The 65,292-nt window shown below is 35.8% G+C and overlaps 5 non-coding genes and 1 pseudogene across 6 annotated transcripts in view; all 6 read right to left on the minus strand.

Annotated features, from left to right (window-relative positions):
- The window catches only part of LOC143227534 (WD repeat-containing protein 26-like), a 52,398-nt pseudogene extending 40,721 nt beyond the window's left edge, over nt 1–11,677 (minus strand). Inside the window, exon 1 of the transcript XR_013015010.1 lies at nt 11,216–11,677. The product of XR_013015010.1 is annotated as a WD repeat-containing protein 26-like (transcript). The remainder of the gene's footprint in view (nt 1–11,215) is intronic.
- Nucleotides 11,678–25,981: 14,304 nt separating this feature from the next.
- TRNASTOP-UCA (transfer RNA opal suppressor (anticodon UCA)) lies at nt 25,982–26,068 on the minus strand. Its single transcript has one exon. It is a non-coding gene; the product is annotated as a tRNA-Sec (tRNA).
- An 8,132-nt stretch (nt 26,069–34,200) lies between these two features.
- On the minus strand, nt 34,201–34,287 carry TRNASTOP-UCA (transfer RNA opal suppressor (anticodon UCA)). The gene has a single exon. It is a non-coding gene; the product is annotated as a tRNA-Sec (tRNA).
- Nucleotides 34,288–42,857: 8,570 nt separating this feature from the next.
- TRNASTOP-UCA (transfer RNA opal suppressor (anticodon UCA)) lies at nt 42,858–42,944 on the minus strand. Its single transcript has one exon. It is a non-coding gene; the product is annotated as a tRNA-Sec (tRNA).
- Nucleotides 42,945–51,512: 8,568 nt separating this feature from the next.
- TRNASTOP-UCA (transfer RNA opal suppressor (anticodon UCA)) lies at nt 51,513–51,599 on the minus strand. The gene has a single exon. It is a non-coding gene; the product is annotated as a tRNA-Sec (tRNA).
- A 7,237-nt stretch (nt 51,600–58,836) lies between these two features.
- TRNASTOP-UCA (transfer RNA opal suppressor (anticodon UCA)) lies at nt 58,837–58,923 on the minus strand. Its single transcript has one exon. It is a non-coding gene; the product is annotated as a tRNA-Sec (tRNA).
- Nucleotides 58,924–65,292: the final 6,369 nt, after the last annotated feature.

The following is a 65,292-nucleotide window of genomic DNA, read 5'->3' on the forward strand; positions in this document are numbered from 1 at the left end:
ACTTCTCTTCAAACAAATATATTAACAGATCATAAATATTATACAAACACAAAATATATATTTGTATACCAATAGTTAATTTGGGTTTTAAAATGTACTAATATCATTAGAAAGAGAATAACTTGAAACTAAAAATTGTGATATTTTCTATGAAATAAATTCTCTTGTATTTCCGTAACTGAAAGAACTAACAGTACAAACATCACAACCGAACTGAAAGAACTAACAGTACAAACATCACAAATCAGAACTGAAAGAACTAACAGTACAAACATCACAACTCGTAACTGAAAGAACTAACAGTACAAACATCACAACTCCATAACTGAAAGAACTAACAGCACAAACATCACAACTCCATAACTGAAAGAACTAACAGCACAAACATCACAACTCCATAACTGCTATGAGTTCAAAATGAACATTTATAAAAAACAAATTATTATTTTCATTAGCTGAAGAGATGTCTTACATAAATAATCATCTTTCTGCATAATGAACAGCTATAACAGTGTGTACAGGTAATAGCTGCCTGTTAAGCAGAGAGATAAGTAGCATTTCTAAAAAGAGAGAGAAAGCAAAATATTCAGAAAGAAATTGAAACTTTACATTGTAAGTTAACAATAATGACAGACACAAAAATACACTGTTCCTACTTATTGTTGACAGTTGTGAATACCTTTAACCATTCCCCGTTCATCACATGTGTCTGAAACTTTTCTGTTAGTGGATGGTCGAGACAGCTTCCTGATTCTTCAATTAACCGCTCAGTAGTCAGGCTGTTGGAAAAATCAACAGTTTCATGTGTCAATACAAATATGCACATTACAAAACTTAATTTCACAGAGATGCAAGCTAAAAAAATTGGAAAAACTACTTTAATTACTGACAAGAAATATAAAACATTTTTCTAGAACATAAGAAATAATGTTACAATATATTAGTGGACGTCCACAAAGTTTGGGCTTTGCCTTATCACTACAGTTAGTTTTTAAACATTGACAAATTGACATCTTCATGGAAATCACAAAATACCCTTACAGTTGAAACAGGTATTTAAAATACTTCATAAATAATACTTATTTTAAGAAAGTGGGACCAAAACCATCAAAAGGATGACTGAATAAAGTTTGAAAACTTTTAAAGCACTCTGTATGAAGAAACAATGGCAACCTAATGTTTCAGTTAACAGTTAGCTTAAACATAAAATAATAATGACCTATTGTTAAACCCAACCTGCATTGCTTAATGAATAAATATTTAACTAAGGGAAATGTAACATGTTTTGTTTTTGCTGTTTTTCCATTCCTAACAACAGGTTAATAAAAGAATTTCATAGGCATTGTGAAATTTGTAACTTTTATAAAATCCTGCTTACTTTCAAAGGTGGCTTCGTACTTTCAACTTTACGTGTACAAAATGTTTTAAAAAACTTAATTTTCATTTGATATTTGAAGCTTAAAATGATCAATGATTTAATATTTTTTAACAACTACCAAAACCTCCATGTTTACTTGTAATAATGTGACAAACAATATTTTACATGTAATAACTTCTTCTTGACAAACAATATTTTACACGTACTAACTTCAACTTCTTGACAAACAATATTTTATGCATAATAACTTCTACTTCTTGACAAACAATTTTTATACACTGGCAACTTGCAAGTAGATGGAAACCTATTTGAGTAATGTCCATTTAACCAAGTTATAAAAAACCGGCAACAAGGACAATTTAACAAACTGAAACAAATTACGACCAGCTTTAGATTTACTAGATACCCTAACAGTAATATTGAATAAACTTGCAGGCCTCCAAAAATATATAAAAACTGTTAACCAGAGCCTTGACCAAGAATAATTATCCCTTTCATCTCAAAACTCGGTTATATTATTTGAAAAACGTACTCCCTGTTACCAAACTATCTGTGGGTCTTCTAACAACTGTAGTTGTATATTAAATCTCATGTAGCTAAGCAAAATTAACATGTTCCTAAACTAAAAATATATTTCCAATAATACCTCCACTGATGCTATAGCTGCTTCTCAGTCTCCAGGGTTTCAAATCTTTTCCCGTATAAGCACTAAAAATACTTTCTGCAGTCTTTATATAGTAGTATATATAAACACTTCATTTAGATAATGTAATCACCTGTTCAAAATATAAACCAGCTCTTAGTGAGAAGGCAGGATAGGAGAGTGTAAGTGGAGGTAAGTGAGTGTATTAATTGGAGTAAAGCCACATCAGGCTATCTGCTGAGTCCACCAAGGAGAATTGAAACCCTTATTTTAGCATTGTAAACTTGGACTTACTGCTGTACCAGCAGAGGATGTGGAGATAAGTATTAATGGAAACACATTTTCACTTTATGATAATGTTTAAAACATGTGCTGATAAAATAGCTAGAATCACACACCAGAACAAGTGGACAAGATTCATGTAAAAAGCTTCTGTATAGAACACGAAAGTGCATCAAGGTTAAAATGGTACAAGTGTGGGCAAAGTACACAAAATCCAAAAGAGACATGCTTTTCACCTGGAACTTAGTTCCTATATCAAAGGTTGAATAGAATATTTGACTGAGGAAAATACTTGGTTAAATTCTAACAGGTGTGGTTAAAATTACTATATGGGAAGTTAAAACCCTCAGAAGAGAAAACTGTCTGATGATGTAAGTAATGAGATAAGAAAGCATTAGTCCACATGACTTCTTCTAGAGGACAGTTTGACAGGATGGCTAATGGCAAATCTGATGAAACGTGACTTGCAAAAGATTCCTCTCCTGTAACAATAATCCATTATAGATCGTGGTGAATCAGTCTGCAAAGTTACCTTGTTAGGGTTATGGAAGATAAGTCACAGAAAAATAGAAGGATCCAATTGAATGAACAAGCTGTTCCTTGTACCTTGAAATGAGTCCGTATAACACTTGAAGGTCCTGACAGGACATAAATGATCAGTATCACAGTAGTCATATTGGTAAGAAATGGCTACCAAGGGTATTGTGAGAAAGATCTTTCCCATTCCTTAGCTGCCAGAGTCTTAAAAAAAGAAAAGACCTATTGGGGTAAAACAGGACCAATGTGGAAAGATAGAAAGTCCTATATACATGAATTGCAGACAACTCCGATTGACAACAGCCACAAGCCAACAACAACAACACAAAAAATACAATTTATGAGAAAAGTGAAACAAAGAACACATAGCTAAGGACTCAAAAGAAGAAAGAGACAACACATACAAAACAACTGTAAAATTCCAGTTTAGTAACTGAAAGTGTCATTTGGGCCAAATAATACAAAAAAGATTTTAGTAGCCCTGATAAAGGTAGAGATTCAAAAACATTGATAGTTAGAAATCCTACAAACAGTGGATAAAGATGCCTTATATGAAGCCATTATAGGTGAAGCAAGACCCATTTCAAATACCCAAGTTATAAAATAGAATATAGTTGATACTTTAGTATGAAGGTTTAAATTCCTTTTAATATACCATTGATGATAAATATTCCATTTATGTTGATAAATGGTTGTGCTTGGCCTGCAGAGAGATTTAGTTAAATATGGAAAAACCTTAAAAGTTAAACCCTTATGTCAAGCAAAGAACCACATAACTTCCAAATATGAAGATTGAGTTTTCAAACTTTTGGGTGGAGAATGTCTGATCGAGGTTGTCTCAACAGAGACTGCTAATGTGGAAGAGGTAAAGGTGAACATTACTGCAGATATTGAAGAAGTAGAAACCATGCTTGAACTAGCCAATATGATGCAACCGGAAAAACTCGACAGGGAGTAAAACTAATCATATTCAGAGCCCGAGGCAAGAGCTGAATGAGGAAGGAAAACACAACCTCAGGTGGGATGCTGTAGTAAAGATCAACATTTCGCATACAGTAAAGACAGTCATAAACAGTGGATGTGTGTAGAGGAAGCTCACAAGACTCTGTGTACAAACTCTGGATTGGGGAAGTGCAGAGAGCCCCTCTTCAGAGCCTAAGTCCCTGATGATAAATGGGGTTCAGCACATCCAAGGCCAAGGTCCTGGCAAAGCCATAAACTAGAAACCCATAGTCTAGTTTCAATTGAATAAGAGCATGATACATCTTTAGCACAAAACATCAATTAACTCCCTAAGTGGTTTAAGAAAAGATAAGGATGTTCAGTACTCTTGTACTTTTAACTCACAGCTGCTTGATGTGTGGTATAAAGGTCAGCTTATGGTCAAAGAACTCCAAAAGAAATCCCAAGAACTTTGTCTCAGGAATCATGGGAAGCACAACTTCACTAACATGTGGTTCAGAATTACAGTGAATTCCCCAATGATGGAAAAAGTGCATACAAATGTTTCAGAGAGAGAGAAGTTAAAACCATTTGCTATGGTCCACTTCAGTAAGTGATTGAGGGTAGCCTGTAGCTGCTGCTCAATAAACCTCAAGTTTGATGACTGATGTGAAAGTTGTCAACATAGAGCTCATTTCCAACACTAAGAGGGAGTTGTTCAGTGATGGCATTCATCTTTAATCTGAAAAGTGTGACACACAAAACAGCCCTGTGGGACTCCAAGTTCCTGTAGGAAAGAACAGGAAAGAGTCAAACCCACACAAACTCGAAATTACCTAACCATTAAAATTTTTTTAATAAAAATGTTTGAGAGTGTGGGATACCTACAAAAGTATTCCAGGCCTGTTTTTCAATCTTCTGTGCCATGTGGCAGGCAGGATTCAACCACAGATGAGGGTATCATGGAAAATATGTTGAGAATTTAGGAATGCCTTCAGAAGCTGCCTGTAATAATAGTCAGTCACTGCTGCCACACATTCATCTATTGATGGCTTACAGACAATGGCAGAATCAAGTTCCATGAGAGCAGTGAAAGATGGCCAGTTGGCTTGATCCAGCTTCCACCAGTGCACATGGGTCGGGTGGCATCAACCATGGCCAGTCTCTCTCAAAAGTTTATGAAAATGATCACTGCCTCGTGGGTTACTGTCAACCCTCCATGAAAATTGGAAGAATATTAAAGGGAAGCAAACTGAGAAATCAATAGCAATAAAAGACTGACTAGGTGCATGAAATTAAGTACCAGAAGCAGTATTGAAGAGAGAAAAGTGACCCCTCCCATCAATATCAGCACCTCCCCAAAGGGGATTATGCCCATTAATGTCCTGCAGCATTAAAAAGGGAGACAGCAACTGTTCAATGAGAGCATCAAGGTCTGATTGATCATAGCTCTCTCCAAGAGACAGGCAGAGAGAACAAACAGTGATGGTATGACCCAAGGAAACACAGATGGCTATGCCCTCTAAGGTTGCATCAAGTGGCAATGACAGAGTAGGCACATGCTGATCAACCCCTCCATGTACTCATCCATCACACAACCTGTTATTTCTGTACAAAGAAAACTACCAAAAAGTGATTGTATCAGCAAGTTTCAGAAATGTTTATTGTAAGGAAAGACATACAGGATGGCAAGAATCAATCAGTGCTCTGATTTCATCCAAATAAGAATGCAAACCTAGACAGTTCCACTGTACCAAAGAGGCCATTTTTATTTAGGTGTAGGCAAATTGGGTGGAAAACCCTGCTGTTTTCAACTGTCTTTTTTCTTTATTTTCTTTTTTAAAGAGAGGTATATCATCCTCTTATGGATCTTGCCCTATTTCATCCAGGTCTTTATCATCGGAAGAAGATTCCAGCAACTCAGAGCATGAATGAATGATCATTTTGCATCTTGGGGCTAGACAAGAAAATGTATACAAGGAGATGCTGGTCTCAGAATGAAAGAAAGTGGATCTAGGGGTTTGCTGGAGTGAATGGTAGGGACAGAGACGGGTATTGATGTTGATTCATCAACTTTCTTAACCATGGAGGTTAAAAGACTTTTCATTTGGTTTGAGAACAATTCTTTTGATGGGACAGGGAGATCCATCTGCACTCCCACTGTAGTAGTAGTAGAACAAAGTGCAGCACCATACGTCTGAGGTGAAGTGGTGCACAGTAACTTTCAAGCCTCAGGGTAAGTAACGGTTTGAATTGTTTTCAACTGCTGTACCACAAGAACAAAAGTAGAATGGGTGAGAACCATTACAATTAATGCAGTGAGGGTCTGTTTCACACACATGGGCATTGTGGTCCTTGCCACCACAACAAGCTCATGTCAAGGAACCACGACATGATGTCTTTGAGTGACCAAACTGCTGACACTGGAAACATCAGAGAGGGTTTGAAATGTATGACCGTGCCCTGCAATTAAGATAACCTGCCTTGATGGTGGCAGGTAGACATGGTGATGTAGGTGTCAGAATGAGGATACTGGTCAGCATCATAATTCCATCTTTGTGAGTGGAGATACGCCTCACTGCAGAAACTCTTTGGGTGGAGAAACCAGTGAGAATCTCTGACTTGGGGATGTTCTTCAAATCACTCAACAATAACTCCTCGTGATGAATTCAAAGCAGCACGAGATGTAACCTCAATAGATATATCCCCAATCACCTTTGAATGCAAGAGGAGTTCACTGTGTTAAAATGTGGATGTTTATACCAGTATGTCACCAAAGTGAAGATTCTTTACTGACTTTGGAGAGCCAGCAAGTCCCTCTAGTCCCTTCTGAATGAAAAAGGAAGACATCTACCCTGAAGGTTTGTCTGAAAGAGAATGTAGTATGACAAAATGAGGTACAGGTGTTACAGACATTGTAGATTGCTGCTCAGAATCTTCAAGACACGGCCATCTACCTATAAACAAAATTGTGAAAAAACAGTTTAAGTTTTTATTTGGAGGATCCATAATAAAAGAAAAAAATATTTCACTGCCCACTGACCCCACCCACCACGGAGTCCTACACCCAAACACCAGCATCAGATACAATGTCCACAATACCTGTTGGGAACATCCAACATTGGTACTTGGTTGACCCTAACCCAAAAAGTCCAGCTGATTAACCCTACAGGGAGACCCCAAGGCTGTCTGTCTTCAGGAATTCAAGGCCAAAATGGTGTGTTAGGGTTGGGCCCCTCAACCACCAGGATCCTCTCCTCTACTTTATGGGTCACCATGCATGGCAAACACATGGGTGGATGTTTGATCCCACAGGAGGTAAACTGAAAGAAAATCGGTTTTCCCTGGGAGGTCCCCTCACCACATACAGGAATTCACACAGAGGGCTAGAAAATGAAAGATTACTGTTGTTATTTACTGAATGAAGGGTGACCCTTTAGGATTAACAGACTTTCTGTTAGTGCATCCTGTCTTTTCATAATTTATTTATAAATTTCTTAATCTACACAGAATAAATGACCAGTGCACAGCCACAGATATGACAACTAGTGCTTCAAGGTTATTAATCAATATAGCAAATTATTTATGAACATAAATAAATAAATGCAAAATAATCAATGAAAATTATGATAAAAATCCATTAATGCCAGATAAATAACCAAGTATTCAAAATTAGTTTTTTCTAGTTACTGTTTTGAATTATTCCAACTATCCGACTAATCAAAATATTCCTCTTATGACTTCTCTCAATCACTATTAATTAATTAAAGTTCGCACTACTTAACTTATTAGTATCACAATACATAAAAATTCTAAATTACTCGTTCCCAATAATTACTATTTTTCATTATTCCAACTATTCAGGTTTTATGCGAGAATAAGTTTATTTGAATGCAATTAATAAGTGCAACAATTAAACAATAGTCCAATTCCACTAACCAGCCAGTTCTATGCGACTTTTAGCACTAGTTAGTCAGTTAGATTTACCACAATCCAAATAAATGTATGAACAGCATCACCACAAAAATGTCTTTCTTTTGTGATTGGTAGTAATTATAGGTTGAGATGGTTTAACCATAATTTGAGCCAATTGATGTACTACTATATTTTGTTCAGTATCAATGTGATTAATTCAAACTTTTATTGAATGATACCATGCCCATGTTGTAAATAACCGTTCATACAGGTAACATGTTCTGATCACACCTTTAATGATGGAGAAATTTTGCAAACATTAATTTGTGGCTAATGAGAGTTTACTAAGATGTTGTTTAATTAAAAGAAATTCAAAGATAAAATTTGCCAAAGCAGTAGTCTTAATTTGGTTTATAAGTCCAATTGAGATAGACATGCCACATTCATTTTATCAAGACAAATGCTTAGCTGTAAAAAATGTATTCCTTAGAAACTCAAATCCAAGTGTGTTTCAAATTAAAACATTAACATTTCTGCACAGTATTTCAATTGAGATAACAGGCTTAGAATCTCAATATTTACATCATAAAATTACTGCAGTGTTTCATATTTTAAATAAACCATTTCCGAAATCCAGAATGCTGCCTCTTAATTACATAACAAATTTCTTTAGAAAAACAACAGAGAAAAGTGGTTAAGTATCATATGGACAAATAGGAGAAGAAAGTTTACATGAGGTCGTCATTAGAGTAATCGGTCACTAACTACAAGAATGGTCACACTAGCCGATTGATGTATTCACCGTAAACTTGTAGATACAAACACTTCTGAAAAAAAGAATATATAACATATAACAAAGTGATAATATTAGAATACTACAGTATAGAACAAATATGTATTCCAGTTCTGTAATATAGTTTGAAATGTATTTTCTTTATGATAATCTAGTATTAAGTTCAAGTAGGAGTAAAATTCAAAATTCTCAAAACAAGTAAACAATTATCTGGATGAAATGGACCTGTTTTTGAAACAAATAGCTACATGTAAATATTAAATATGACAACTGGTGTGTCTATGAATAAATACTTTCTGATGAAACACTGGCATGTGCAAGTATCTGAAAAAGCAACTCCAATAAGGCCTGATACAACTACAATATTAACAAGTTGGTTCCTAAGCCAACTTTGCTTGTACTTTCTAGGGTCCCACTAATAATTTTATAATTACCTTTTTTTTAGGAAGAGTGTATACATAGCCATTGTGACTCAGCCTATAAGTAGTTCTTTAAAAGAATACAAAGCATGTTTCGCTAGCAAGTTGTGAGAGTCTTACTGAAAGATTCATGATGACCCACTTGTGGGTCACTTGGGAGACAACATGTTAAAAAAACACGCTTCAATAGTCAGTATCGGTGAATACCAACAGAATTCACCCTTAAGTTGAAGTACAAATACATTCAGAGACTCCTTTTAGCACTACACAAATGGAAAAATAACAAAAATGAGCTCCTATGTAACATTCTCTTTTGGAGACTTCTTATAAAGATGGAATTTCTCTCTCTGGACTTTTGCTTTTTCTGAAATAAGAAAGTGTAAAAAAAAAACTTAACAAAAGTTTCAAATTGCATAAAACCTGTAACCAAATTATTTCATTGGTTTCATGTCATATGGTTACCTTAAAAATGTTTTTAAAAAATCATATTGGCCAGGAGAGCTGGTAACCAGACTACCACTTACTTTTTCTTTTTTTGCGTGTGTGTGGATAAACAGATATCACAATACAGTAAATTACTAAATTTTTTATACTATGGATAGGATACCTCAAAACTTAAAGCCAGTTTGACGTGTTAAATAGATGAAATTTATCAAAGTTGTTCTATAGTATCTTTACCCATTAACTGTGGCTGGGACTTATCACTGCACTGAGAAATACAAGTCCTAGACACAGCTAATAGATTAACATTCTTAATACAGCTAGAAATACCCAAGAAGGTAGATAATACCATCAAAAAATTAGAGTAAATATAACGTAACACTATAACATAATATTTAGAGACAAGGAGCCTACTGGTCCATCTAGGTTGTCCTATACACTAAACTAAAAATACAAAATACACTCAAAGCCAAACTTCATCATTCATATATTTATCCAACCTTCTTTTAAAGTGAAACTCACTTAAATTTATTCTCTCTACCAAATCTGAAAGCAACCCGTTCCAAAAGTCAACTACCTTATTACTGTTAGAAAAATAAAACTGTCTTAGCTGAAGATGACTCCTATCCTGCCATAGTTTATTTTTGTGCACTATAGTTCTATCATTCTTATCACTAAGTATGAAAAAATATGATACATCAACACTTCAAATCAGTTTAGAATCTTAAACACTTCAATCATACCACCTCTAACTCTTCTATTTTCTAGAGAAAGGTTCAGGGATATCAACCTATCCTTGTATGAAAACCTTTCCATCTTAGGTATCATCCTACAGCCTTTCTCTAAACCACTTCTAAATATTTGATGCCCTTTCTAAGGTAAGGAGTCTGAGACTGAACATAATATTCCAAAAACTAGCCTAACAAGTAACATATCAGTACCATTAATGTAAACAAATAAAGCCACTTCTCTAGTAATGCATTACAGCAACCAGCATGGCTAGACTCGTAACTACTTAACACCTTTTTTATTTCTATAATCCAATCATTCTACACGACAATTTACTAATTGTCCATAATAGCTATATATTTGTTTATTTGCATGTTTTTCAATTTTGTGCAAAGCTACACGAAAGCTATCTGCAATAGCCGACCATAATTTAGCAGTGCAAGGCCAGAAGAAATGCAGCTATTCATCACCACCCACCACCAACTCTTGGGATATTTTTTTTTAAACCAAGGAATAGAGGGATTGAGTGCCATGTTATAATGCCTCCACAGATGAAAAGGTGAGCATGTTTGGTGCGATGGAGATTCAAACCTGTAACTCTCAGATTACGAGTCAAATGCTCTAACCACCTAACCAAGCAGAGCACTTAACAGTTATGCAAGTCAAGTCACTCTCAATACTTCCAATAATATCATATTTAATGTGTTGAGGCAATCTTTTACATAAATATTTACTTTAAATAATGAAATTCCACAAATTTCTCAGTTATAACAATGGGAAGCACTATTATGATGAAATAAATCTCAAACTATTGTTCATAAGCTATCTAATAACTATTCAACAAGCGTTGTTAAAAGGCAGTAGTGCTAGTAGAAACATAGGTTAATAATAAAAAGAAGTTAGGTTAACCCAACTCCAGATTTTTCTAAATAAGTAAATTTCTTGAGAAGTGTGACACTAGAAAGGGTAAATTAATGAAAAATGACAAAACACATTATTTTTCTAATTAAGCAAAACATACTACACTTTCCTCAATTAACAAAAAAATGTTAAAATTCACTTTAACTTCGGGTACACCCGTAAACATATACTTTCTTAAATAAAAACAAAAGCAAACTTAGGACATATATGCCTACTTAAGCCCGAGACTTCGAAGGTACTGGCCAATCAATCGAATGACATCTTTATCAGTCTGCGTTCGTAGTTTTGTGGGTATCTCAAATGAATCGGAAACAGACAGATGAGAACCATTGTGCACATCACCACTGGCACCATTTAACGAAGAATCCCCATTGTGCCACGAAGAACTATTGGTAGCTTGCATTGTTACTAACATCAAATGTCAGTTGAGAAAACTTAAATTGAAAAGCAGGGATTTTCCCACGTTATGTGTGATAATCCACCGTCAAGATTTTGAAATTAAAACCAGTTTTCCTTGGGATATATTTTGTTTTTCGATGCACGACAATTAACTTTTTACATATTATTTTTCATTACGAAAATTCAAATAAACCATCACTATTACAAATAACTTTTACGTGTACTAAAACCTCACGCTAATAAAGTCACCTGTATGTCTTGTGACGATGATAGTAGAGGGTTATGGGACATTCCTTTTTCGATCAATTCCTTTATTTATTTATTTTTTCAAACTCTTTACAAGAAGTATGTTTATACGTATTTCAACACTCTTTTTTCACCAAATTACGAAAACAAATATTTTATTACAGTACATTATTCGTAAGAATATCTAAGTATGTAACGATCTAAATATTAACACTTTTAGATTTGATTTTTATTATTTTAATTTATTTCTTATCTGGTAAGTGGAAGAAATCTGCGCGTCGTAATAATAATGTTAAGATGGAAAGGTATAATAATACATGTATAAACTGGGAAGTTCTAAATAGCTGACGTCCAGATTTCTCGAAAGTTCAGAATGGATTATAAATACGAAACTCTTTGAAGATAAACAACTGTTTCTAGCCAATAGAGTGAACCAGTCAGCTTTATTTTAATGAAGTGTTTGGATCGCTGTTAACTATTGCGCATACTGAATTACTTTCTAAAATTAGCTTGATTTTCGTTTATTTCTTTTTACTTCTGTACAGTAGACTAGCATGGCTGTAAACATGACCTGCAATTTTTAAAGAAAGACATAAATTTATTAACTTTATGTATGCTAAATATTGATTCGTTTTTCACGAGATAAATCAACAGAATTTACTAAAGAAAGTAATGTCACAGCATTATTTTTAGTGTAATGTCTTTCATTTCACATGCTTGTACAAATACTATAACATATAAAAATATACTTTATTATTTATGTAGCAAACAGTGAACATGAGATTCTACGTATTGCCCCCCGCTAGTACAGCGGTATGTCTCCGAATTTACAACACGGTTCGATTCCTCTCGGTGGGCTGAGCAGATAGCCCTTTGTGGCTTTGCTATAAGAAAACACACACATTCTACGTATTTCTCGCATCAACCGAATTCCACAAAAAGGAAAATTATATAATTTTGAAATTGTTCTATGTTAAATATGAATCATTAATAATTTATGTTCAAAAGTAAGTTAACTATATACAGCAGAACTAAAAGGAATATGCAAACCAATGAAAACAAAGTAGTGTGATATTTTCTGGTTCAGTAATGTGTCTTTCTCATAGTAACTACAAATGACACAATGGATGACCCGGCAAGGTTTAACGAATTGAATGCAAATCATCTGATTGAAGAAGAAGGCTAAACACTGTGCAAATAAACGCTCAAAGAAATCTCTGTTGAAAAACAATTATAGACAAACAAATGCAATTGACGATAGACAATACTTCTATGTGAAATAAAGACTTATTTGTATCTCAGGACGGTTGGTATGGGTATTTCTCGTCATCACGAAAGACTTACTTCACTGAATCGTTATCTTAACTCTCTCTTGTCAGATTAAGAGAGAACAGCATTACGTACTATATTATATAATGCCATTTTTCTTAATTTTTGATCAACTTAAATAAAAAATAAGGTAGCGTGGTAATCTATGTTTGCTTTGTTTATGGTTTCCTCTGTTTTGATTCGAGTGTCAAACTTATCGGATGTCAAGTGACTACACTAGCAACTAAGCTAAAGATTTACTTTTTTAACACTTACTAGTAACAAGTTTGTTTGTTTGTTTGTTTTGAATTTCGCACAAAGCTACTCGAGGGCTATCTGTGCTAGCCGTCCCCAATTTAGCAGTATAAGACTAGAGGGAAGGCAGCTAATCATCACCACCCACCGCCTTCTCTTGGGCTACTCTTTTACGAACGAATAGTGGGATTGACCGTCACATTATAACGCTCCCACGGCTGAAAAGGCGAGCATGTTTGGCGCGACGGGGATGCGAACCCGCGACCCTCAGATTACGAGTCGTACGCCTTAACACGCTTGGCCATGCCGGGCTTGTAACAAGTTATCACCTGACTTGCCACTGTACACTTTTACATTTGTTTTTTCTTTCTTTACACCAACATTTCACACGAGAAAGTGCATGTAACAGCATATGGAAATGACTTATAACAAAAAAGAGCAAAAAGAAGTTACTTTTTTAATTAAATAATTCTGGTTGGAGTATAGTACATATTATTGTGAACAAATGAGACATGCATGAAAAACAGACTCTTTCTCAATCGTTTTACTTGCTCTCTGTTTTGGCTTTACACTTTATCAAAAACACGCAATCTTTGTAATGAGCTCTATTACTCAAATTAAGACCTTTGTAAGAATTAAACTAATTACAGAAATATACTGTTATAACAATTTAAATTAATTTAAATTTTAGTTAGAGGGCGAATGAGATAAGAGCAATAATTTTCTAAAAGTAGTGCCAGAATATTTCAAACTTTAGGACAGTAACCAGACTGAAGCAGAGTGGATAATTGCCTCGCTTTCTTAAAAAAAACTGAGGAGCCCTATCTGAAAAATTTTAACATTGGAAACAAAATAAACGCCATAAGCAGGAAAACAACTCCACCCAAAAAACAAAACTCTAAATCAGTCAACAAAAGGGCCCCTATCAGTAAAGAGCTCCAAATCAGTCACCAAAAGGGTTCCTATCAGTAACGTACTCCAAATCAGTCAACAAAAGGGCCCCTATCAGTAAAGAACTCAAAATCAGTCACCAAAAGGGTTTCTATCAGTAAAGAACTCCAAATCAGTCAATAAAAGGGCCCCTATCAGTAAAGAACTCCAAATCAGTCAACAAAATGGTTCCTATCAGTAAAGAACTTAATATACACTATATATACTTAATATACACTTTTATTTTGTTACCTGCTAGAGAAGATTAACGACATCTAGTAGTACGATTCTCAAATATGACACTTTCTTCTTCGAATGTTTCCATCGCCTGTCGTCGATTTTTTAGATAAAGGCGAGTTGAGATAAACTTTATAAATAGTTTCTAGAACAGTTTTGTTTTGTTTGTTAGTTTGTTTGGTAATTTCGCACAAAGCTACTCGAGGGCTATCTGTGCTAGCCGTCCATAATTTAGCAGTGTAAGACTAGAGGGAAGGCAGCTAGTCATCACCACCCACCGCCAACTCTTGGCTTACTCTTTACCAACGAATAGTGGGATTGACCGTCACATTATACACCCCCCACGGTTGGGAGGGCGAGCATGTTTAGCGCGACGCGGGCGCGCGACCCTCGGATTACGAGTCGCACGCCTTACGCGCTAGGCCATGCCGGGCCGAATTTTTTTTTAGAACAACATCTGTGTCTTAATAGTAAATACGAGGGCTGTTCAAAAAATACGCGGACTGACGTCATAAAACAAAATGTACCTTATTTAGAAGTTACAGGTCTGGGACCCCTTCAAAGTACTCTCCTCCCCAACGCACACACTTATCCCAACGGTGTTTCCACTTGTTGAAACAGTCCTGGTACGCTTCTTTTGTAATGTCCTCCAGCTCCTTCGTCGCATTTGCCTTAATCTCGGGAATCGTCTCAAATCTTCTTCCTTTCAAGGGTCTTTTGAGTTTGGGGAACAAGAAAATATCTCAAGGAGCAAGGTCAGGTGAGTAGGGGGGTGGGGGGGGGAAGAACAGTGATCGAGTGTTTGGCCAAAAACTCACGAGTTCTGAGGCACAAATTTCGCAGCAACGCGGTGCATCTTTAATTTTTCGGTCAAAATCTCGTATCAAGAACCAACTGATATCCCACACTCTTCAGCAAGCTCCCTGATAGTCAGACGTCGATTTGCCCGCACCAGGGTGTTGATTTTGTTGACGTGTGGATCGTCAGTTGACGTGGAAGGACGTCAAAGGACGCTCATCATCTTCAATGGACTGTCGACCATCCTTAAAACGTTCATGCTACTTGAAACATGCCGTATCCTACATAGCAACATCACCGTAAGCCATGTTAAGCATAGCAAAAGTTTCAGTCGCAGATTTTCCAAGTTTAACACAAAATTTCACAGCAAGTCGTTGCTCCTTCAGATCATTCATTCTGAAATCCGCCAAACGAAAAAATCGCACTTCACTTAAAACCGCGTAGCTAATACACAAATGAAGATATCTGCAATCAGGAAATGGCGTCGTAATCAGCTGATCTGTGTGAACCTAGCGATACCAAGCGGATTCCCCTGGAACCAACTGGAGCCGCGCAATTCAAACAGTCCGCGTATTTTTTGAACAGCCCTCGTACACTCGTTTAATATATCATAAACTATTTTCACTTTGGAAAGGTAAGACCTTCCCAAAGATCCCAAAAGGTGTCGCATTGGAGTGTGTAAATTGTATACCAATAACAATAGGAGTTAACATGTTACAATTAATTATAACAAAGCACTTATCGACATTCATTGCGGTGTTGTCTTATCATTGATTTATTCGATTCTTCGAGGTTGGAGATTTGTGGCTACAACTATTGCAGTGGGAAACTTAACGATTCAAATGCATCGTCTAAATTATGAAGATTAATCTCGATTCGGATCTAATAAAGTAACGTCGTTAACGTACATGATGAAAAGATTAGGGCTAACTATTAACAAAATAATTACATTATCTTTATCGATCATTTCATATCTGTTTTTATATATATATATAAATTTATACATTTCTTGACCAATCAGCATCAAACTTGATATAGTGAACAGGATGGCATGAAGAAGGTAATGAAGCGATGGGAATTGGACCACATGTTTTTCCATATAAAACAGCGTCAGTATATAAGTTTGTTTATTCTTTATACGTTACAACGTTTCTTGTTCACTCAGCACCAAACTGGACATTGTGAAACAGGATGACATGAACAAGGTTATAAATTAGGTGGGTGTGGTGAAACTCTGCACTTAATTCAAGGTGAAATTTCGTTAATTGTTTGTTTGTTTTTTAATTTCGCACAAAGCTACTCAAGGGCTATCTGTGCTAGCCGTCCCAAATTTTGCAGTGTAAGACTAGAAAGAAGGCAGCTAGTCATCACCACCCACCGCTAATTCTTTGGGCTACTCTTTTACCAACGAATAGCGTGATTGACCATAACTTATAACGCCCCCACGGCTGAAAGGGCGAGCATGTTTGGCGCGACGGGGATGCGAACCCGCGACATTTGGATTACGAGTTGCACGCCTTAACGCGCTTGGCCATGCCGGGCCAATTTCGTTAATAACTACCACATATGTAAATTTAAATCAATGACAGAGAAAGACAACGAAGGTGAATACACAACCCCCCATCTAATTTCATAATAATAGAAGTCTTGAAAACAATATGTCTTTCTTTCTCTTAATTTTCCCTTTATTAATTTTTGTTGAACTTGTAATCTTTATTATGTTAAAAATGGAAGCACAATTTCCCATGGTTTTTTGGAAAGGAGATTTTTTATCTCCAGTCCAATTGACGACACTCCAGATAGTATCAAACAAGGATATCTTTATTACAACAGCATGAAAAGTGACTAGAAATATGTAATGTTACAAGCAAATAGAGAAAAATATGAAATGGTAATTATTTGAGTGTGTGAGTGTTTAATTCGGTAATGTCAATGTTTATCAAAATGCGGTTAACATTTTACGAGATATTACACACGTTTAGTTTTTGGGCGGTACAAAAAATGGCGTTTACATCTGATACAAACGTAATACTAACATAATTTATAGAATATTAATAAAAATCTGAAATGGTAATCTTCTCTACGGTGCCAACCTGAAATGTCAAGGTTACAAATCGCGCAACAGAATGAATTCATCTACTCTCGTGCTAATCAGTTAAAGGTTTGAAGCTCGTACTCGCGACCTACAAAAAACGATCTCAACAGAATGAAACTCTGTCTATGGTTTATTTGTCAAGGTGAATATCTTGTATATTTATACGTTTGGTGTCCCAACTGGGACGGTTTAAAAACGTTAATATTTTCAATAAAATCAGTAAATTAAATATGCAGACGAGGCAACGATCTTTTTTCACTTGCGATCGTATTAACGTAAGTTAGGTTAGCATGTGAGCAATAGCATGTTATAGACTGTATCTCTTTTTATTTTGTTAGCGATAATTGGAGCTTAACGACATCTAGTGGTATATTTCTTAATATGACACTTTCTTCTTGAAAGTTCACTTTGTCTTTCGTCTTATTCACGGGTAAAAGTGTATTGAAATGTATCTGATAAATGTTTGGAAGAAAGACAACTGTGGTTTAACAGTATATGTCCTATGCACTACAGGTCAAAATATGTTTACAATGGTAGAGGAAGATATTTCGCACTTATTAACATTCGAGACTTTTCGAAATATACTGAAAATTGTGACATTGGAGTATGTAAGTTTTTTTATAAATGACATTGAGCTTTAATATTTCCAGTTAATTATAACCATTAATTATAATACGGTGTTTTATAACTATTGAACTATTCAATTACTTGAGGTTTGAGATTTGTGTCTGCAATGGAGTGGGAACTCTTTTCGATTCCGGTTCATCGTCTTACTAATGACGGTTACCCCTGGAATGAATCTTTTATCTTTAATAAGGAAAAACTAGTTATTAATAGAAAATAAAATTAATTATTTTATATCGATTATTTCATAACTGTTCCTTACATATTTTTACATTTCTTGACGAATCAGTACCAGACTTAACATAGTGAAGAAGACGTCTTGAAGAAGGTAATGTTTGGTTGAGGATTAGACCATCTCTTTTCCTATATATATATATATATATATGAGCGTCTTAAGAATTGTTTCTTTAATCCTTATACGTTACAACGTTTCGTGATCACTCAGCACCAAACTAGAGAGTGAGAATCATAATAACATGACGAAGGTTATTAAGGAGGATTAGGGGTGAAAATCTGCATCCAACCTCAGGTGTAATTTCGTTAATAACAACCTCATCTGTAAGCTTGTCTCAATAACACAAGAAAGACCATCAGGGGGAATGAATCCCCATCTAATTTCATATTCATAGAAGTCTTAAAAGCACTATGTGGTTCTTTCAGTTATTGTTATATTTATGAATTTTCGTTGAACGTTTTATCTTTATTATGTGAAATAAAATGGAAGAACAACTTCCTTTGCAATAATTATAAAAATGCAATTTCGAACATCTTATATTTGTAATGCAAATATAAAAATAATTAAGCTTGTACACTTATAGAATAGCTGCTTATGGGGAACCGTTAACGTTTTAAAAGTTATGTTTTTAGTCGCATGTCTCCAAATCCTCGAGACATTAGCTGACTGTGTTTCGTATAGTACGTGGATTACAGTTTAAATATTCTTGGTCTTGTAGTGTAAGGAACATGTTTACTTGGGCGGGCTTAACTAGGTCTTTTGGGGTTCATGGATTCGTATACGTGCCCTATAAAAGGGTGATAGTTATAATGTTCGTGTTTTATACACTGTTAATCATCCAGTTTTTGTTTATGTGTACTTAAAAATAACAAACGTAATAAGCTTTTTTACCTCTAAATGCTTTCAAGTATACATGCACAGTTACGACAGAAAGTGTTCGTACCCCTGCGTCGTGAGTAGTCTTCTCTTCATAACTTACAAAGTATCATGATTAGGATAATGAAAGTAGAGTATATTATAAATATCATAAAACACACATTTACATAAATTTTTTATGTAAATTGAACGACAAATAAACTGTTTATAAACAAATAACCAAACATAAGAGGGGCAGAAAGTGTTCGTGCATCTACTTTAATGGCCAGCTGTGTAGCATTTCAGGTGAATTACTTGGCGCAATCTCTACTCATAGATCTCCATGATTGTTTAGCAGTACTCGACTGGTATTTTCTTTCATTCTTCTTTACAGAAGGCCTCCAACTCTTGCAAGTTTTTCGGACGACGCTGATGAACCCTGGTCTTCAACTCATGCCAAACGTTTTCAATTGGGTTGAGATCAGATGACTGCGATGGCCACTCCAGAACGCTTATATGGTTCCTTTGCAACCAGGATTGCACATATTTTGATGTGTGCTTAGGGTCATTGTCGTGCTGGAAAGTCCAACGACGCCCAAGCCGCATGTTCCGAGCATCATACTTGATATAAGTGCCTAATATATCAAAGTACTCTTCTTTCTTCATGATTCCGTTGACGCGGTGAAAGCTGCCTACACCATAAAAGCTGAAGGAACCCCATAGCATGATCGAGCCACCTTCTTGTTTAACTGTAGAGATGATGTTCTTTGGAAGATTTTGTTCCCCCCTTCATACAGAATATATAGCGTACATCACTGAGGCCGAAAAGCTCGATTTTAGTCTCGTCTGACCAAAGAATACTCTTCCAATAGGAAAAGGGTTTATCTACATGCTTTCTTGCATACGTCAATTGTGCTTCTAAATGAACAGGCTTTAAATATGGAGTTCTACAAGAACGGCATGCTTTGAAACCAGAAGAGCGTAACGTGTTCGTAACTGTACAGGTGCTTACTTCAACCCCAGTTTCCCTTACCAGTTTCTATATGTCATTACGTGTTAAACAAGGGTTCTTACTAACTTCTTTGAGAACCTTCCTCTTGGTTCTCTCTGGAATTTTGGTGGGGGTGTCTGGAACGAGAGAGGTTAGCAGTTGATCCTGTAAGCTTAAACTTGGCAATTATGCTTTGAACAGTAGATTTCGGCACATTAAGTTGTGTAGCAATACCGAAAAGAGACACACGAGACTTGTATTTTACAATAATTCGGTTTTTTAAATCACTGGACAGTTGTTTCCTGTTTGCCATGATGACCAAGCAGATAATGACGGAGACGGCACTAAATTGCCAGAAGTACATTTTTTGCTTATTATTTCCTATTTTTGGTTATTTGTTTATAAACAGTTTATTTGTCGTTTAATTTACATAAAAAATTATGTAGATGTATAATATTTATTATACATCATACGTCTATTAGCCTAATCGTGATACTTTTTAAGTTATGAGCAAAACACTACTCGGGACGAAGGGGGTGCGAACACTTTCTGTCGTCACTGTATGTATACACATACTGTTATTATTGCATTTATAGTGAGAAATATATTTTGTAAAAACAGCTACTTTCTGGTAAACTATAGGAAATAAATTATGGTTTTATGTTACAACTGTGCATATGTTCTTTTTTGTGTGTGATAAAACGGAATCAGTTTTTATCTTGATACACATTATAGTATACGTGTTCATAGTATGTGGATTATAAACTTTGTTTCTGTAATATAAGTGAAAAAAAATTAGACATACATTCCTAGTCTGTTTGGGGCGACAATAACAGAAAGTTATGAGGTATTCTTCCTTTTAACACTTTTTTAGACACTCGAAACGTGAAGAATATTTATACATACATAAACATGTATGTTTTTATCAAATTACGAAAACAGATATTTCGTTACAGTACTTTGTTCGTAAGAATATCCCAGTTTGTAAATATTAATATTATTGTTGTCAGCTAGATTTCTAATATTGTAATTTGTTTCTTCGTGCCTAACTAGAGAGAGATGTGATCAAAAAACGTAATAATAAAAGCTTGAAGCTATTAAAAGATGACGTCCATGCATCCTACAAACAGACATATTTATAGGCTTAAGCACATCGTGGTGCAAAGAAACTGAACTCAGAAATCAACTTAAATAGAACAAAAACATCAAAATTCTCCTAAATACCAGAAACACGGAGAAAATACACATCAGTTTATCAGTTATAACAATCAATCTATATCACAAACCAAAGACCTTCAATATTTATTCAATAATTACATAATCCGCGATTGGACATCAACAATGAACCCTTTCTGATTAACGGTTTCAAAGCCTCAACGTGTTTTCGACATAATAAGAACTCTTAAACTTAATCATAAAGTGTTATATTTTAGACAACTTCATTTAAGCTACTTTGTTTTACTTATAATTTTTTTATTATTTTATTCATTTGTATGCCGCCAAATAGGTCTTTAAATGTACAAATGTAACTAAAATAATACTTCATAGGTCCCTCACACAAATGTTCGACTTCCTTGTTTTTCTGTTCGCAAACTGTCACGTACCAATTTTCATTGTGTTAATTTGCACTCTGTTCTCACTTTGATTTCAAACGTCACACCTCATATCATGTCTTATAAATAATCTAAGAGCGAGGGGAAAAGAAATATTTTATTCCTGAACATCCTTGGTATTATTATAATATCCAAGTACCCACCACGATTGAAACAGAAAGAGAAATTTTTAAGTAGATATTGTTTCTAGGCTAGAGAGCGAATCAGTCAACGTGTGTTTAATGAATTATTTGGATCGCTGTTTGCTACTGACGAAACTGTATTACTCAGATAAAGAAATTCTTAAGTAGATAGAGTTGTTTCTAGGCTACAGAGCGAATCAGTCAACGTGTTTTTAATGACTTATTTGGATGGCTGTTAGCTATTGACGAAACTGAAATACTTCCTATATTATCTTATTTTTCCTTCTGACGTTAGTACTGCAGTTATCGTGACTGTAAATGTGACCAACAACTTTTAAAGAAAGGAATAAACTAATTTCTTATCATTATGTGGACCAGACACTAAATTCGTGATAACGAGGACCTTACTTGAAGTAAAAATTTACTTTAAAGACGGCTAGTACGGGTATTAAAATATTAATTAAAATAGAGCACAAAACTGTTTGCTCTTTTTCATCTTTCGAAGCTCTACTCAAATAAGTGGTTGAGTCTAACAACGCAAAATGCATGTTCTTTCTTTATGTTCATTGGCCTTAAGATTTTGACCAGCAGTGTATGTAAAGATATAAAATAAACGTTACTTTTATATAAAGAAAGACTGTCTCATGTGGCAAAACGAAAACCTAAACAGAAAAATAGTATTAAGTTAAGCAAGCTAAGAAAGTCATGTTTAAGTTATAATTTCAAAGAAATTTAGTGAAATAAAAGAAAGAGGCTATCCATTTAGAGACTGTAGTACATAATAGTAATAATCGACTAGGATTTCAAGTGTTTCACCCTGCCGAAATCAAAGAGAATGGTCACCCATTATATTTGTTTCTTGGCCAACGTTCCAAGTGAACTAAACTACACAAACAAGTAAGAGAAAAAAATTAAAAAGTATAAACTTTTGTCAGATATAAAAGACTGTTTGGTGAAGATAGTATTATTTTTTTTGTAACTCAATTTTATTGAGGCTATCGAATGCTGTGTTAATAATATGTTGATGTTGAGGATATGGAGATTTGTAGAAGATATAAGTAATAAACATATATATAACAACGATCAAACGAGCCAAAATAGAGAGAAAAATTAAAGTCATGCGAAATAAAAGATCGGTCAGAGGAACGTTAAATCTAAAGTTAACGATTTTGGGAATAAAAGGGTTAATATGTTAAAATAAGACTAATAATATTGAAAGATATAAGAAAAAAGAGATTGTCTCGCAAAAGGGTGTTCTAATGTAATTGAACAAAAGGGTGTTTTAAAGTAATTGAACTCACCTGAGTGGATGATTATTAGAAGTACTAAAAGAAAACGATTGCTGAAAGTTCGGAATACAAATGAACTGCAATAACGCACGCGACAACGTAAGTGAACTATACGCGGATACTACTGAATTTTTAAGTAATTGAATTGTCCTAAGTGAACTTTTGACAAGACAAAGTGTTTAAGATACAACTATGATCTCTATAGAGTAAAGAAACTTTGTATAATATACACGTTTAAGTTGTTTCAAATACATATATTATTTTAATTGACGAATTTATTGCCGTCAATTCAAAGACACCTACTGCAGAAGAATCCTCAGCCTAACACACCTATATATTTACATTACTATATATACTACATAAAACAGTTAACGACAAATTTATTCCCAATTTCCCATGTCTATACACTTATCTGTAGACCAAAGTAAGCATTAAATTTTATGAATTTCTGATTGTGGTTCTAATTCTTGCGAAAGTTATAATTATCAGAGATATGGCTATTACTGAAAGTTTATGGACGTTGCGTCCATTTCATGGACATATAAAAACTGAACAAATAAACGGGAAAAATAAAAGAAAAATTTTAAATAAAAGCAGGGATCGTTGGTTATTCCTAGAATTGCTATAAGTATCAAAAACAAAATAAATACTAAAATAAAAATATACAAACAAGTGATACCAGTTGGATATGATTTAAAACGATTCGTACATGTAAACGAAGCAGTCTAAATTTTCCAACCAAAATAAGGATTGAAAATTATTTAAAAATCTCTCCAACCACCATCGCTTTGTTTATGTACTTTTTTATTGTATCATTTATTTAGTTTTGGGCCTGACATGGCAAGGTGGATAGGGAGCTGGCCTCGTAATCTGAGTGTCGCGGCTTCGAATCCCCGCCTTATTAAACATGTTCGCCCGTTCAGCCGTGGAATAGTTATAATGTGGAGTTAATCCCACTATTCATTGGTAAAAGGGTAGCTCAAAAGTGGAGCTTATATTGCTTAGTTAGGGACCGTTAGCACAGATAACCTTCATGTAACTTTGCGAGAAATTCAAACAAAAACAAATATTCTCTTTTAAATATTTCTATGTATAAACACCGATCTCTACTTTCCGTTAAACTTTTATTTCTCTTTCCTATTTTTATACCTGCTTATCAGGAAGTTTGGTCACATTCCTTGACTAACCAGGTCCGTGCGCAGAATGTTTGAAAGGGGGAGTTCCAATTTGTGAGATCAAAAGCCAACACATACTGTACAAGCACGGTCTAGGGTTTGCTTCCTTAAAATATTATGTTCTAAATACATGCTAAGATATTAAGTTTGAAAGCCATTTTACCCGAACAATTTCATGGCTCTTTGCATAAATTCTTCAAGCATCCCGTTGAAAGTCAATAAATCATTATCCTGTTTAAATACTACATGTGGAGCTAGAATTACCTTAAGATAAATATATACGTTTTATTATAGTAAAATACTGTATTATCTACATGCAGAGTAGTTATTAATTGTTAAATTACATTATTAATTTAAATATCTCTGTACAGCAATAGTATATTAGCTGTTTCAGTCATTGGTTACCGTGTACGTACATGTACACACTATTGAAATTACATATCAGCATGCTTCCTTCTCTTGGTACGGCCCGGCATGCTCGCCCTTTCAGTCGGAGAAGGGGGCGTTGTAATGTGTCGGTCAATTCCACTATTCGTCGGTAAAAGTGTAGCCCAAGAGTTTACGGTGGGTGATGATGCCTAGCTGCCTTCCCTCTAGTCTTACTCTGCTAAATTAGGGACGGTTAGCGAAGATAGCCCTCGAGTAGCTTACGTGAACTTCAACAAACAAACAAATCATTCTCTTAGGGTTCGTTTCCATGTTTATATGCAGTTTGAATGTTGATTGCAGTGTCGTAATGATTATGGATTAAAGTTAGAATATAAAATCTTTCTTGTCTTCTGTCCATCTAGAACCAGGTTTTGACATGTGACTTTGTTTTCATTTGTTCAGTTTTACAACTTGCTTTAATGTGCCTTCCAAGGCAGAGACATCAACAGATAGAAATGGCCCAGACATATCTCTGAACCTTTGAAAGAGTCTGTATACATCTTAAGCGAATATTCATAAGACGAATAGCAGATACTAAACATTCACATTCAAATGAACTTAGTGGCACTGTTGGAAAGAGTTTCAGTAAGCGAAAAATAGTTGGTACATTGAAGTACGTTTAAACAATCAACCAGAATGTGAAGCCTATCCTAGAAAGGTATAGAAAGTAATTTTGTCTTCCAACGATGAAGTGTTTCATCAAATATCTTCCCTTGATGACGAGAAACCCACTCGAAATAAAAATGTATCTTAGTGCGACTCTCCTTATCAGTAAAGATCTTCCCTGTAAAAATTATAGCTTGTCTAATATCAGAGATAGAAAACTCTTTTGCGAGATTAGATGATGTCAGCTTCTGAATTGATGGTTTACGTGTACATCAAATCTAAAGGAAAGATTACCCGTCAAGAAAAGGAATGATTACTGTTTTCTTAAAGTAATGCTCCACGGAAGTATATTCTGCATTGACACATTGGGCTTTTCGGTAACTGTCTTGTAGCATGCTAACATTAATGTTAAATTTGTTTGCGGCATTACTGTTGTGCTTTAAGATACGATGTGAAGTTATTTGACTGCAATCAGTACCTTATAACAGTCTTATCTTAAGAAAACAACGTATATCAAAAGACTATTTCCCTATTCTAAATATGAGCGTGGCACCGCTCTATTCACGAACTACATAAACGGTTATCTCGGTATTATTGATATTTTTACCATAATCCGTTCAACGTCCCATGTTTAGAGATTGGATGATGAAATACACATATTTAAGGCATAAATGTAATTCTATTGCAATTAATAATTGCTCTATGAGAAAAAAAAAACAATAATATTCAGTATACAACAACGTTGTATTTAAAGGGTCAGTACATAATAACACTCGCCCAGAAGGTAGAATTGAACTACTCTGACGTTAATCAGCTACGGGTTTGAGGCCCGCACCCCGGACCACTGAAGATCATCTGGGTATTGATAGGGTATTCCTTGGTTCTATATATAATAATAATTTGGAAGTTAGTTTATATGTTTGGTGTGAAAGATAAAACAGTTTAATAATTTAAACCTTTTAAAACTAAAATCAGTAAATTAAGTAAGTAAACGATTTAAGTAATTTTTCTTACGTTCTTATTAAAATAGTTTAGGTTAGTATTAACGAAATAAAATGTTATATGTCTTTTAAAGCAAACAATGAAATCTGTACTATAAACATTTTATTTTATTCTTAGTTAGAGATGTTCACGACGTATAGTAGTAAGTTTCTCAACCATGACGCTTTCTTGTTCGAGAGTTTCCCTTGTTTGTCGTCGAATTTATACATGATGACGTGTAGTGAAGTATCTTATAAATGTTTGGAAGAATGACCACTGTAGTTTAACGGTATATTTTTTATTGTAATGTAGCACAACAAAATTTTATGGTAAAAGAGAAAGATATTTCGCACTTAATAAAAAAATATACTTGATTTGCCAATGACCAGTATTCGCTATTCAAGATGGCGAATGATGATACTCACAACCATGCCGATGACACGCTCGTGCTGACTAGAAGTGTTCCAGCGTCATGCGGAGGAAGTGCGAGGCGTATCATCTCTAATATTAATGCTACGCCAGAAAGTGATGGTTTGAGTAACCAAGTTCAACCTTCCGTTGAGGTTACTACAGCTGACATTCTACAACAGGCTTTTCAAGAAGCGTCTGAAGAACTTGAACAAATTACTGTAACATATGAAAATGTGCAAAATGTTGTTGGTATTGCAGACGTTCATAGTCAATTCTCAAGAAATGATGAACTCGCTGTTACTGTTGGAGACTCTTCCAACATTCATATTAATCGTGTTAATTCACAAAATGTTGAAAATGGTCTTAGTATATCCAACGTGACTAATAATGTTGGGCTAGTCAACAGACAAGATGTTAACAGTAACAACAGTATTGTTAATGACAAAAAGGAAACGAGTCCTAATTTAGAAGTAACAGCACTGCCGCTTGGAAGTGAAATTCAAAATGTGAATTCTCTGTGTTCAGATCTTGTTAACCAACTAGTAGCAGTTGATGGGACCAATGGAGTAAGACTGATCAAAAGTGGTGATTTTCTAAGTACAAACAATCATAATGTTCAGCCTTATGATCGACAGACTTTCATTGTAGCAATTCCTGATGTGACCGATGGACTTACTGATAATATTTCTTTTGTAGCACCTGTCTTGTCAGGAAGTTCTTCCTTGGTCATCCAGCTTTCTGACGGTGTGTCTGTTATTGCATCCCTGTGTGATGTGCCATTTACAACAGTGCCTGCAAGTTCAATTTTTACTACTTGTAGTGCCAGCAGTAGACATATCAGTACAATATCAAGAACAACTAGCTTACCACTACCAGTCTCAACATCTGAGGTTTTCTCTGTTGTATCTCAGAGTTTGTCAGGAAATTCACAGACTATATCAGTGGTTCCACGTAGTTTGGCACAACCTTTAAGTCTTTCTGTGACACAAGCAACATTGCCAGATGAAGGTTTAAAGCACATTCAGAGATTTCCTGTTTCTATAGGCTTGCAGAATGTGTTTCTAAGTGTTTCACCCTGCCGAAAAACTAGTTATTTGTGGAAAATAAAATTATTTATTTTATATCGATTATTTGATGACTGTTTCTTACATACTTTTCAAAACAAGAAACGCAAAAGGGATATTTTTGTTATTTTAAAGAGAAATATATGTAATAACGTTACAAGCTCAGAGTATGTGATGTTACACGTGTTAAGGCACTGATTGTCAGACCAAAATGACAATAAAAGTTGTGCACTTTGAAAACGGAGGAAAACATTGGATTTTCGCCAAAACGCATGCGTGTCCAATAAATTTGTTTGAGAGATCTGCATGTTCTGAAAGTGCAACATGTGCAAAATCCCTATAAAAGTGACGGGTTCTCGGTTTCCATAGCTCAGTGTTAAACCACCGACACGCAATACAGTTACGCCAAGACTGACTGAAGCACAACGCAACAACGCCATTGGTCGCTTGAAAGCAGGCGAATCTCGATCAGATGTTGCCAGAGCTGTGAATGTCTACCCAAACACCATGACAAGGCTATGGAATCGTCACCAACAACATGGATCAACTTGTGACCGTCCACGATCTGGCAGACCTCGTGTGACCACGTCCGCAGAAGATCGCAACATCCGGTTACGTCACCTTCTGGATACGACCACCACTGCGACGTCTACTGCCTCAACCATACCAGGGCTGCGTAGGATTTCCGATCAGACCGTACGCAACAGTCTACGAGATTCTTAGGCCCCATGTGCAACCCATCATGGTGAACGTCTACGACGTTTTTCAACATGACAACGCCCGTCCTCACACAGCCCGACTCACCACTGTCTTCTTGAGACACCACAACATCAACGTTTCTCCCTGGCTCTCCAGATAACAAGATTTAAATCCCATCGAACATCTTTGGGACGAGTTGGACCGACGTCTGCGACGTCGACAACCTCAACCGCAGACTCTACCTCAGCTTGCAGCTGCTTTGCAGGCTGAGTGGACAGCCATTCCACAGGATGTGATTCGTCATCTCATTGCTTCCATGGTCAGGAGATGCCAAGCAGTTATTGTTGCTCACGGGGGGCATACTCGTTATTGACGTTGAGTGACGTTAAACTTCACCTAGTGAGCGTGGACTTCGCCTTTGCAGACTTTGGATGTTCAGCAGTGAGTATATATTTCTACCTTTCTTGATGAATCAGTACTAGACTTAATATAGTGAAGAAAACGTGATGAAAAAGGTAAGGTTTGGTTGAGGATTAGACCGCCTGTTTCTTTCTATACATGAGCGCCTTAATAATTGTTTCTTTAATCCTTATCGGTTACCACGTTTCTTGATCACTCAACACCAAACTAGACAGTGGGAATCATAATAACACGAAGAAGGTTATCAAGAACAATGGTATAATTTCGTTAATGACTACTGTACCTCATCTGTCAAGTTGACTTAAGGACATAAGAAAGACCATAAGGTGGGATAAACCCCTATCGAATTTCATACTGAAAGAAGTAGTAAAAAACAATATGTCTTTCTTTCTGTTATTCTTACCTTTATGAATTTTTGTTGAACATTTAATCATTATTATGTTAAAAATGGAAGCAAAATTTCTCATGGTTTTTTGGAAACGAGATTTTTTATCTCCAGTCCAATGGACGGTACTCCAGATAGTATTAAGTAAAGATATTTTTATTAGAACAGGATTAAAACTTAATAGAAATATGTATTACTCTAAGTAAATAGAGAAAAATTATATAGTGTCAGATATCAAAATCTGTGTGTGTTTACTTCGGTTATATCAGTGTTTGAATACTTTTATCGTAATCCAATTAACATCTCACGAGATACTTAACTCGTTGAATGTTTGCTTGGAAAAACAAAATAGTGGTACATCTTGTATAAACGTAATGGTAAAATAATTTATAAATATCCGAAGAAAAAGTTTTCAGTTATCATTTGAAGAGAAACAATCAACTCTCAATGTTATGTACGTAAGTCGTCTCTAATGTAGAAATGAACTACTCTGATGTTAATTAGCTCCGTGTTTGTAGCCCGCACTCTAGACCACCAAAGATCATCTGGGGAAATGTAAAATTATATATTTGGTTTATATGTCTAGGTGAATCTCTTGTATATTTATACGTTTGGTGTCACTATTGAGATGGCTTAAGAACGTTAATATTTTCAAATAAAATCAGGAAACTAAATATTCGGACGAAGTTTGCGGTGGGCGGTGATGACTATCTGCTTTATTCTAGTCTTAAACTGTCAAATAGTTACCTGTTAGCTGGTTTGTTATTTTTGCACAAGAACAATTGTCAAGTTTGACACTTAGCTGTGAAACGTTTACCACTGTTGGGAGTTGGAAATTCCACTCATCATAAAGAGATCAGGGCAACGGTTTAATGTTACAAACCAGTCTACAAATATCACGATAACTTAATACAAAACTTGTACAGCTTTGTGTCAAACTTGACAATTGTTCTTGTGTTAAAAAAACAGCTAACAGGAAATTATTAGAAAAGACACTCAGTGATAGTTATAATGTTCATGTTTAAACACTGTTAAGCATCCAGTTTTGGTTATTTTACTTAAAATAACAAAGGTAATAAGTCTTTTACCTCTAAATGCTTTCAAGTATACAAGCACAGTTACGACAGAAAGTGTTCGTACCCCGCGAGTAGTTTTTTCCTCGAAACTTAAAAAAGTATGATGATTAGGCTAATAGACGTATAGTATATTATAAATATTATACTAACACACATCTACATAAACATAAATTTTATCTAAATTGAACGTAAATAAACTGTTTATAAACAAATAACCAAACATAGGAGGGGCAGAAAGTGTTCGTGCATCTACTTTAATGGTCAGTTATGAAGCCTTTCAGGTGAATTACTTGGCGCAATCTCTCCTCATAGACCTCCATGATTGTTTAACAGTACTCGACTGGTATTTTCTTTCATTCTTCTTTACAGAAGGCCTCCAACTCTTGCAAGTTTTTCGGATTACGCTGATGAATCCTGGTCTTGAACTCATGCCAAACGTTTTCAATTGGGTTGAGATCGGATATCTGCGATGGCCACTCCAGAACGCTTATATGGTTCCTCTGCAACCAGGATTGCACATATTTTGATGTGTGCTTTGGGTCATTTTCGTGCTGGAAAATCCAACGACGCCTGCCGCATATTCGAGCATCATACTTGATATAAGTGCATAATATATCAACGTACTCTTCTTTTTTCATAATTCCGTTGACGCGGTGAAGGCTGCTTACATCAAAAGAGCTGAAGGAACCATATAGCATGATCGAGCCACCTCCGTGTTTAACTGTAGGGACGGTGTTCCTTGGATGATTTCGTTCCCCCTTCTTACGGAAAATATAGCGAACATCATTGTGGCCGACAAGCTCGATTTTAGTCTCGTCTGACCAAAAATACTCTTCCAATAGGTAAAGAGTTTTTCTACATGCTTTCTTGCATACGTCAATTGTGCTTCTAAATGAACAGGTTTTAAATATGGAGTTCTACAAGGATGGCATGCTTTGATAACGGATGAGGTAACATATTCGTAACTGTAGAGGTGCTTACTTCAACCCCAGTTTCCCTTACCAGTTTCTATATGTCATTACGTGTTAAACAAGGGTTCCTGCTAACTTCTCTGAGAACCTTCCTCTTGGCTCTCTGGAATTTTGGTGGGGCGTCTGGAACGAGAGGTTAGCAGTTGATCCTGTAAGCTTAAACTTGGCAATTATGCTTTGAACAGTAGATTTTAGCACATTAATTTGTGCAGCAATACCGAAAAGAGAGACACGAGACTTGTATTTTACAATAATTCGGTTTTTTTTTAAATCACTGGACAGTTGTTTCCATTTCGTTATGATGACCAAGCAGATAATGACGGAGACGGCGCTAAATTGCCGAAAGTACATGTTTTGATGGCTAAATTCCAATACTTATGAACCCAGTGTCTAGTTCTGGAGTGGTATAATGTAGTTTATTCGCCAAACTAAAGAAAATTTTTACAGGAATATCAGTTTTTTCACACGTTCTGAAATGTACGAACACTTTCTACTGCTCCTATTTTTGGTTATTTGTTTATACACAGTTTATTTGTCGTTTAATTTACATAAAAAATTATGCAGATGTATAATATTTATTATACATGATACGTCTATCAGCCTAATCGTGATGCTTTTTAAGTTGTGAGCAAAAAAACTACTCAGGACGCAAACACTTTCTGTCGTAACTATATGTATACTCTTACTGTTATTATTGAATTTATAGTAAGAAATATACTTTGTAAAAACAGCTACTTTCTGGTAAACTATAGGAAATAAATTATGGTTTTATGTTACAACTGTGCATATGTTCTTTTTTGTGTGTGATAAAACGGAATCAGTTTTATCTTGATACACATTATAGTATACGTGTTCATAGTATGTGGATTACAAACTTTGTTTCTGTAATATAAGTGAAAACAAATTAGACATACATTCCTAGTCTGTTTGGGGCGACAATAACAGAAAGTTATGAGGTATTCTTCCTTCTAACACTTTTTTAGACACTCAAAACGTGAAGAATATTTATACATACATAAACATGTATGTTTTTATCAAATTACGAAAACAGATATTTCGTTACAGTACTTTGTTCGTAAGAATTTCCCAGGATACAAATATTAATATTCTTCTTGTCAGCTAGATCTCTAATGCTGTAATTTGTTTCTTCGTTGCTAACTAGAGAAGTTGTGAATCGTAATGATAACGTTACGATCAAAAGACTTAATAATAAAGCTTGAAGCTATTAAAAGATGACGTCCATACATCCTAGAAACAGACATATTTATAGGCTTAAGCACATCGTGGTACAAAGAAACTGAACTCAGAAATCAACTTATATAGAACAAAAACATCAAAATTCTCCTAAATACCAGAAACTTATTACAATCAATCTATATCACAAACAGAAGACCTTCAATATTTATTCAACCATTACATAATCCAAGATCGGACATCAACGGTTTCAAAGCCTTAACGAGTTTTCGACATAATAAGAACTCTTAAACTTTTTATTATAGTAAAATACTGTATTATCTACATGCAGAGTAGTTATTAATTGTTATTACATTATTAATTTAAATACCTCTGTACAGCAATAGTATATTAACTGTTTCAGTCATTGGTTACCGTGTACGTACATGTACACACTATTGAAATTACATATCAGCATACTTCCTTCTCTTGGTACGGCCCGGCATGCTCGCTCTTTCAGTCGGGGAAAGGGGGCGTTGTAATGTGTCGGTCAATTCCACTATTCGTCGGTAAAAGTGTAGCCCAAGAGTTTACGGTGGGTGATGATGACTAGCTGCATTCCCTTTAGTCTTACTCTGCTAAATTAGGGACGGTAAGCGCAGATAGCCCTCGAGTAGCTTACGTGAAATTCAACAAACAAACAAATCATATTCTTAGGGTTCGTTTCCATGTTTATATGCAGTTTGAATGTTGATTGCAGTGTCGTAATGATTATGGATTAAAGTTAGAATATAAAATCTTTCTTGTCTTTTGTCCATCTAGAACGAGGTTTTGACATGTGACTTTGTTTTCATTTGTTAAGTTCTACAACTTTCTTTAATGTGCCTTCCAAGGCAGAGACGTCAACAATAGAAATGGCCCACACATATCTCTGAACCTTTGAAAGAGTCTGTATACATCTTAAGCGAATATTCATAAGACGAAGAACAGATACTAAACATTCCCATGAACATGAACTTAGTGGCAGTGTTGGAAAGAGTTTCAGTGAGCGAAAAAATATTTGGTACATTGAAGTACGTTTAAACAATCAACCAGAATGTGAAGCCTATCCTAGAAAGGTATAGAAAGTAATTTTGTCTTCCATCGATGAAGTGTTTTATTAAATATCTTTCCTTGATGACGAGAAACCCACTCGAAATAAAAAATGTATCTTAGTACGAGTCTCCTTATCAGTAAAAAGCTTCCCTGTAAAAAATTATAGCTTGTCTAATATCAGAGATAGAAACCTCTTTTGCGAGATTAGATGATGTAAGCTTCTGAATTGATGGTTTTCGTGTACATCAAATCTGAAGGAAAGGTTACCCGTCAAGAAAAGGAATGGTTACTGTTTTCTTAAAGTAATGCTCCACGGAAGTATATTCTGCATTGAAACATTGGGCTTTTCGGTAACTGTCTTGTAGCATGCTAACATTAATGTTAAATTTGTTTGCGACATTACTGTTGTGCTTTAAGATACGATGTGAAGTTATATGACCGCAATCAGTACCTTATAACACTCTTATCTTAAGGAAATCACCCTATTCTAAATATGTGCGTGGCACCGCTCTATTCACGAACTACATAAACGGTTATCTCGGTATTATTGATATTTTTACCATAATCCGTTCAACGTCCCATGTTTAGAGGTTGGATGATGAAATACACATATTTACGGCATCAATGTAATTCTATTGCAATTAATAATTGCTCTATGAAAAAAAATACAAACAACAATAGTCAGTAGACAACAACGTTGTCAGTACATAATAACACTCGCCCAGAAGGAAGAATTGAACTACTCTGACGTTAATCAGCTACGGGTTTGAAGCTCGCACTCCGGACCACCGAAGACCATCTGGGCGGTAGTATGGTATTCCTTGGTTCTATATATAATGAGAAATTGGAAGTTAATTTATATGTTTGGTGTGAAAGATAAAACAGTTTAATAATTTAAACCTTTTAAAACTAAAATCAGTAAATTAAGTAAGTAAACTAGTTAAGTAATTTCTTTGCATTCTTATTAAAATAGTTTAGGTTAGTATTAACGAAATAAAATGTTATATGTCTTTTAAAGCAAACAATGAAATCTGTACTATAAACATTTTATTTTATTCGTAGTTAGAGAAGTTCACGACGTCTAGTAGTAAGTTTCTCAACCATGACGCTTTCTTGTTCGAGAGTTTTCCTTGTTTGTCGTCGAATTTATACATGATGACGTGTAGTGAAGTACCTTATAAATGTTTGGAAGAATGACCACTGTAGTTTTACGGTATATTTTATATTGTAATGTAGCACAACAAAATTTTATGGTAAAAGAGAAAGATATTTCGCACATAATAAAATAATATATTTGATTTGCCAATGACCAGTATTCGCTATTCAAGATGGCGGATGGTGATACTCACAACCATGCCCATGACACGCTCGTGCTGACTAGAAGTGTTCCAGCGTCATGCGGAGGAAGTGCGAGGCGTATCATCTCTAATATTAATGCTACGCCAGAAAGTGATGGTTTGAGTAACCAAGTTCAACCTTCCGTTGAGGTTAGTACAGCTGACATTCTACAACAGGCTTTTCAAGAAGCGTCTGAAGAACTTGAACAAATTACTGTAACATATGAAAATGTTGGTATTGCAGACGTTCATACTCAATTCTCAAGAAATGATGAACTCGCTGTTACTGTTGGAGACTCTTCCAACATTCATATTAATCGTGTTAATTCACAAAATGTTGAAAATGGTCTTAGTATATCCAACGTGACTAATAATGTAGGGCCAGTCAACAGACAAGATGTTAACAATAACAACAGTATTGTTAATGACAAAAAGGAAACGAGTCCTAATTTAGAAGTAACAGCACTGCCGCTTGGAAGTGAAATTCAAAATGTGAATTCTCTGTGTTCAGACCTTGTTAACCAAATAGTAGCAGTTGATGGGACCAATGGAGTAAGACTGATTCAACCTTCCGTTGAGGTTAGTACAGCTGACATTCTACAACAGGCTTTTCAAGAAGCGTCTGAAGAACTTGAACAAATTACTGTAACATATAAAAATGTGCAAAATGTTTTTGGTACTGCAGACGTTCATAGTCAATTCTCAAGAAATGATGAACTCGCTGTTACTGTTGGAGACTCTTCCAACATTCATATTAATCGTGTTAATTCACAAAATGTTGAAAATGGTCTTAGTATATCCAACGTGACTAATAATGTGGGGCCAGTCAACAGACAAGATGTTAACAATAACAACAGTATTGTTAATGACAAAAAGGAAACGAGTCCTAATTTAGAAGTAACAGCACTGCCGCTTGGAAGTGAAATTCAAAATGTGAATTCTCTGTGTTCAGATCTTGTTAACCAAATAGTAGCAGTTGATGGGACCAATGGAGTAAGACTGATCAACAGTGGTGATTTTCTAAGTACAAGCAATCATAATGTTCAGCCTTATGATCGACAGACTTTCATTGTAGCAATTCCTGATGTGACCGATGGACTTACTGATAATATTTCTTTTGTAGCACCTGTCTTGTCAGGAAGTTCTTCCTTGGTCAGCCAGCTTTCTGACGGTGTGTCTGTTATTGCATCCCTGTGTGATGTGCCATTTACAACAGTGCCTGCAAGTTCAATTTTTACTACTTGTAGTGCCAGCAGTAGACATATCAGTACAATATCAAGAACAACTAGCTTACCACTACCAGTATCAACATCGGAGGTTTTCTCTGTTGTATCTCAGAGTTTGTCAGGAAATTCACAGACTATATCAGTGGTTCCACGTAGTTTGGCACAACCTTTAAGTCTTTCTGTGACACAAGCAACATTGCCAGATGAAGGTTTAAAGCACATTCAGAGATTTCCTGTTTCTATAGGCTTGCAGAATGTGTTTCTAAGTGTTTCACCCTGCCGAAAAACTAGTTATTTGTGGAAAATAAAATTATTTATTTTATATCGATTATTTGATAACTGTTTCTTATATACTTTTCAAAACAAGAAACGCAAAAGGGATATTTTTGTTATTTTAAAGAGAAATATATGTAATAACGTTACAAGCTCAGAGTATGTGATGTTACACGTGTTAAGGCACTGATTGTCAGACCAAAATGACAATAAAAGTTGTGCACTTTGAAAACGGAGAAAAACATTGGATTTTCGCCAAAACGCATGCGTGTCCAATAAATTTGTTTGAGAGATCTGCATGTTCTGAAAGTGCAACATGTGCAAAATCCCTATAAAAGTGACGGGTTCTCGGTTTCCATAGCTCAGTGTTAAACCACCGACACGCAATACAGTTACGCCAAGACTGACTGAAGCACAACGCAACAACGCCATTGGTCGCTTGAAAGCAGGCGAATCTCGATCAGATGTTGCCAGAGCTGTGAATGTCTACCCAAACACCATGACAAGGCTATGGAATCGTCACCAACAACATGGATCAACTTGTGACCGTCCACGATCTGGCAGACCTCGTGTGACCACGTACGCAGAAGATCGCAACATCCGGTTACGTCACCTTCTGGATACGACCACCACTGCGACGTCTACTGCCTCAACCATACCAGGGCTGCGTAGGATTTCCGATCAGACCGTACGCAACAGTCTACGAGATTCTTAGGCCCCATGTGCAACCCATCATGGTGAACGTCTACGACGTTTTTCAACATGACAACGCCCGTCCTCACACAGCCCGACTCACCACTGTCTTTTTGAGACACCACAACATCAACGTTTCTCCCTGGCTCTCCAGATAACAAGATTTAAATCCCATCGAACATCTTTGGGACGAGTTGGACCGACGTCTGCGACGTCGACAACCTCAACTGCAGACTCTACCTCAGCTTGCAGCTGCTTTGCAGGCTGAGTGGACAGCCATTCCACAGGAAGTGATTCGTCATCTCGTTGCTTCCATGGTCAGGAGATGCCAAGCAGTTATTGTTGCTCACGGGGGGCATACTCGTTATTGACGTTGAGTGACGTTAAACTTCACCTAGTGAGCGTGGACTTCGCCTTTGCAGACTTTGGATGTTCAGCAGTGAGTATATATTTCTACCTTTCTTGATGAATCAGTACTAGACTTAATATAGTGAAGAAAACGTGATGAAAAAGGTAAGGTTTGGTTGAGGATTAGACCGCCTGTTTCTTTCTATACATGAGCGCCTTAATAATTGTTTCTTTAATCCTTATCGGTTACAACGTTTCTTGATCACTCAACACCAAACTAGACAGTGGGAATCATAATAACACGAAGAAGGTTATCAAGGACAATGGTATGATTTCGTTAATAACTACTGTACCTCATCTGTCAAGTTGACTTAAGGACATAAGAAAGACCATAAGGTGGGATAAACACCTATCGAATTTCATACTGAAAGAAGTAGTAAAAAACAATATGTCTTTTTTTCTGTTATTCTTACCTTTATGAATTTTTGTTGAACATTTAATCATTATTATGTTAAAAATGGAAGCAAAATTTCTCATTGTTTTTTGGAAACGAGATTTTTTATCTCCAGTCCAATGGACGGTACTCCAGATAGTATTAAGTAAAGATATTTTTATTAGAACAGGATTAAAACTTAATAGAAATATGTATTACTCTAAGTAAATAGAGAAAAATTATATAGTGTCAGATATCAAAATCTGTGTGTATTTACTTCGGTTATATCAGTGTTTGAATACTTTTATCATAATCCAATTAACATCTCACGAGATACTTAACTCGTTGAATGTTTGCTTGGAAAAACAAAATAGTGGTACATCCTGTATAAACGTAATGGTAAAATAATTTATAAATATCCGAAGAAAAAGTTTTCAGTTATCATTTAAAGAGAAAGAATCAACTCTCAATGTTATGTACATAAGTGGTCTCTAATGTAGAAATGAACTACTCTGATGTTAATTAGCTCCGTGTTTGTAGCCCGCACTCTAGACCACCAAAGATCATCTGGGGAAATGTAAAATTATATCTTTGGTTTATATATCTAGATGAATCTCTTGTATATTTATACGTTTGGTGTCATTACTGAGACGGCTTAAGAACGTTAATATTTTCAAATAAAATCAGGAAACTAAATATGCAGACGAAGTTTGCGGTGGGCGGTGATGACTAGCTGCTTTATTCTAGTCTTAAACTGTCAAATAGTTACCTGTTAGCTGGTTTGTTATTTTTTGCACAAGAACAATTGTCAAGCTTGACACTAAGCTGTGAAACGTTTACCACTGTTGGGAGTTGGAAATTCCACTCATCATAAAGAGATCAGGGCAACGGTTTAATGTTACAAACCAGTCTACAAATATCACGATAACTTAATACAAAACTTGTACAGCTTTGTGTCAAACTTGACAATTGTTCTTGTGTTAAAAAAACAGCTAACAGGAAATTATTAGAAAAGACACTCAGTGATAGTTATAATGTTCATGTTTAAACACTGTTAAGCATCCAGTTTTTGGTTATTTTTACTTAAAAATAACAAAGGTAATAAGTCTTTTTACCTCTAAATGCTTTCAAGTATACAAGCACAGTTACGACAGAAAGTGTTCGTACCCCGGCGAGTAGTTTTTTCCTCGAAACTTAAAAAGTATGATGATTAGGCTAATAGACGTATAGTATATTATAAATATTATACTAACACACATCTACATAAACATAAATTTTTATCTAAATTGAACGTAAATAAACTGTTTATAAACAAATAACCAAACATAGGAGGGGCAGAAAGTGTTCGTGCATCTACTTTAATGGTCAGTTATGAAGCCTTTCAGGTGAATTACTTGGCGCAATCTCTCCTCATAGACCTCCATGATTGTTTAACAGTACTCGACTGGTATTTTCTTTCATTCTTCTTTACAGAAGGCCTCCAACTCTTGCAAGTTTTTCGGATTACGCTGATGAATCCTGGTCTTGAACTCATGCCAAACGTTTTCAATTGGGTTGAGATCGGATATCTGCGATGGCCACTCCAGAACGCTTATATGGTTCCTCTGCAACCAGGATTGCACATATTTTGATGTGTGCTTTGGGTCATTTTCGTGCTGGAAAATCCAACGACGCCAAGCCGCATATTCCGAGCATCATACTTGATATAAGTGCATAATATATCAACGTACTCTTCTTTTTTCATAATTCCGTTGACGCGGTGAAGGCTGCTTACATCAAAGAGCTGAAGGAACCATATAGCATGATCGAGCCACCTCCGTGTTTAACTGTAGGGACGGTGTTCCTTGGATGATTTCGTTCCCCCTTCTTACGGAAAATATAGCGAACATCATTGTGGCCGACAAGCTCGATTTTAGTCTCGTCTGACCAAAGAATACTCTTCCAATAGGTAAAGAGTTTTTCTACATGCTTTCTTGCATACGTCAATTGTGCTTCTAAATGAACAGGTTTTAAATATGGAGTTCTACAAGGATGGCATGCTTTGATAACGGATGAGGGTAACATATTCGTAACTGTAGAGGTGCTTACTTCAACCCCAGTTTCCCTTACCAGTTTCTATATGTCATTACGTGTTAAACAAGGGTTCCTGCTAACTTCTCTGAGAACCTTCCTCTTGGCTCTCTCTGGAATTTTGGTGGGGCGTCTGGAACGAGAGAGGTTAGCAGTTGATCCTGTAAGCTTAAACTTGGCAATTATGCTTTGAACAGTAGATTTTAGCACATTAATTTGTGCAGCAATACCGAAAAGAGAGACACGAGACTTGTATTTTACAATAATTCGGTTTTTTTTTAAATCACTGGACAGTTGTTTCCATTTCGTTATGATGACCAAGCAGATAATGACGGAGACGGCGCTAAATTGCCGAAAGTACATGTTTTGATGGCTAAATTCAATACTTATGAACCCAGTGTCTAGTTCTGGAGTGGTATAATGTAGTTTATTCGCCAAACTAAAGAAAATTTTTACAGGAATATCAGTTTTTTCACACGTTCTGAAATGTACGAACACTTTCTACTGCTCCTATTTTTGGTTATTTGTTTATACACAGTTTATTTGTCGTTTAATTTACATAAAAAATTATGCAGATGTATAATATTTATTATACATGATACGTCTATCAGCCTAATCGTGATGCTTTTTAAGTTGTGAGCAAAAAACTACTCGGGACGCAAACACTTTCTGTCGTAACTATATGTATACTCTTACTGTTATTATTGAATTTATAGTAAGAAATATACTTTGTAAAAACAGCTACTTTCTGGTAAACTATAGGAAATAAATTATGGTTTTATGTTACAACTGTGCATATGTTCTTTTTTGTGTGTGATAAAACGGAATCAGTTTTTATCTTGATACACATTATAGTATACGTGTTCATAGTATGTGGATTACAAACTTTGTTTCTGTAATATAAGTGAAAAACAAATTAGACATACATTCCTAGTCTGTTTGGGGCGACAATAACAGAAAGTTATGAGGTATTCTTCCTTCTAACACTTTTTTAGACACTCAAAACGTGAAGAATATTTATACATACATAAACATGTATGTTTTTATCAAATTACGAAAACAGATATTTCGTTACAGTACTTTGTTCGTAAGAATTTCCCAGGATACAAATATTAATATTCTTCTTGTCAGCTAGATCTCTAATGCTGTAATTTGTTTCTTCGTTGCTAACTAGAGAAAGTTGTGAATCGTAATGATAACGTTACGATCAAAAGACTTAATAATAAAGCTTGAAGCTATTAAAAGATGACGTCCATACATCCTAGAAACAGACATATTTATAGGCTTAAGCACATCGTGGTACAAAGAAACTGAACTCAGAAATCAACTTATATAGAACAAAAACATCAAAATTCTCCTAAATACCAGAAACTTATTACAATCAATCTATATCACAAACAGAAGACCTTCAATATTTATTCAACCATTACATAATCCAAGATCGGACATCAACGGTTTCAAAGCCTTAACGAGTTTTCGACATAATAAGAACTCTTAAACTTTTTTATTATAGTAAAATACTGTATTATCTACATGCAGAGTAGTTATTAATTGTTATTACATTATTAATTTAAATACCTCTGTACAGCAATAGTATATTAACTGTTTCAGTCATTGGTTACCGTGTACGTACATGTACACACTATTGAAATTACATATCAGCATACTTCCTTCTCTTGGTACGGCCCGGCATGCTCGCTCTTTCAGTCGGGGAAAGGGGGCGTTGTAATGTGTCGGTCAATTCCACTATTCGTCGGTAAAAGTGTAGCCCAAGAGTTTACGGTGGGTGATGATGACTAGCTGCATTCCCTTTAGTCTTACTCTGCTAAATTAGGGACGGTAAGCGCAGATAGCCCTCGAGTAGCTTACGTGAAATTCAACAAACAAACAAATCATATTCTTAGGGTTCGTTTCCATGTTTATATGCAGTTTGAATGTTGATTGCAGTGTCGTAATGATTATGGATTAAAGTTAGAATATAAAATCTTTCTTGTCTTTTGTCCATCTAGAACGAGGTTTTGACATGTGACTTTGTTTTCATTTGTTAAGTTCTACAACTTTCTTTAATGTGCCTTCCAAGGCAGAGACGTCAACAATAGAAATGGCCCACACATATCTCTGAACCTTTGAAAGAGTCTGTATACATCTTAAGCGAATATTCATAAGACGAAGAACAGATACTAAACATTCCCATGAACATGAACTTAGTGGCAGTGTTGGAAAGAGTTTCAGTGAGCGAAAAATATTTGGTACATTGAAGTACGTTTAAACAATCAACCAGAATGTGAAGCCTATCCTAGAAAGGTATAGAAAGTAATTTTGTCTTCCATCGATGAAGTGTTTTATTAAATATCTTTCCTTGATGACGAGAAACCCACTCGAAATAAAAATGTATCTTAGTACGAGTCTCCTTATCAGTAAAAGCTTCCCTGTAAAAAATTATAGCTTGTCTAATATCAGAGATAGAAACCTCTTTTGCGAGATTAGATGATGTAAGCTTCTGAATTGATGGTTTTCGTGTACATCAAATCTGAAGGAAAGGTTACCCGTCAAGAAAAGGAATGGTTACTGTTTTCTTAAAGTAATGCTCCACGGAAGTATATTCTGCATTGAAACATTGGGCTTTTCGGTAACTGTCTTGTAGCATGCTAACATTAATGTTAAATTTGTTTGCGACATTACTGTTGTGCTTTAAGATACGATGTGAAGTTATATGACCGCAATCAGTACCTTATAACACTCTTATCTTAAGGAAATCACCCTATTCTAAATATGTGCGTGGCACCGCTCTATTCACGAACTACATAAACGGTTATCTCGGTATTATTGATATTTTTACCATAATCCGTTCAACGTCCCATGTTTAGAGGTTGGATGATGAAATACACATATTTACGGCATCAATGTAATTCTATTGCAATTAATAATTGCTCTATGAAAAAATACAAACAACAATAGTCAGTAGACAACAACGTTGTCAGTACATAATAACACTCGCCCAGAAGGAAGAATTGAACTACTCTGACGTTAATCAGCTACGGGTTTGAAGCTCGCACTCCGGACCACCGAAGACCATCTGGGCGGTAGTATGGTATTCCTTGGTTCTATATATAATGAGAAATTGGAAGTTAATTTATATGTTTGGTGTGAAAGATAAAACAGTTTAATAATTTAAACCTTTTAAAACTAAAATCAGTAAATTAAGTAAGTAAACTAGTTAAGTAATTTCTTTGCATTCTTATTAAAATAGTTTAGGTTAGTATTAACGAAATAAAATGTTATATGTCTTTTAAAGCAAACAATGAAATCTGTACTATAAACATTTTATTTTATTCGTAGTTAGAGAAGTTCACGACGTCTAGTAGTAAGTTTCTCAACCATGACGCTTTCTTGTTCGAGAGTTTTCCTTGTTTGTCGTCGAATTTATACATGATGACGTGTAGTGAAGTACCTTATAAATGTTTGGAAGAATGACCACTGTAGTTTTACGGTATATTTTATATTGTAATGTAGCACAACAAAATTTTATGGTAAAAGAGAAAGATATTTCGCACATAATAAAATAATATATTTGATTTGCCAATGACCAGTATTCGCTATTCAAGATGGCGGATGGTGATACTCACAACCATGCCCATGACACGCTCGTGCTGACTAGAAGTGTTCCAGCGTCATGCGGAGGAAGTGCGAGGCGTATCATCTCTAATATTAATGCTACGCCAGAAAGTGATGGTTTGAGTAACCAAGTTCAACCTTCCGTTGAGGTTAGTACAGCTGACATTCTACAACAGGCTTTTCAAGAAGCGTCTGAAGAACTTGAACAAATTACTGTAACATATGAAAATGTTGGTATTGCAGACGTTCATACTCAATTCTCAAGAAATGATGAACTCGCTGTTACTGTTGGAGACTCTTCCAACATTCATATTAATCGTGTTAATTCACAAAATGTTGAAAATGGTCTTAGTATATCCAACGTGACTAATAATGTAGGGCCAGTCAACAGACAAGATGTTAACAATAACAACAGTATTGTTAATGACAAAAAGGAAACGAGTCCTAATTTAGAAGTAACAGCACTGCCGCTTGGAAGTGAAATTCAAAATGTGAATTCTCTGTGTTCAGACCTTGTTAACCAAATAGTAGCAGTTGATGGGACCAATGGAGTAAGACTGATTCAACCTTCCGTTGAGGTTAGTACAGCTGACATTCTACAACAGGCTTTTCAAGAAGCGTCTGAAGAACTTGAACAAATTACTGTAACATATAAAAATGTGCAAAATGTTTTTGGTACTGCAGACGTTCATAGTCAATTCTCAAGAAATGATGAACTCGCTGTTACTGTTGGAGACTCTTCCAACATTCATATTAATCGTGTTAATTCACAAAATGTTGAAAATGGTCTTAGTATATCCAACGTGACTAATAATGTGGGGCCAGTCAACAGACAAGATGTTAACAATAACAACAGTATTGTTAATGACAAAAAGGAAACGAGTCCTAATTTAGAAGTAACAGCACTGCCGCTTGGAAGTGAAATTCAAAATGTGAATTCTCTGTGTTCAGATCTTGTTAACCAAATAGTAGCAGTTGATGGGACCAATGGAGTAAGACTGATCAACAGTGGTGATTTTCTAAGTACAAGCAATCATAATGTTCAGCCTTATGATCGACAGACTTTCATTGTAGCAATTCCTGATGTGACCGATGGACTTACTGATAATATTTCTTTTGTAGCACCTGTCTTGTCAGGAAGTTCTTCCTTGGTCAGCCAGCTTTCTGACGGTGTGTCTGTTATTGCATCCCTGTGTGATGTGCCATTTACAACAGTGCCTGCAAGTTCAATTTTACTACTTGTAGTGCCAGCAGTAGACATATCAGTACAATATCAAGAACAACTAGCTTACCACTACCAGTATCAACATCGGAGGTTTTCTCTGTTGTATCTCAGAGTTTGTCAGGAAATTCACAGACTATATCAGTGGTTCCACGTAGTTTGGCACAACCTTTAAGTCTTTCTGTGACACAAGCAACATTGCCAGATGAAGGTTTAAAAGCACATTCAGAGATTTCCTGTTTCTATAGGCTTGCAGAATGTGTTTCTAAGTGTTTCACCCTGCCGAAAAACTAGTTATTTGTGGAAAATAAAATTATTTATTTTATATCGATTATTTGATAACTGTTTCTTATATACTTTTCAAAACAAGAAACGCAAAAGGGATATTTTTGTTATTTTAAAGAGAAATATATGTAATAACGTTACAAGCTCAGAGTATGTGATGTTACACGTGTTAAGGCACTGATTGTCAGACCAAAATGACAATAAAAGTTGTGCACTTTGAAAACGGAGAAAAACATTGGATTTTCGCCAAAACGCATGCGTGTCCAATAAATTTGTTTGAGAGATCTGCATGTTCTGAAAGTGCAACATGTGCAAAATCCCTATAAAGTGACGGGTTCTCGGTGTCCATAGCTCAGTGTTAAACCACCGACACGCAATACAGTTACGCCAAGACTGACTGAAGCACAACGCAACAACGCCATTGGTCGCTTGAAAGCAGGCGAATCTCGATCAGATGTTGCCAGAGCTGTGAATGTCTACCCAAACACCATGACAAGGCTATGGAATCGTCACCAACAACATGGATCAACTTGTGACCGTCCACGATCTGGCAGACCTCGTGTGACCACGTACGCAGAAGATCGCAACATCCGGTTACGTCACCTTCTGGATACGACCACCACTGCGACGTCTACTGCCTCAACCATACCAGAGCTGCGTAGGATTTCCGATCAGACCGTACGCAACAGTCTACGAGATTCTTAGGCCCCATGTGCAACCCATCATGGTGAACGTCTACGACGTTTTTCAACATGACAACGCCCGTCCTCACACAGCCCGACTCACCACTGTCTTTTTGAGACACCACAACATCAACGTTTCTCCCTGGCTCTCCAGATAACAAGATTTAAATCCCATCGAACATCTTTGGGACGAGTTGGACCGACGTCTGCGACGTCGACAACCTCAACTGCAGACTCTACCTCAGCTTGCAGCTGCTTTGCAGGCTGAGTGGACAGCCATTCCACAGGAAGTGATTCGTCATCTCGTTGCTTCCATGGTCAGGAGATGCCAAGCAGTTATTGTTGCTCACGGGGGCATACTCGTTATTGACGTTGAGTGACGTTAAACTTCACCTAGTGAGCGTGGACTTCGCCTTTGCAGACTTTGGATGTTCAGCAGTGAGTATATATTTCTACCTTTCTTGATGAATCAGTACTAGACTTAATATAGTGAAGAAAACGTGATGAAAAAGGTAAGGTTTGGTTGAGGATTAGACCGCCTGTTTCTTTCTATACATGAGCGCCTTAATAATTGTTTCTTTAATCCTTATCGGTTACAACGTTTCTTGATCACTCAACACCAAACTAGACAGTGGGAATCATAATAACACGAAGAAGGTTATCAAGGACAATGGTATGATTTCGTTAATAACTACTGTACCTCATCTGTCAAGTTGACTTAAGGACATAAGAAAGACCATAAGGTGGGATAAACACCTATCGAATTTCATACTGAAAGAAGTAGTAAAAAAACAATATGTCTTTTTTCTGTTATTCTTACCTTTATGAATTTTTTGTTGAACATTTAATCATTATTATGTTAAAAATGGAAGCAAAATTTCTCATTGTTTTGGAAACGAGATTTTTATCTCAGTCCAATGGACGGTACTCAGATAGTATTAAGTAAAGATATTTTTTATTAGAACAGGATTAAAACTTAATAGAAATATGTATTACTCTAAGTAAATAGAGAAAAATTATATAGTGTCAGATATCAAAATCTGTGTGTATTTACTTCGGTTATATCAGTGTTTGAATACTTTTATCATAATCAATTAACATCTCACGAGATACTTAACTCGTTGAATGTTTGCTTGGAAAAACAAAATAGTGGTACATCCTGTATAAACGTAATGGTAAAATAATTTATAAATATCCGAAGAAAAAGTTTTCAGTTATCATTTAAAGAGAAAGAATCAACTCTCAATGTTATGTACATAAGTGGTCTCTAATGTAGAAATGAACTACTCTGATGTTAATTAGCTCCGTGTTTGTAGCCCGCACTCTAGACCACCAAAGATCATCTGGGGAAATGTAAAATTATATCTTTGGTTTATATATCTAGATGAATCTCTTGTATATTTATACGTTTGGTGTCATTACTGAGACGGCTTAAGAACGTTAATATTTTCAAATAAAATCAGGAAACTAAATATGCAGACGAAGTTTGCGGTGGGCGGTGATGACTAGCTGCTTTATTCTAGTCTTAAACTGTCAAATAGTTACCTGTTAGCTGGTTTGTTATTTTTTGCACAAGAACAATTGTCAAGCTTGACACTAAGCTGTGAAACGTTTACCACTGTTGGGAGTTGGAAATTCCACTCATCATAAAGAGATCAGGGCAACGGTTTAATGTTACAAACCAGTCTACAAATATCACGATAACTTAATACAAAACTTGTACAGCTTTGTGTCAAACTTGACAATTGTTCTTGTGTTAAAAAAACAGCTAACAGGAAATTATTAGAAAAGACACTCAGTGATAGTTATAATGTTCATGTTTAAACACTGTTAAGCATCCAGTTTTTTGGTTATTTTTACTTAAAAATAACAAAGGTAATAAGTCTTTTTACCTCTAAATGCTTTCAAGTATACAAGCACAGTTACGACAGAAAGTGTTCGTACCCCGGCGAGTAGTTTTTTCCTCGAAACTTAAAAAAGTATGATGATTAGGCTAATAGACGTATAGTATATTATAAATATTATACTAACACACATCTACATAAACATAAATTTTTATCTAAATTGAACGTAAATAAACTGTTTATAAACAAATAACCAAACATAGGAGGGGCAGAAAGTGTTCGTGCATCTACTTTAATGGTCAGTTATGAAGCCTTTCAGGTGAATTACTTGGCGCAATCTCTCCTCATAGACCTCCATGATTGTTTAACAGTACTCGACTGGTATTTTCTTTCATTCTTCTTTACAGAAGGCCTCCAACTCTTGCAAGTTTTTCGGATTACGCTGATGAATCCTGGTCTTGAACTCATGCCAAACGTTTTCAATTGGGTTGAGATCGGATATCTGCGATGGCCACTCCAGAACGCTTATATGGTTCCTCTGCAACCAGGATTGCACATATTTTGATGTGTGCTTTGGGTCATTTTCGTGCTGGAAAATCCAACGACGCCCAAGCCGCATATTCCGAGCATCATACTTGATATAAGTGCATAATATATCAACGTACTCTTCTTTTTTCATAATTCCGTTGACGCGGTGAAGGCTGCTTACATCAAAAGAGCTGAAGGAACCATATAGCATGATCGAGCCACCTCCGTGTTTAACTGTAGGGACGGTGTTCCTTGGATGATTTCGTTCCCCCCTTCTTACGGAAAATATAGCGAACATCATTGTGGCCGACAAGCTCGATTTTAGTCTCGTCTGACCAAAGAATACTCTTCCAATAGGTAAAGAGTTTTTCTACATGCTTTCTTGCATACGTCAATTGTGCTTCTAAATGAACAGGTTTTAAATATGGAGTTCTACAAGGATGGCATGCTTTGATAACGGATGAGGGTAACATATTCGTAACTGTAGAGGTGCTTACTTCAACCCCAGTTTCCCTTACCAGTTTCTATATGTCATTACGTGTTAAACAAGGGTTCCTGCTAACTTCTCTGAGAACCTTCCTCTTGGCTCTCTCTGGAATTTTGGTGGGGCGTCTGGAACGAGAGAGGTTAGCAGTTGATCCTGTAAGCTTAAACTTGGCAATTATGCTTTGAACAGTAGATTTTAGCACATTAATTTGTGCAGCAATACCGAAAAGAGAGACACGAGACTTGTATTTTACAATAATTCGGTTTTTTTTTAAATCACTGGACAGTTGTTTCCATTTCGTTATGATGACCAAGCAGATAATGACGGAGACGGCGCTAAATTGCCGAAAGTACATGTTTTGATGGCTAAATTCCAATACTTATGAACCCAGTGTCTAGTTCTGGAGTGGTATAATGTAGTTTATTCGCCAAACTAAAGAAAATTTTTACAGGAATATCAGTTTTTTCACACGTTCTGAAATGTACGAACACTTTCTACTGCTCCTATTTTGGTTATTTGTTTATACACAGTTTATTTGTCGTTTAATTTACATAAAAAATTATGCAGATGTATAATATTTATTATACATGATACGTCTATCAGCCTAATCGTGATGCTTTTTAAGTTGTGAGCAAAAAACTACTCGGGACGCAAACACTTTCTGTCGTAACTATATGTATACTCTTACTGTTATTATTGAATTTATAGTAAGAAATATACTTTGTAAAAACAGCTACTTTCTGGTAAACTATAGGAAATAAATTATGGTTTTATGTTACAACTGTGCATATGTTCTTTTTTGTGTGTGATAAAACGGAATCAGTTTTTATCTTGATACACATTATAGTATACGTGTTCATAGTATGTGGATTACAAACTTTGTTTCTGTAATATAAGTGAAAAACAAATTAGACATACATTCCTAGTCTGTTTGGGGCGACAATAACAGAAAGTTATGAGGTATTCTTCCTTCTAACACTTTTTTAGACACTCAAAACGTGAAGAATATTTATACATACATAAACATGTATGTTTTTATCAAATTACGAAAACAGATATTTCGTTACAGTACTTTGTTCGTAAGAATTTCCCAGGATACAAATATTAATATTCTTCTTGTCAGCTAGATCTCTAATGCTGTAATTTGTTTCTTCGTTGCTAACTAGAGAAAGTTGTGAATCGTAATGATAACGTTACGATCAAAAGACTTAATAATAAAGCTTGAAGCTATTAAAAGATGACGTCCATACATCCTAGAAACAGACATATTTATAGGCTTAAGCACATCGTGGTACAAAAGAAACTGAACTCAGAAATCAACTTATATAGAACAAAAACATCAAAATTCTCCTAAATACCAGAAACTTATTACAATCAATCTATATCACAAACAGAAGACCTTCAATATTTATTCAACCATTACATAATCCAAGATCGGACATCAACGGTTTCAAAGCCTTAACGAGTTTTCGACATAATAAGAACTCTTAAACTTTTTATTATAGTAAAATACTGTATTATCTACATGCAGAGTAGTTATTAATTGTTATTACATTATTAATTTAAATACCTCTGTACAGCAATAGTATATTAACTGTTTCAGTCATTGGTTACCGTGTACGTACATGTACACACTATTGAAATTACATATCAGCATACTTCCTTCTCTTGGTACGGCCCGGCATGCTCGCTCTTTCAGTCGGGGAAAGGGGGCGTTGTAATGTGTCGGTCAATTCCACTATTCGTCGGTAAAAGTGTAGCCCAAGAGTTTACGGTGGGTGATGATGACTAGCTGCATTCCCTTTAGTCTTACTCTGCTAAATTAGGGACGGTAAGCGCAGATAGCCCTCAGTAGCTTACGTGAAATTCAACAAACAAACAAATCATATTCTTAGGGTTCGTTTCCATGTTTATATGCAGTTTGAATGTTGATTGCAGTGTCGTAATGATTATGGATTAAAGTTAGAATATAAAATCTTTCTTGTCTTTTGTCCATCTAGAACGAGGTTTTGACATGTGACTTTGTTTTCATTTGTTAAGTTCTACAACTTTCTTTAATGTGCCTTCCAAGGCAGAGACGTCAACAATAGAAATGGCCCACACATATCTCTGAACCTTTGAAAGAGTCTGTATACATCTTAAGCGAATATTCATAAGACGAAGAACAGATACTAAACATTCCCATGAACATGAACTTAGTGGCAGTGTTGGAAAGAGTTTCAGTGAGCGAAAAATATTTGGTACATTGAAGTACGTTTAAACAATCAACCAGAATGTGAAGCCTATCCTAGAAAGGTATAGAAAGTAATTTTGTCTTCCATCGATGAAGTGTTTTATTAAATATCTTTCCTTGATGACGAGAAACCCACTCGAAATAAAAATGTATCTTAGTACGAGTCTCCTTATCAGTAAAAGCTTCCCTGTAAAAAATTATAGCTTGTCTAATATCAGAGATAGAAACCTCTTTTGCGAGATTAGATGATGTAAGCTTCTGAATTGATGGTTTTCGTGTACATCAAATCTGAAGGAAAGGTTACCCGTCAAGAAAAGGAATGGTTACTGTTTTCTTAAAGTAATGCTCCACGGAAGTATATTCTGCATTGAAACATTGGGCTTTTCGGTAACTGTCTTGTAGCATGCTAACATTAATGTTAAATTTGTTTGCGACATTACTGTTGTGCTTTAAGATACGATGTGAAGTTATATGACCGCAATCAGTACCTTATAACACTCTTATCTTAAGGAAATCACCCTATTCTAAATATGTGCGTGGCACCGCTCTATTCACGAACTACATAAATGGTTATCTCGGTATTATTGATATTTTTACCATAATCCGTTCAACGTCCCATGTTTAGAGGTTGGATGATGAAATACACATATTTACGGCATCAATGTAATTCTATTGCAATTAATAATTGCTCTATGAAAAAATACAAACAACAATAGTCAGTAGACAACAACGTTGTCAGTACATAATAACACTCGCCCAGAAGGAAGAATTGAACTACTCTGACGTTAATCAGCTACGGGTTTGAAGCTCGCACTCCGGACCACCGAAGACCATCTGGGCGGTAGTATGGTATTCCTTGGTTCTATATATAATGAGAAATTGGAAGTTAATTTATATGTTTGGTGTGAAAGATAAAACAGTTTAATAATTTAAACCTTTTAAAACTAAAATCAGTAAATTAAGTAAGTAAACTAGTTAAGTAATTTCTTTGCATTCTTATTAAAATAGTTTAGGTTAGTATTAACGAAATAAAATGTTATATGTCTTTTAAAGCAAACAATGAAATCTGTACTATAAACATTTTATTTTATTCGTAGTTAGAGAAGTTCACGACGTCTAGTAGTAAGTTTCTCAACCATGACGCTTTCTTGTTCGAGAGTTTTCCTTGTTTGTCGTCGAATTTATACATGATGACGTGTAGTGAAGTACCTTATAAATGTTTGGAAGAATGACCACTGTAGTTTTACGGTATATTTTATATTGTAATGTAGCACAACAAAATTTTATGGTAAAAGAGAAAGATATTTCGCACATAATAAAATAATATATTTGATTTGCCAATGACCAGTATTCGCTATTCAAGATGGCGGATGGTGATACTCACAACCATGCCCATGACACGCTCGTGCTGACTAGAAGTGTTCCAGCGTCATGCGGAGGAAGTGCGAGGCGTATCATCTCTAATATTAATGCTACGCCAGAAAGTGATGGTTTGAGTAACCAAGTTCAACCTTCCGTTGAGGTTAGTACAGCTGACATTCTACAACAGGCTTTTCAAGAAGCGTCTGAAGAACTTGAACAAATTACTGTAACATATAAAAATGTGCAAAATGTTTTTGGTACTGCAGACGTTCATAGTCAATTCTCAAGAAATGATGAACTCGCTGTTACTGTTGGAGACTCTTCCAACATTCATATTAATCGTGTTAATTCACAAAATGTTGAAAATGGTCTTAGTATATCCAACGTGACTAATAATGTGGGGCCAGTCAACAGACAAGATGTTAACAATAACAACAGTATTGTTAATGACAAAAAAAGGAAACGAGTCCTAATTTAGAAGTAACAGCACTGCCGCTTGGAAGTGAAATTCAAAATGTGAATTCTGTGTGTTCAGATCTTGTTAACCAAATAGTAGCAGTTGATGTGACCAATGGAGTAAGTCTAATCAACAGTGGTGACTTTCTAAGTACAAGCAATCATAATGTTGAGCCTCATGATCTACAGACTTTCATTGTAGCAATTCCTGATGTGACCGATGGACTTACTGATAATATTTCTTTTGTAGCACCTGTCTTGTCAGGAAGTTCTTCCTTGGTCAGCCAGCTTTCTGACGGTGTGTCTGTTATTGCACAGGGGTTATCAGAAAATCCATTTACAGAATCCCTGTGTGATTTGTCATTTACAACAGTGTCTGCAAGTTCAATTTTTACTACGTGTAGTGCCAGCAGTAGACATATCAGTACAATATCAAGAACAACTAGCTTACCACTACCAGTATCAACATCTGAGGTTTTCTCTGTTGTATCTCAGAGTTTGTCAGGAAATTCACAGACTATATCAGTGGTTCCACGTAGTTTGGCACAACCTTTAAGTCTTTCTGTGACACAAGCAACGTTGCCAGATGAAGGTTTAAAGCACATTCAGAGATTTCCTGTTTCTGGAGGCTTGCAGAATGTGTTTCCAAGTATTTCACCCTGCCGAAAAACTAGTTATTTGTGGAAAATAAAATTAATTATTTTATATCGATTATTTCATAACTGTTTCTTATTTACTCTTCAAAACAAGAAACGCAAAAGGGATATTTTTTGTTATTTTAAAGAAAAATATATTTAATAAGGTTACAAGCTCAGAGTATGTGATGTTACACGTGTTAAGGCACTGATTGTCAGACCAAAATGACAATAAAAGGTGTGCACTTTGAAAACGGAGGAGACATCGGATTTTTGGCAAAACGCATGCGTTACCAATAAATTTGTTTGAGAGATTTGCATGTTCTGAAAGTGCAACATGTGCAAAATCCCTATAAAAGTGACGGGTTCTCGGTTTCCATAGCTCAGTGTTAAGCCACCGACACGCAATACAGTTACGCCAAGACTGACTGAAGCACAACGCAACAACGCCACTGGTCGCTTGGAAGCAGGCGAATCCCGATCAGATGTTGCCAGAGCTGTGAATGTCTACCCAAGCACCATGACAAGGCTATGGAATCGTCACCAATAACATGGATCAACTTGTGACCGTCCACGATCTGGCAGACGTCGTGTGACCACGTCCGCAGAAGATCGCAACATCCGGTTACGTCACCTTCTGGATAGGACCACCACTGCGACGTATACTGCTTCAACTATACCAGGGCTGCGTACGATTTCCGATCAGACCGTACGCAACCGTCTACGAGATTCTTAGGCCCCATGTGCAACCCATCATGGTGAACGTCTATGACGTTTTTCAACATGACAGCGCCCTTCCTTACACAGCCCGACTCACCACTGTCTTCTTGAGACACCACAACATCAACGTTTTTACCTGGCCCTCCAGATAACCAGATTTAAACCCCATCGAACATCTTTGGGACGAGTTGTACCGAAGTCTGCGACGTCGACAACCTCAACCACAGACTCTACCTCAGCTTGCAGCTGCTTTGCAGGCTGAGTGGACAGCCATTCCACAGGATGTGATTCGTCGTCTCATTGCTTCCATGGGCAGGAGATGCCAAGCAGTTATTGATGCTCACGGGGGGCATACTCGTTATTGACGTTGAGTGACGTTAAACTTCACCTAGTGAGCGTGGACTTCGCCTTTGCAGACTTTGGATGTTCAGCAGTGAATGTGCAAAGTTTCACACATGTCATACAGAACTACCCGGAATAAACTTGTTAACAATTTGTCTCATATTTTGCCTTTTGCGTTTCTTTCTTTGAAGAGTATATATTTCTACATTTCTTGATGAATCAGTACTAGACTTAATATAGTGAAGAAAATGTGATGAAGAAGGTAAGGTTTGGTTGAGGATTAGACCGCCTGTTTCTTTCTTTACATGAGCGCCTTAAAAATTGTTTCTTTAATCCTTATCGGTTACCACGTTTTTTGATCACTCAACACCAAACTAGACAGTGGGAATCATAATAACACGAAGAAGGTTATCAAGGACAATGGTATAATTTCGTTAATAACTACTGTACCTCATCTGTCAAGTTGACTTAAGGACATAAGAAAGATCCTAAAGTGGGATAAACCCCAATCGAATTTGATACTGAAAGAAGTAGTAAAAAACAATATGTCTTTCTTTCTGTTATTTTTACCTTTATGAATTTTTGTTGAACATTTAATCATTATTATGTTAAAAAATGGAAGCAAAATTTCTCATTGTTTTTTGGAAACGAGATTTTTTATCTCTAGTCCAATGGACGGTACTCCAGATAGTATTAAGTAAAGATATTTTTATTAGAACAGAATTCAAACTTAATAGAAATATGTAGTACTATAAGTACATAGAGAAAAATTATATAGTGTCAGATATCAAAATATGTGTGTGTTTACTTCGGTTATATCAGTGTTTGAATACTTTTATCATAATCCAATTAACATCTCACGAGATACTTAACTCGTTGAATGTTTGCTTGGAAAAACAAACTAGTGGTACATCTTTTTTAGCTCCCAACAGTGGTAAACGTTTCACTGTTGAGAGTTGGAAATTCCACTCATCATAAAGAGATCAGGGCACTGGGTTAATGTTACGAAACAGTCTACAAATTTCATGATAACTTATTACAAAATCTTGTACAGTTTAGTGTTAAACTTGACAATTGTTCTTGTGTTAAAAAAACAGTTAACAGGAAATTATTAGAAAAGACACTCAGTGATAGTTATAATGTTCATGTTTAAACACTGTTAAGCATCCTGTTTTTGGTTATTTTTACTTAAAAATAACAAAGGTAATAAGTCTTTTTACCTCTAAATGCTTTCAAGTATACAAGCACAGTTACGACAGAAAGTGTTCGTACCCCTGCGAGTAGTTTTTTCCTCGAAACTTAAAAAAGTATGATGATTAGGCTGATAGACATATAGTATATTATAAATATTATACTAACACACATCTACATAAATATAAATTTTTATTTAAATTGAACGAAAATAAACTCTTTATAAACAAATAACCAAACATAGGAGGAGCAGAAAGTGTTCGTGCATCTACTTTATGGTCAGTTGTGTAGCCTTTCAGGTGAATTACTTGGCGCAATCTCTCCTCATAGACCTCCATGATTGTTTGACAGTACTCGACTGGTATTTTCTTTCATTCTTCTTTACAGAAGGCCTCCAACTCTTGCAAGTTTTTCGGATGACGCTTATGAACCCTAGTCTTCAACTCATGCCAAACGTTTTGAATTGGGTTGAGATCGGATATCTACGATGGCCACTCCAGAACGCTTATATGGTTCTTCTGCAACCAGGATTGCACATATTTCGATGTGTGCTTTGGGTCACTGTCGTGCTGGAAAATCCAACGACGCCCAAGCCGCATGTTCCGAGCATCATACTTGATATAAGTGCCTAATATATCAACGTACTCTTCTTTTTACATGATTCCGTTGACGCGGTGAAGGCTGCTTACATCAAAAGAGCTGAAGGAACCCCATAGCATGATCTAGCCACCTCCGTATTTAACTGTAGGGACGGTGTTCTTTGGATGATTTCGTTCCCCCTTCTTTCGGAAAATATAGCGAACATCATTGTGGCCGATAAGCTCGATTTTAGTCTCGTCTGACCAAAGAATACTCTTCCAATAGGTAAAGAGTTTATCTACATGCTTTCTTGCATACCTCAATCGTGCTTCTAAATGAACAGGTTTTAAATATGGAGTTCTACAAGAACGGTATGCTTTGATAACAGAAGAAGGTAACATATTCGTAACTGGAGAGGTGCTTATTTCAACCCCAGTTTCCCTTACCAGTTTCTATATGTCATTACGTGTTAAACAAGGGTTCCTGCTAACTTCTCTGAGAACCTTCCTCTTTGCTCTCTCTGGAATTTCGGTGAAGCATATGGAACGAGGGAGGTTTGCAATTGATCCTGTAAGCTTGAACTTGGCAATTATGCTTTAAACAGTAGATTTCGGCACATTAAGTTGTGTATCAATACCGAAAAGAAACACACGAGACTTGTATTTTACAATAATTCGTTTTTTTTAAATCACTGAACAGTTCTTTCCTATTCGTTATGATGACGTTGTTTCCTAATCTGAGTGTCGCGGGTTCCAATCCCCGTCACATTAAACATGTTCGCTGTTTCAGCCGTGGAATAGTTGTAATGAGGAGTCAATCCCACTATTCATTGATAAAAGGGTAGCTCAAAAGTTGAGCTTACATTGCTTAGTTAGGGACTGTTAGCACTGATAGCCTTCATGTAGCTTTGCGTGAAATTCAAACAAAACAAATATTCTCTTTCAAATATTTCTATGTATAAACACCGATCTCTACTTTCCGTTAAACTTTTATTTCTCTTTCCTATTTTATATACCTGCTCATCAGGAAGTTTGGTCACATTCCTTGACTAACCAGGTCCGTGCGCAGAATGTTTTAAAGAGGAGTTCCAGTTTGTGAGATCAAAAGCCAACACATACTGTACAAGTAAAGTCTAGAACTTGCTTGATTAAAATATTTTGTTCTAAATACGTGCTAAGATATTCAGTTTGAAAGCCATTTTACACGAACAATTTTATGGCTATTTACATAAATTCTTCAAGCATCCCGTGGAAACTCAATAAATCATTATCCTGTTTAAATACCACATGTGGAGCTAGAATTACCTTAAGATAAATATATACGTTTTATTATAGTAAAATACTGTATTATCTACATGGAGAGTAGTTATTAATTGTTAAATTACATTATTAATTGAAATACCTCTGTACAGCAATAGTATATTAGCTGTTTCAGTCATTGGTTACCGTGTACGTACATGTACACACTATTGAAATTACATATCAGCATGTTTCCTTCTCTTGGTACGGGGGTGTTGTAATGTTTCGATAAATTCCACTATTCGTCGGTAAAAGTGCAGCCCAAGAGTTTACGGTGGGTGATGATGACTAGCTGCCTTCCCTCTATTCTTACTCTGCTAAATTAGGGACGGTAAGCGCAGATAGCTCTCGAGTAGCTTACGTGAAATTCAACAAACAAACAAATTATTCTCATAGGGTTCGTTTCCATGTTTATATGCAGTTTGAATGTTGATTGCAGTGTCGTAATGATTATGGATTAAAGTTAGAATATAAAATCTTTCTTGTCTTCTGTCCATCTAGAACCAGGTTTTGACATATGACTTTGTTTTCATTTGTTAAGTTTTACAACTTGCTTTAATGTGCCTTCCAAGGTAGAGACGTCAACAGATACAAATGGCCCAGACATATCTCTGAACCTTTGAAAGAGTCTGTATACATCTTAAGCGAATATTCATAAGACGAATAGCAGATACTAAACATTCACATGAAATGAACTTAGTGGCAGTGTTGGAAAGAGTTTCAGTAAGCGAAAATATTTGGTACATTGAAGTACGTTTAAACAATCAACCAGAATGTGAAGCCTATCCTAGAAAGGTATAGAAAGTAATTTTGTCTTCCAACGATGAAGTGTTTCATCAAATATCTTCCCTTGATGACGAGAAAACCCACTCGAAATAAAATGTATCTTAGTACGACTCTCCTTATCAGTAAAAGTCTTCCCTGTAAAATTTATAGCTTGTCTAATATCAGAGATAGAAACCTCTTTTGCGAGATTAGATGATGTAAGCTTCTGAATTCATGGTTTTCGGGTACATCAAATCTAAAGGAAAGATTACCCGTCAAGAAAAGGAATGGTTACTGTTTTCTTAAAGTAATGCTCCACGAAAGTATATTCTGCATTAACACATTGGGCTTTTCGGTAACTGTCTTGTAGCATGCTAACATTAATGTTAAATTTGTTTGCGACATTACTGTTGTGCTTTAAGATACGATGTGAAGTTATTTGACCGCAATCAGTACCTTATAACACTCTTATCTTAAGGAAATCACCCTATTCTAAATATGTGCGTGGCACCGCTCTATTCACGAACTACATAAACGGTTATCTCGGTATTATTGATACTTTTACCATAATCCGTTCAACGCCCCATGTTTAGAGGTTGGATGATGAAACAGACATATTTAAGGCATAAATGTAATTCTATTGCAATTAATAATTGCTCTATGAGAAAACAACAACAATATTCAGTAGACAACAACGTTCTATTTAAAGGGTCAGTACATAATAACACTCGCCCAGAAGGTAGAATTGAACTACTCTGACGTTAATCAGCTACGGGTTTGAAGCCCGCACTCCGGACCACCGAAGATCATCTGGGCGGTAATATGGTATTCCTTGGTTATATATATAATGATAAATTGGAAGTTTTTTATTTGTTTGGTGTGAAAGTCAAAACAGTTTAATTATTTCCACCTTTTAAAACTAAAATCAGTGAATTAAGTAAATAAGTAAGTAAAGTAATTTTTCTTGAATTCTTATTAAAATAGTTTAGGTTAGTATTAACGAAATAAAATGTTATATGTCTTTTAAAGCAAACAATGAAATCTGTACTATAAACATTTTATTTTATTCGTAGTTAGAGATGTTCACGACGTCTAGTAGTAAGTTTCTCAACCATGACGCTTTCTTGTTCGAGAGTTTTCCTTGTTTGTCGTCGAATTTATACATGATGACGTGTAGTGAAGTATCTTATAAATGTTTGGAAGAATGACCACTGTTGTTTAACGGTATATTTTTTATTGTAATGTAGCACAAAAAATTTTATGGTAAAAGAGAAAGATATTTCGCACTTAATAAAAAAAATATACTTGATTTGCCAATGACCAGTATTCGCTATTCAAGATGGCGGATGATGATACTCACAACCATGCCCATGACACGCTCGTGCTGACTAGAAGTGTTCCAGCGTCATGCGGAGGAAGTGCGAGGCGTATCATCTCTAATATTAATGCTACGCCAGAAAGTGATGGTTTGAGTAACCAAGTTCAACCTTCCGTTGAGGTTAGTACAGCTGACATTCTACAACAGGCTTTTCAAGAAGCGTGAAAAGAACTTGAACAAATTACTGTAACATATAAAAATGTGCAAAATGTTGTTGGTATTGCAGACGTTTATAGTCCATTCTCAAAAAATGATGAACTCGCTGTTACTGTTGGAGACTCTTCCAACATTCATATTAATCGTGTTAATTCACAAAATGTTGAAAATGGTCTTAGTATATCCAACGTGACTAATAATGTTGGGCCAGTCAACAGACAAGATGTTAACAGTAACAACAGTATTGTTAATGACAAAAGGAAACGAGTCCTAATTTAGAAGTAACAGCACTGCCGCTTGGAAGTGAAATTCAAAATGTGAATTCTGTGTGTTCAGATCTTGTTAACCAAATAGTAGCAGTTGATGGGACCAATGGAGTAAGACTGATCAACAGTGGTGATTTTCTAAGTACAAGCAATCATAATGTTCAGCCTTATGATCTACAGAGTTTCATTGTAGCAATTCCTGATGTGACCGATGGACTTACTGATAATATTTCTTTTGTAGCACCTGGCTTGTCAGGAAGTTCTTCCTTGGTCAGCCAGCTTCCTGACGGTGTGTCTGTTATTGCACAGGGGTTATCAGAAAATTCATCTGTAGAATCCCTGTGTGATGTGTCATTTACAACAGTGCCTGCAAGTTCAATTTTTACTACTTGTAGTGCCAGCAGTAGACATATCAGTACAATATCAAGAACAACTAGCTTACCACTACCAGTCTCAACATCTGAGGTTTTCTCTATTGTATCTCAGAGTTTGTCAGGAAATTCACAGACTATATCAGTGGTTCCACGTAGTTTGGCACAACCTTTCAGTCTTTCTGTGACACAAGCAACGTTGCCAGATGAAGGTTTAAAGCACATTCAGAGATTTCTGTTTCTGGAGGCTTGCAAAATGTGTTTCCAAGTGTTTCACCCTGCCGAAAAACTAGTTATTTGTGGAAAATAAAATTAATTATTTTATATCGATTATTTCATAACTGTTTCTTATATACTCTTCAAAACAAGAAACGCAAAAGAGATATTTTTGTTATTTTAAAGAGAAATATATGTAATAAGGTTACAAGCTCAGAGTATGTGATGTTACACGTGTTAAGGCACTGATTGTCAGACCAAAATGACAATAAAAGTTGTGCACTTTGAAAACGGAGGAAAACATTGGATTTTCGCCAAAACGCATGCGTGTCCAATAAATTTGTTTGAGAGATCTGCATGTTCTGAAAGTGCAACATGTGCAAAATCCCTATAAAAGAGACGGGTTCTCGGTTTCCATAGCTCAGTGTTAAGCCACCGACACGCAATACAGTTTCGCCAAGACTGACTGAAGCACAACGCAACAACACCATTGGTCGCTTGGAAGCAGGCGAATCTCGATCAGATGTTGCCAGAGCTGTGAATGTCTACCCAAGCACCATGCGAAGGCTATGGAATCGTCACCAACAACATGGATGAACTTGTGACCGTCCACGATCTGGCAGACCTCGTGTGACCACGTCCGCAGAAGATCGCAACATCCGGTTACGTCACCTTCTGGATAGGACCACCACTGCGACGTCTACTGCCTCAACCATACCAGGGCTGCGTAGGATTTCCGATCAGTCCGTACGCAACCGTCTACGAGATTCTTAGGCCCCATGTGCAAATCATCATGGTGAACGTCTACGACGTTTTTCAACATGACAACGCCCGTCCTCACACAGCCCGACTCACCACTGTCTTCTTGAGACACCACAACATCAACGTTTTTCCCTGGCCCTCCAAATAATCAGATTTAAACCCCATCGAACATCTTTGGGACGAGTTGGACCGACGTCTGCGACATCGACAACCTCAACCGCAGACTCTACCTCAGCTTGCAGCTGCTTTGCAGGCTGAGTGGACAGCTATTCCACAGGAAGTGATTCGTCATTTCATTGCTTCCATGGGCATAGTGGTACATCTTGTATAAACGTAATGGTAAAATAATTTATAAATATCCGAAGAAAAAGTTTTCAGTTATCATTTGAAGAGAAAGAATCAACTTTAAATGTTATGTACGTAAGTCGTCTCTAATGTAGAATTGAACTACTCTGATGTTAATTAGCTCCGTGTTTGTAGCCCGCACTCCTTTGGTGTAGACCACCCAAGATCATCTGGGGAAATGAAAATTATATCTTTGGTTTATATGTCTCGGTGAATCTCTTGTATATTTATACGTTTGGTGTCACTACTGAGACGGCTTAAGAACGTTAATATTTTCAAATAAAATCAGGAAACTAAATATGCGGACAGAAGTTTACGGTGGGCGGTGATGACTAGCTGCTATATTCTAGTCTTACACTGTCAAATAGTTACCTGTTAGTTGGTTTGTTATTTTTTACACAAGAACAATTGTCAAGTTTGACACTTAGCTGTACAAGTTTTGTATTAAGTTATCGTGATATTTGTTGACTGGTTCGTAACATTAAACCGTTGCTCTGATCTCTTTATAATGAGTGGAATTTTTAGCTCCCAACAGTGGTAAACGTTTCACTGTTGAGAGTTGGAAATTCCACTCATCAATAAGAGATCAGGGCACTGGGTTAATGTTACGAAACAGTCTACAAATTTCATGATAACTTATTACAAATCTTGTACAGTTTAATATCAAACTTGACAATTCTTCTTCTAATTAAAACTAACAGGAAATTATTAGAAAAGACACTCAGTGATAGTTATAATGTTCATGTTTAAACACTGTTAAGCATCCAGTTTTTGGTTATTTTTACTTAAAAATAACAAAAGTAATAAGTCTTTTTACCTCTAAATGCTTTCAAGTATACAAGCACAGTTACGACAGAAAGTGTTCGTACCCCTGCGAGTAGTTTTTTCCTCGAAACTTAAAAAGTATGATGATTAGGCTGATAGACGTATAGTATATTATAAATATTATACTTACACACATCTACATAAACATAAATTTTTATTTAAATTGAACGAAAATAAACTCTTTATAAACAAATAACCAAACATAGGAGGAGCGGAAAGTGTTCGTGCATCTACTTTAATGGTCAGTTGTGTAGCCTTTCAGGTGAATTACTTGGCGCAATCTCTCCTCATAGACCTCCATGATTGTTTGACAGTACTCGACTGGTATTTTCTTTCATTCTTCTTTACAGAAGGCCTCCAACTCTTGCAAGTTTTTCGGATGACGCTTATGAACCCTAGTCTTCAACTCATGCCAAACGTTTTCAATTGGGTTGAGATCGGATATCTACGATGGCCACTCCAGAACGCTTATATGGTTCTTCTGCAACCAGGATTGCACATATTTCGATGTGTGCTTTGGGTCATTGTCGTGCTGGAAAATCCAACGACGCCCAAGCCGCATGTTCCGAGCATCATACTTGATATAAGTGCATAATATATCAACGTACTCTTCTTTTCACATGATTCCGTTGACGCGGTGAAGGCTGCTTACATCAAAAGAGCTGAAGGAACCCCATAGCATGATCTAGCCACCTCCGTGTTTAACTGTAGGGACGGTGTTCTTTGGATGATTTCGTTCCCCCTTATTACGGAAAATATAGCGAACATCATTGTGGCCGAAAAGCTCGATTTTAGTCTCGTCTGACCAAAGAATACTCTTCCAATAGGTAAAGAGTTTATCTACATGCTTTCTTGCATACCTCAATCGTACTTCTAAATGAACAGGTTTTAAATATGGAGTTATACAAGGATGGCATGCTTTGATAACAGAAGAAGGTAACATATTCGTAACTGTAGAGGTGCTTATTTCAACCCCAGTTTCCCTTACCAGTTTCTATATGTCATTACGTGTTAAACAAGGGTTCCTGCTAACTTCTCTGAGAACCTTCCTCTTTGCTCTCTCTGGAATTTCGGTGAAGCATCTGGAACGAGGGAGGTTTGCAATTGATCCTGTAAGCTTGAACTTGGCAATTATGCTTTGAACAGTAGATTTCGGCACATTAAGTTGTGTATCAATACCGAAAAGAGACACACGAGACTTATATTTTACAATAATTCGGTTTTTTTAAATCACTGAACAGTTGTTTCCTATTCGTTATGATGACCAAGCAGATAATGACGTTGACGACGCTAAATTGCCGAAAGTACATGTTTTGCTGGCTAAATTCCAATACTTATGAACCAAGTGTCTAGTTCTGGAGTGGTATAATGTAGTTTATTCGCCAAACTAAACAAAATTTGTACAGGAATGTCAGTTTTTTTACACGTTCTGAACTGTACGAACACTTTCTACTGCTCCTATTTTTGGTTATTTGTTTATACACAGTTTATTTGTCGTTTAATTTACATAAAAAATTATGTAGATGTATAATATTTATTATACATGATACGTCTATCAGCCTAATCGTGATGCTTTTTAAGTTGTGAGCAAAAAACTACTCGGGACGAAGGGGGTGCGAACACTTTCTGTCGTCACTGTATGTATACACATACTGTTATTATTGCATTTATAGTAAGAAATATACTTTGTAAAAACAGCTACTTTCTGGTAAACTATAGGAAATAAATTATGGTTTTATGTTACAACTGTGCATATGTTCTTTTTTGTGTGTGATAAAACGGAATCAGTTTTTATCTTGATACACATTATAGTATACGTGTTCATAGTATGTGGATTATAAACTTTGTTTCTGTAATATAAGTGAAAAACAAATTAGACATACATTCCTAGTCTGTTTGGGGCGACAATAACAGAAAGCTATGAGGTATTCTTCCTTCTAACACTTTTTTACACACTCAAAACGTGAAGTATATTTATACATACATAAGCATGTATGTTTATCAAATTACGAAAACAGATATTTCGTTACAGTACTTTGTTCGTAAGAACATCCCAGGATACAAATATTAATATTCTTGTTGTCAGCTAGATTTCTAATGCTGTAATTTGTTTCTTCGTTACTAACTAGAGAAAGTTGTGAATCGTAATGATAACGTTACGATCAGAAGACTTAATAATAAAAGCTTGAAGCTATTAAAACATGACGTCCATACATCCTACAAACAGACATATTTATAGGCTTAAGCACATCGTGGTACAAAGAAACTGAACACAGAAATCAACTTATATAGAACAAAACATCAAAATTCTCCTAAATACCAGAAACTTATTACAATCAATCTATATCACAAACCGAAGACCTTCAATATTTATTCAACCATTACATAATCCGCGATAGGACATCAACAAAGAACCCTTTCTGATTAACGGCTTCAAAGCCTCAACGTGTTTTCGACATAATAAGAACTCTTAAACTTAATCATAAAGTGTTATATTTAAGACTTCATTTAAGCTACTTTGTTTTACTTATAATCTTTTTATTATTTTACTCAGTTGTATGCCGTCAAATAGGACTTTAAATGTACAGATATAACTAAAATAATACTTCATAGGTCCCTCACACAAATGTTCGACTTCCTTGTTTTTCTATTCGCAAACTGTCACGTACCAATTTTCATTGTATTAATTTGCACTCTGTTCTCACTTTGATTTCAAACGTCACACCTCATAACATGCCTTATAAATAATCTAAGAGCGAGGTGAAAAGAAATATTTTATTCCTGAACATCCTTGGTATTATTATAATATCCAAGTACCCACCACGATTGAAACAGAAAGAGAAATTTTAAGTAGATAGAGTTGTTT

The sequence above is a fragment of the Tachypleus tridentatus genome, chromosome 9 (assembly GCF_004210375.1).
Source record: "Tachypleus tridentatus isolate NWPU-2018 chromosome 9, ASM421037v1, whole genome shotgun sequence".
Classification (NCBI taxonomy): domain Eukaryota; kingdom Metazoa; phylum Arthropoda; class Merostomata; order Xiphosura; family Limulidae; genus Tachypleus; species Tachypleus tridentatus.